At 40.7% G+C, this 72,089-nt stretch overlaps 1 protein-coding gene, 1 long non-coding RNA gene and 1 other non-coding gene across 4 annotated transcripts; 2 read left to right on the forward strand and 1 right to left on the reverse strand.

The window, feature by feature from the left end:
• The first annotated feature begins 10,306 nt into the window (after positions 1 to 10,306).
• trnal-uaa (transfer RNA leucine (anticodon UAA)) lies at positions 10,307 to 10,391 on the forward strand. Its single transcript has one exon. It is a non-coding gene; the product is annotated as a tRNA-Leu (tRNA).
• Positions 10,392 to 20,447: 10,056 nt separating this feature from the next.
• Positions 20,448 to 21,449, reverse strand: LOC131738096 (uncharacterized). Its single transcript, XR_009329616.1, has 3 exons — positions 21,228 to 21,449; positions 20,798 to 21,052; positions 20,448 to 20,490 (listed from the first exon to the last, which is right to left on the reverse strand). It is a non-coding gene; the product is annotated as an uncharacterized LOC131738096 (long non-coding RNA).
• Positions 21,450 to 22,915: 1,466 nt separating this feature from the next.
• On the forward strand, positions 22,916 to 30,893 carry LOC117407397 (GTPase IMAP family member 8-like). 2 transcript variants are annotated; one of them, XM_059031955.1, is made up of 3 exons: positions 22,916 to 23,184; positions 27,142 to 28,146; positions 28,309 to 30,893. In XM_059031955.1, exons 2-3 carry the CDS (start codon positions 27,153 to 27,155, stop codon positions 29,460 to 29,462), a joined length of 2,148 nt encoding a protein of 715 aa, XP_058887938.1. In that variant the 5' UTR covers positions 22,916 to 23,184; positions 27,142 to 27,152; the 3' UTR covers positions 29,463 to 30,893. The 2 variants fall into 2 exon arrangements, with proteins under 2 accessions (XP_058887938.1, XP_058887937.1); XM_059031954.1 differs by having other exon boundaries at positions 22,916 to 23,165.
• The last annotated feature ends 41,196 nt before the right edge of the window (positions 30,894 to 72,089 follow it).

A 72,089-nucleotide genomic window follows, 5' to 3' on the forward strand; every position in this document is an offset into this window, starting at 1 on the left:
TACAGGGGAGGCATGCCTTGACTTAGTCTTTTCAAATAACAAAGACAGAATAAATAAAACAGAGGTCAGAGAGCCATTGGCAAACTCAGACCACAACATGGTCTCATTTGAAATATTTTTTAAAACCCCAAAAGTAATGACTAAAGCTAAGGTTTACAATTTTAGAAAAGCAAACTATGAAGGTATGAAACGGAGACTAACAGAAGTAGATTGGAGTAAAATAGAGAAAACATCCACAGAAAAAGGATGGCTGTTTTTTAAAAATGTAGTACTAGAGGCACAAAACAATTACATTCCAAAACTAGACAAATCTAAATCTAAAACAAAATGGCCAAAATGGTTTAATAAATCAATTTTAAAAAAAAAATCAGCAAAAAAGGCACTTTACAGATCATTTAAAAGGGACCAAAAACAAACTACACAGAAAGAGTACTTGGAACTGCAAACATAAGTCAAAAAGGAAGTTAGAAAGGCCAAGAGAGAGATAGAAATCAATATTGCTAAGGGGGCTGTCACAAAGACGGCCAGAGTGGGTTGCGTCAGACCAGAAAGGAATCCAAACAAAGACAGTGGTTGTGATGAGCTGAGTGCAATGGCTGCACTCAGCGTTTATTAACAAATAAAAGGGTTGTACAGACAAAACACGGGACACGGCACTACACGCCAAAATAAACAGGTAGACAAAACGGACAGACACTAACAAACAGGGACGAACAAACACGGTGAGTACAAACACTTCTCTTTACGATTTTACTTTACTTTTACTCCTCTCTCTCTCACCCGTTCTCCTCTTCCGAACACCCAACCCTGACTGAACGAAATGTGCGTCTATATATATTATTGTGCTGGGATTCAATTACTAATTAATTATTCACTTGAATCCCAGCACGTGAATTAATTCTGTGCAACCCCGTGCTCACATATTACATTTAACCAGCACGTGAAGTGATTTGTGCTCTCCTCGTGCCTAAATACAAATCTACACTTTAAATACACGTGAAACACAGACCCGTTTATATCCTGTGTACCAATCTATACACCAACATTAACACACGCACGCAACATACAAATGCACACAGGGACGGGGCACATTGCCACAGGGCTAAAACCAATTCCAAAATATTTTTCCAATATTATAACAGCAAGAGAACATTCAAAGAGGAGGTTAAATGTCTAAGAGACACAAATGGCAAAATCATAGATGAAGAAAAGAAATAGCAAATATATTAAATGATTACTTTTCACAGGTTTTTACAAAGGAGGACACGGACAACATGCCCGACATGTCAACCTGTTCCTATCCAATTTTAAATAACTTTAGCATAACAGAGGCAGAAGTGTTAAAGGGACTAGGAGCTCTTAAAATAAACAAATCCCCTGGGCCAGATGAGATCCTCCCAAAGTACTCAAAAAAATGAAAAAGTTATTTACAAATCGCTAACCAAGATCATGCAACAGTCTCTTGACACAGGGGTTGTACCGACAGACTGGAAAATAGCAAACGTAATACCGATCCACAAAAAGGGATACAAAACCGAACCAGGTAACAACAGACCAATAAGCCTGACTTCTATTATATGTAAACTTATGGAAACTATAATAAGATCCAAAATGGAAAATTACCTATATGGTAACAATATCCTGGGAGACAGCCAGCATGGTTTTAGGAAAGGGAGATCGTGTCTAACTAACCTACTTGACTTTTTTGAGGATGCAACATTGAAAATGGATAACTGCAAAGCATACGACATGGTTTACTTAGATTTCCAGAAAGCTTTTGACAAAGTCCCGCATAAAAGATTAATTCTCAAACTGAACACAGTAGGGATTCAAGGAAATGCATGCACATGGATTAGGGAGTGGTTAACAGGTAGAAAACAGAAAGTACTGATTAGAGGAGAAACCTCGAAATGGAGCGAGGTAACCAGTGGTGTACCACAGGGATCAGTATTAGGTCCTCTGCTATTCCTAATCTACATTAATGATTTAGACTCTTTTATAGTAAGCAAACTCGTTAAATTTGCAGACGACACAAAAATAGGAGGAGTGGCAAACACTGTTGAAGCAGCAAAGGTCATTCAAAATGATCTAGACAGCATTCAGAATTGGGCAGACACATGGCAAGTGAAATTTAATAGAGAAGTGTAAAGTATTGCATGCGGGCAATAAACATGTGCATTATAAATATCATATGGGAGATAGTGAAATTGAAGAAGGGAACTATGAAAAAGACCTAGGAGTTTATGTTGACTCAGAAATGTCTTCATCTAGACAATGTGGGGAAGCTATAAAAAAGGCTAACAAGATGCTCGGATATATTGTGAGAAGTGTTGAATTTAAATCAAGGGAAGTAATGTTAAAACTCTACAATGCATTAGTAAGACCTCACCTAGAATATTGTGTTCAGTTCTGGTTACAAAAAGGATATTGCTGCTCTAGAAAGAGTGCAAAGAAGAGCAACCACAATTATCCCGGGTTTAAAAGGCATGTCGTATGCAGACAGGCTAAAAGAATTGAATCTATTCAGTCCCCTCCTGCTCCAACCCCTACACCCACTACATCCCCTACTAACTTGCCCTCCTTCTCCACCTTCTTGCCCCTCTCAGACTCTGACCTCTCCTCCCTGCTCCAGGGTCACAAACCCACCACATGTGCCTTGGACCCCCTCCCCACTCACCTCTTTCAAGCTGCTGCTCCTGCTCTACTCCCCTTCATCTCCTCCCTCCTCAACACCTCTCTACTTTCTGGTATCTTTCCCTCTGCCTTCAAAAAAGCCTCTATCACTCCCCTCCTCAAAAAACCTACCCTCGACCCCACCTCCCTCCAGAGTTACCGTCCTGTCTCCCTCCTACCCTTCCTCTCTAAAACCCTCGAGCGGACTGTACACCGCCAACTCTCTGCTTTGCTGTCCAACCACTCTCTGCTTGACCCTCTCCAATCTGGCTTCCGCTCTGCCCACTCCACTGAAACCGCCCTCCTGTCTGTCACCAACTCACTTAAGTGTGCCCGAGCTGCCTCTCTCTCCTCTGTCCTAATTCCCCTCGACCTCTCTGCTGCCTTTGACACTGTTGATCACTCTATTCTACTATCATCTCTTGCTGACCTGGGGATCTCTGGCACTGCTCTGGCCTGGTTCTCCTCCTACCTCTCCAACCGCACTTACCAGGTAACCTGGCGTGGAGCAACCTCCACAACTCACCCTCTCTTAACTGGAGTCCCCCAAGGGTCAGTCTTGGGTCCTCTCCTGTTCTCTCTCTACACCTGCTCCCTGGGCCCCCTCATCGCATCCTATGGTTTATCATACCATTTCTATGTTGATGATGCTCAGATTTTCCTCTCCTTCCCCACCTCTGACTCCACCATCTCCTCCTGTATCTCTACCTGTCTGTCTGCTATTTCCTCCTGGATGCACTTGCATCACCTCAAACTCAACCTCTCTAAATCTGACCTCCTTTTCTTTCCCTCCTCCTCCCCCTCCTCTGATCTCTCTATCTCTGTTCCTCTGGAATCTACCACACTCTCTCCCTCTTCCTCAGTTAAGAACCTTGGAGTCACCCTGGACCCCTGCCTCTCTTATTCCCAGCACATCTCCACTCTGGCACGCACTTACCGATTCTTCCTGAGCAACATCCGAAGAATCCGACCCTTCCTCACTAACTATGCTACCCAGCTCCTGGTCCAGGCCCTGGTACTCTCCCGCCTAGACTACTGCAACTCCCTCCTGGCTGGCCTCCCTGCGTCCGCGACCCGTCCGCTCCAGCTCATCCAGAACTCTGCTGCCCGCCTGGTGTTCTCTCTGCCTCGCTTCGCCCACGCTACTCCACTTCTCCGCTCGCTCTACTGGCTCCCGATCACCGCTCGCATACAGTTCAAGACTCTTGTACTAGCCTACAGATGCCTTGACCAGACTGCACCCAGCTACCTCCAGACCCTCATCTCTCCCTACACCCCCACTCGACCTCTCCACTCTGCCTGCACTAGAAGACTAGCTCTACCTCCGCTACGCTCCCCTGCCTCCAGAGCCCGCTCCTTCTCCACCCTTGCTCCGCAGTGGTGGAATGACCTTCCTACAGATGTCAGGACTGCCCAGTCCCTGACCACATTCCGGCGCCTCCTTAAGACTCACCTCTTCAAAGAGCACCTGTAGAACTCCTCTGTTTGTATCCTGGGACACTATCACCCTTCATGTAAATGTGCTTTATTTTGCTCTTATCTGCCCCCTATTTTACTGCATTTAATCCTGTACTTCAGAATACTGTTATCTGCCAAGTGTTTAACCTGTAGTACTTTGTATTTAATCATATCCTGATGTAACTATCACTATTTAATCATATCCTGATGTAACTATCACTATTATCTGCTGTATTATTGAATTGTGGTTTGTCACACTTATACTTTGCTTGAACAAAAGTTATTGTATTTCTTGCTCTTATTGTATTACTTGTATTGTAACACTTGAAATGTATTTGCTTACGATTGTAAGTCGCCCTGGATAAGGGCGTCTGCTAAGAAATAAATAATAATAATAATAATAATAATAATAATAATAATAATAATAATAATAATAATAATAATAACAAAGAAGACTACCCTGTGATCTGATTCAAACATTCAAAATCCTAAAAGGTATAGACAATGTCAACCCGGGGGACTTCTTTGACTTGAAAAAAGAAAAAAGGACCAGGGGTCATAAATGGAGATTAGATAAAGGGGTATTCAGAACAGAAAATAGGAGGCACTTTTTTACACAGAGAATTGTGAGGGTCTGGAACCAACTCCCCAGTAATGTTGTTGAAGCTGACACCCTGGGATCCTTCAAGAAGCTGCTTGATGAGATTCTGGGATCAATAAGATACTAACAACCAAACGAGCAAGATGGGCTGAATGGCCTCCTCTCGTTTGTAAACTTTCTTATGTTCTTATGTTCTTTTAAAGCGTATATAAGTAATTGTCATTTCCTGACAGTAAAGCATTTTCATTAAGTTCCATTCTAGTTAACTGATATTACCTAGATATTAACATCAGCTCTCGTTAATATCTAGGTAATATCAGTTTCTTTCTAGTTAATATCCGCTAATGTCATGAAGGAAATGGTTAATATACATTAAATGTATAATAACTATACTTAGGATAACTGTTTATTGCAAATGTCCTTCTAGAGTCACCAATAATATTTGTATTATCTATTTATATACCCCCCTTCCCTTATAGTGCTCAGAGAAGGTCGAATGATTGCAGTGTCCTTGGTTCATGGTGGTCCTGGCTCTGGATTTTTCTCTCAGGTTCTTTTTGGCTCATTAGTCTATGGACCTGAATCTGTGGCACCAAAACTAGAGGATGTAGCAGACTTTGAAGTGGCTCACAAAATCCAACAGGTATAAATGAATTGTGCAACTATTTAGACTCCATTTGTGGATCCTGCAAAACTTATCTTCTACTTTTGATCCGATCTGTCCTTTTTAACCTGCTTGCATATTTTTGTATTCTCTATTATATTAATTTATTAAATCTGTTCTTTTTTATGTTCACTGTTGTTTAGAGTTAAGCTTGTTGTAGTGATGTTGAGATTGCTACATTGTAATGTTGTTATTAAAATAGATTATATTGTTTGATTAATGCTGTAAGTCGCCTTGCATAAAATAGTCTGCTAAATCTCTGCAATAATAATAATAGTGGTTGTGTATGTATTTCTGTTTTTATTTTTTGTTAACGGTGCCGATTTGCAATTAACATTTAATTTGGAATGTCAGAAATAGCAGGGGGGGGTCTGGGGATACACTAAGACTGAAGACTGACAAGATGTGAAACTTTTGAAAATATTACTTAGTTTTCAGTAAAATTTAAAGTCAAAGATTATCCTTTCTATTACATGTATATCCCTGCTTAAACATATTCTGTAAGCTTGTGATTGAAATACATAAACAATATTGTTTTGTATATTACAATTACGGACCTACCTAAAAGTGCAACTAACTGTAATGTTTCACCTAGATTGCAAATGCAGTGACTGTTGAAGAACTGAGGACAGCAATAAAGAATAGTGATGATTATTTGTCCTTCGCTGGTTGTTTGAGGCCAGTCCATTCAGTGAATGACAAGCAAGTTCTCGTGAAAGATATGCTGCACTACCATGTTTTGAATCGTGTGAGAGGACCATTTGAAAGGTTATGTAGATAAAGTTGCCACTATAATAAGCAGTCATATCTTGTAATCCTAAAATAGCAAATTAAAATTAAACAGACATTTTGGCATTTTCGCACAGGGTTAATTAAGCAGTTTCTGGTCCATAGAAGGAAATCTCTCAGATATTCACACCAAAGTATGATGGATATGCAGTGATTTGTGTTTAAGTATGAATTAAGATTTCATTTAAGTAACAAATACCTCAATTGTGGTTTGATTGACTATGTAGGACTGTAATCTCTGGCAGAACAATCAAAATACAGCACTACTGTCTAAAGTTTAATCAACTACTAGGGTCAATCCAATATTTGGAGTTGTTTTTTGTGCCAGTCTTGACCATTTTGTTTCCAGCCAACGTTCACACGCAATGCTGGTTTCTAGTGAGAAATAGCACTCATGTAAACTGACCCAATGTTGGACTTCTTGCCTTTCTCCAAAAGGTAAAATACCCACAATACTAGTTCAGACTTAATTTGCAAATCTATTATTTCCATTTAATTTCCAATACTGTATTAGTGTCTGGAATAACCCTCTCTTAAGGTTTTAACATGTTTTTTACTTTGGATAACTGGTAACTGTGATTTCATGAATACCACTTACGATTATAAATAGGGATGTGAATAAATACAGATTTTGCAGCTCAGTTTGGTTTTAGTTAATCTAGTCTATGGGACTGTTTGTATTGCAATTAAACTTTTATGTCTGCCTATATATCTCTCTTTATCTCATACACACACACACACACACACACACACACACACACACACACACACAGGAGTAGGCCTTTCATTGTACATCTGCTATATTTATATTCTGCCTACACTGATTGTCCTGTCTTGGCAGACATCTTCTTTGGTTTATATATTCCATGGGTTCTTGTAATCTGTTGTCATACTTTATACTTCTTCAAACTAACATTTGATGCATCTGTTATTCGTTATTGTGAAAGCCTGTTCTACTTTTTCTTTCTAGGTTCAGAGATGGTATAAAAACACTGGGGCTCTGTCACAAAGACGGCCGGAGTGGGTGGCGTCAGACCAGAAGCAGGAAATAAACAGACAGAGAGGTGTGGTTTGGTGAAGCTGAGCGAATGCTTTCGCTCAGCATTTAATAAACAGCACAAAATAAAAGGTTTGAAACAAAAACACAGGACACGGCACTTGCGCCAAAATAAATAGACAAACAAAATGTACTAAACACGTAAACAGACAGACGAACAAACACGGTGAGTGAAAACACTTATTATTTACTTATATTTACTTTTCTTCTTCTCTCTCTCCCGTTCTCCACTCACCGAACACCCAACCACGAGTGAAAGAAAATGTGTCTATATATACTGTTGTGCTGGGATTCAATTACTAATTAATTATTCACTTGAATCCCAGCACGTGAATTAATTCTGTGCAACCCCGTGCTTACATATTACATTTAACCAGCACGTGAAGTGATTTGTGCCCTCCTCGTGCCTAAATACAAATCTACACTTTTTAAATCACACGTGAAACACAGACCCGTTTATATCCCGTGTACCAATCTATACACCAACATTAACATACGCACGCAACATACAACACATAATATGCACACAGGGGCGGGGCACATTGCCACGGGCTCCTTCAGCAAGTAAAGACATTTCCTGCTGTCTTTTCACCACTTTTCTGCCACAAGCCTGAAAAGCTTACTGCAGAAAAAATGGATAACCTCTTCTCAATTTGCTTCTCACCAGAGGGAAACAACAAAAAAGTTGCTGAATTATCTGTAGTTGCCTTTTGGAGGGAATTTTTGGAAGATGTGGAGGGTAAGAATCAATCCCCTATAACAGTGGTTTTCAACCTTCATCCTAGAGTTGTGCTTCTCAATCCTGGTCCTGGGGACCCCCTGTCCTGCTGGTTTTTGTTCCAGCCGAGCTCTCGATTACTTAATTGAACTAATATGCCTAATAAGAATTTTTTCATTATTTTAAATGGTTCGAGATTTCACGTTAAATATAAAATTATAGGGGCTCCCGAGTGGCGCATCCAGTAAAAGCACTCGCTAGAGTGCAGGATGCGCTGTATAGCCTGGACGTCGCCAGTTCGAGTCCAGGCTATACCACAGCCGACCGTGGATGGGAGCTCCGAGGGGGCGGCGCTCAATTGGCCGAGCGTCGTCCGGGGGGAGGGAGGGTTAGGTCGGCCAGGGTGTCCTCGGCTCACCGCGCACCAGCGACCCCTGTAGTCTGGCTGGGCGCCTGCGGGCTTGCCTGTAAGCTGCCCAGAGCTGCGTTGTCCTCCGACGCTGTAGCTCTGAGGTGACTGCACTGTGAGTTCGCAGTGTGTAAAGAAGCGGGCGGGCGGTTTACGTCTAATGTAGGGTTCTGGTCTTAGCTCTGTTAAAATATCTTCCACCAGTTTCTGAAGTTTTGTCAAAGTTGGATGGAAATTGAAACAAGCAAGAGCTTTAGCCACCAGAAGCTTCAGCCACGGGATGTGTATTTTTTCTAGTATTTCTTCAAAATGTTGGTCAAAATAATCGGGGTCCGCTTCAAAAAGGCAACTGTGTCTCAGCTGGCTCGGGTGATCAGTTTCACAACCGCGACAATTTTTCACCATATCACGGTCAATGATCACTTCCAATAGAGAAGCCAGGAGACCCCTAGAGATCTTTAATACTTTTTCAAAAGAGATGCCTAAAGAGCCGTCGACGTCGTCAGACTCTGCAGGGTTGAGAAGGGGGACATTTTCAAAGTCTTTTATAAGCTGTGTCATTTCTTCACTGGTCCAGTCCATCTCAAGATCGCAAGGTTCAAGAACCGCATTTTCAGAGAAGTATCTAAAGTTTGCAGAAGACATGACTGCAGACTCCTTCAATCAAAAGGGCATGTGGGGACCTGTGGCAATGCGCCCCGCCCCTGTGTGCATTTGTGTGTTATATGTTGTATGTTGCGTGCGTGTGTTAATGTTGGTGTATAGATTGGTACACGGGATATAAACAGGTCTGTGTTTCACGTGTGTTTAAATTGCATATTTGTATTTAGGCACGGGATTGCACATCACGCACGTGCATTTAAAATATAATATGCGAGCACGGGGTTGCACAGAATTAATTCACGTGCTGGGATTCAAGTGAATAATTAATTAGTAATTGAATCCCAGCACAACAGTATATATAGATGCAAATTTTCATTCAGTCGGGGTTTGGGTGTTCGGAAGAGGAGAACGGGTGAGAGAGAAAGGAGTTAAAATAAGTGATAATAATAATTATAAGTGTTTTGTACTCACCGTGTTTGTTTGTCTCCGTGCACCGTTTGTTAAGTGTTTAGTCGTTTTGTCTGTCTGTTTATTTTGGCGTCAAGTGCCGTGTCCTGTTTTGTATTCCATTGTTCAAACCTTTTATTTGTTAATAAACGCTGAGTGCAGCCATTGCACTCAGCTCATCATCACCACCGTCTGTGTTTGAATTCCTTTCTGGTCTGACGCCACCCACTCTGGCCGTCTTTGTGACAGGACCCCTTTAGTAGACTCCCAAAGATTAGGTGGCAGCCTATGAGGGTTGATGACACCTCTGGCCCCGGGGGGTGTCCTTTGAGACGACCTATCAGAGATCCATGAATGGGTGGTCCATGAGGCGCCGCCCATCGGGGCGTTTTCTGAGTTACCCTAAAACATCCGCCCCTCTCTCTCATTGATGTTTGTTTTCAGCTCAGTCCACAGAGGAGTTTGTACAGTACACAGAGGATCCTTGGTACGGATGCTTGAAAGCTCCTTGCTTGGACTCTCTCTTGAACCTTTTTTACATTCCGTGGTTTCTTTAGCCTCTGAGGGAGGGTTAATGTGCATTTTTTAAAGGCTTTTATAAGTTCAGACATTTGCTGATCCTCAAGATCCACTTTCTCAGAGCAGGAGCTAACACAGGTATGAGCCATCTTGTGTAACACTCTAATAAACTGCACAAAATATTTTTCTCCTTTTATGAGGTCTGAAAACATGCCCAGACTTGCCCTTTTAAAAAACAAAAACAAAAAACAAAAAACCCTCGTAGTCACGATCAGTTCAACCTTTTGCTCAAACACTTAAACACCTTGATTCTCTGAAACCCCAGTAAGCTTAATATTTATTTTTTATTTATTAATGTTTTAAGAAAAACTGTTGTGGCCGAGTGGTTAAGGCGATGGACTTAAGATCCATTTGACTCAATTGTCTGCGTGGGTTCGATTCCTACCAACAATAATTATTTTATTTCAAACTCTTTTACATTTATAAATATTTAATGGTTACAAGCGCTTGTGAAATTATATATACATATATATATATATATATATATATATATATATATATATATACCCTACCATTCCTATATAAAATCCACGCCCCCTTATTATATATTCATAAATTCATAAATCCACACCCCCTCATTATATATTCATATATTCACACACATAAGGTCATAAAGGTCAAAAGGGTCATAAATTAGACTTTTGACAAAAGCTATAGTAATATTACTACTGACTTTGTCTGGACTAAACCCTGTTAACTGCATTCTGATTGACTTGTCAGGCAGTAACATAGTGATATGCACCTATGTCTGATTATATTGTCTTTGGGGGTTGGCCCGGGGGGTCAAAATTGGGTACATTTAGAAGCTTTTTGACATTCCATTACCTGTCTCATGTGTATCAAGTCTTCTTGGGGTAAGCGAATCAACACTTTTTAGACGGATGAGGGAGTATGGTATTTCGACAAAGACATCTTACAGTACAATATCAGATGTAGAGCTTGATAAAATGGTTTCTGCAATCAAAGCCAGGAATTTTGTCAAGATTGGCCCAGTTAGGTTGCACAGTGAGGCGTACTTACTCTGTGTGAGGGCCCTTGTCGCTAGACATGTGGACACAAACCAAACTGATCAGGTAATTACTTTAAAAGATGGCTCTGTTTTAATACTCCGATTTAAATATTTTATGTGTATTGATTGTATATAATAGAAATCATCTTTAGTATATGTATCTCTCTCTCTCTCTCGCTCTCTCTCTCTCTATATATATATATACACATTCCCACTGGCAAATTATGCTACTGTATATTGTATATTGTGTCAGCAATGTTTTTAATAGGAACACCTCGAATTACAAGTTGAATCAAAGCAAAAATAAAATCTTTTAAATCTTACCCTTTCATTTATTAGGTATAACATCGATGGTTTCTCTGGAAAGGTTGGTGTTCTACTGATTTTTAAATAGATTTCTTTGCAATTGTATTGTAGCAAGGACATTATTTATACAAAAATTATCTGTATTAAAATATTCATCAACCTAGCAGTCTTGCTTGTCCTATAGACCTGAGTAATGTGCTTTTATATGCTTATGCTATTGCGATATTTAAGTTTTCTATACCTCATAAACATGTGTGTCTTAGATCATCTACCTGGATGCAGCAACCAACAACAAGTCTGAAACTGCCCTCACATTTTTCCTTCAGTCAGTGCAGTGGACTTGCTGGCCATCTAGGTAAAACTTAATGTTAATACAGCTTTTCTTTTTTTTCTTTAAGTTGGAAATGCATGGTTACGTTCTAATGTTTTGCTTGGCATATTTTATCAATATAAGTATTTATGATTTTTAAGATTTTTTTTTTTCCTTACAATTAACTGCTAAAATATTTTATGTGTTCCATCTAAAACTGCACATTAAACTGTGTAATTTATGATATATATTACATGAGTATAATTAAATATGTGCTAGTAATTATTGTAATGTTCTGAAATATTTAACTTAAGGGTCAGAGGTGACGAAGGAGTTGAGAATGCTGGGATAGCTCGGTGCATGTTTACAGTTCGTGGAACAGGAAGAGGAAGTTTCATTGCTGGGAAAAGTGTCCATAACCAGAGGTATGTTGAAGGAAGGTTGGCCTATTTTTAAATACCCTACTATTCTGTAAACAGGTTTATAATTTGAAATGTATATAATTAGACATCCAAAATGACCTCTTTCCCTGTCATTGTTAGTAATTTGCTTTTTCTGTATGTATGTATTGTGAAAGTTGGCCTCTCGAGGGCGCTGTATTTCTGGCAGAAACTGGACAGAGTCGTGTAATTACACCGGTGAGTACCTTTATTAATATACAAAACAAGCTTTGTTTCCCACCACCCAATGAACATGCCCTGTATGGGCCTCTAACTGTCTCACTTTGTTTCCCTGTCTAGGCCTACCTCAGGAAGATACTTCGTCGTGCTTGAACAGTCTTAGTATGGTTTCCTGATTGTTGTCCCTTGGTGAAGCGGTGCTCCTCCTAATGGAGTACCTGGTACAGGTAAGTGAGATCGTGGGCAACGGCTCCCTCTGCTGGCGCACGGTATGCCCACAGACAAGTATGCTGGAACTGGCTCCCTCTGCTGGAGCACGGCGAGCACACAGGTAAGTATACAGGAACTGGCTCCCTCTGCTGGAATACGGTGAAACAGTACAATAGCTACTGCTATTGTTGAACAGTCAGTAACAAGGGCAAGTTGACTGGGAGCGTGTAAATAATACGATAGCTCCTGCTATCGTGGTGAAACTGTATCCTAGGTAAGTAAACTGGAGTGCGTTGAAACAGAACGATAGCTCCAGCTACCGTGGTGAACTGTATTCCAGGTAAGTAACGGGTGTGTTGAAACAATACGATAGCTCCGGCTATCGTGGAACAGTGGTAACAACAGTAATAAAACTGGTGTGTGATTAAACAATAAACAAAGATCCAAAAACTTTGTCCCGTTGTCTGTCCATACAGTACACAATCTCAAATAAACGTTTATAAATTCTGTCCGGTTGGCTGAGTGTTTTGTTTGCCAAATTCCACACAGTACACTTTAACAAAAATCAAACGTGTCCCGTCTCTAAACTGTATCATAGACGCCGGCCCCAACAGGACCAGAGACGGGCTCTGTGTACTTTCTAATATGCAGAGTTTATACCAAGGGTGCCCAAACTTTAATACCTTGTGGGCCATTTAGCAGGTTAGACTGAAGCCGGAGGGCCAAACACTTTTCGAACTTGCTCAGACCAATAACATTGGATTACTACTACTGTCATTTGCAGGTGTAAGGTTATATCAAGGGTGCCCAAACTTTAATACCTTGTGGGCCATTTAGCAGGTTAGACTGAAGCCGGAGGGCCAAACACTTTTCGAACTTGCTCAGACCAATAACACTGGATTACTACTACTGTCATTTGCAGGTGTAAGGTTATATATTTACTCCATTAAGCTTTTGCATCAATATAAACTCTGCAAGATACTTAAATAATAAAGATACAAATAACAGCTATACATATAATCCCCAATGTCTTATAGCCGTATTCCTAGTGGTTGCAGTTAGTGCTGTGACGCTGTGCCTCTGTCCCAGCTCGTACTGACGTTGCTGCTTTCTTTGCTGCTCCAGCTTTAAAATAGACAATTATTCACACACCCCATTACTCTCTGTCACTCCTCTTATCTCCAAACTTTTCATAGGGCATTCTAAAACACTTAACGTGCTTGAAACCAATCGTTGGAAAACATTGCATAGAGCACGTCTGACACTTCCCACTGCTAATCAAAAAAAAAAAGTTTTAAAATGAATAATAAATCCAACTAGTTTAGACAGAACCAAGCTGTGTAACATGGTAGTTTTTTTATTTTTATGAAAGTCTCATTGTTCACTGAGGTTACGTTTCACTCATGTAAAGTACAATGATCACGTCACAACTTTTCTAGGGATCTATCCACCTTCATCCTATTACAACAACTATATAATTTCTTATGAAGTTTTTATTTTACTATGTAAACTACATATACCAGTATTAAAAAAACACACAATCAGCATCAGTATTTTAATATAAGTAGCAGTATTGTTATAACTATAAGAATAAGTATTTCATTTTAATAGTGATACATACCTGTCAGTGAGATGTATGAAACTGTTCCTTCGACCTCATGATTTTCTCCACGTCTGGTCTCAGTTGGTTTACGGACAAGCGCAACACATCCTGCAAGTGGGAATCGCTAAGGCTCCCTCTGAGTCGAGACTTGTTCAGTTTCATCAAACTAAACGTTTGTTCGCATATGTAGGTACTTCCAAAAAGAGAGAACATCCTCTGAGCGTGCTTTCTTATGGCTGGGTATTTGTCCGAATCAACATATTTGTAGAAGTCTTGGAGGGGAACAGTGCTGTATTTTTCTTTTAAAATCGAGTCACACTGCAATTCAATGAGCTGCATTTGAAGTTCTTCTGGCACATTGTCCACTTTGCAAGAAAATGGATGGGAAAATAATGAAAAATCATTTTCACTTGCACTAAAATCTGAAAAACGGCTTTGAAATTCCTGCAACAGGTCTCTGACGAATACTGCATACAAATTTTTTTCACGTGCAGCGCTGTTTGTACCAGTGTCCATTTCTTTAAGGCTTGAAAAGTGAACGAGATTGCCAGCTTTTAGTTGACGTTCAAGAAGCTGCAGTTTCTGTTCAAAGGCCTTAATGTTGTCATACAGTTGATACACAAGATGCTCTTTTTCCTGCAACTGCAAATTCAATGTATTAAGGAGACTGGTGATGTCGACCAAGAAAGCGAGATCCCAAAGCCATTTTTTGTCCAAAAATAGCTGAACATCACCCCCCTTCTCTTCTATGAACTGTTTTATTTCTACTCGGAGGTCAAAAAATCGCTTGAGCACTTTGCCACGACTTAACCACCAAATTTCTTGGTGATAAAGCACATCTCCATATTCCGCATCCACTTCCTCCAACATCGCTCAGAACTGCCGGTGATTCAGTGCTTTTGATCTGATGAAATTCACCATTTTAATGACTGCTTGCATCACCTCCTTTAATCCCATTGATTTTGCACATAGCTGTTCCTGGTGCAAAATGCAGTGATATCTGACAACTTTACCACCGCTTTCTTCCACTTTTTGACTGACTAAAGTGGCAAGTCCACTCCTGCTGCCAACCATTGCCGGTGCCCCATCAGTGGTAATTCCAGCCATCTTTTCCCATGCCAGTCCATACTCATCAATTACCCATGCCACGCATTCAAACAAATCAGCTCCCTTTGTATGCCCACGAAGGCTCTGCATCCCAGCCAATTCTTGTGTCACTTCAAATTTTTCATTAATGCCCCTTAAGAAAATCAAAAGCTGTGCAGTACCGGATATATCAGTGCTCTCGTCAAGAGCAAGAGAGAACTCTGAAAAATCTTTAGCTTTTCTACACACCTGTTGTGAAATGTCATGGGAAATGTCTTCAATGCGCCAAGTGACAGTGTTTCTTGATAGGCTGATGTTTGAGAAGAGCTCTTTCTTCGCTGGGCATATATTTTCAGCAGCCAATGTTAGGCATTCTTTCTCAAATTCACCTGTGGCAAACGGTTTACTGCTCTTGCAAATTAACTCGGCAATGCCATAGCTTACACGGGTGACATTTTCCTGTACTTGTGATCCCCTTGTAAGCACATCTTGAAATTGCCTCTTTTCTGTACTCCACTTTCTTTTTTTTTGACCAACCACTGTCCATTTTGAAACTATCGTACTCTCGCTCACAATGCACATATGCGCAGCGCGATCTTGCACACTCTGACAACATGTGACATTAGCAGAGAGATTCTATTGAGAGGCTTGGTGGTTAAAAGAAAATGAAAAGCTACGAGAAGTTTATGAGAGTGAGAAAATAAATAAATTAAGAAAAGAGAGCATTGAGTTCCAAAACGGAACTAGGTTTTGTTTTGTGGACTGTTTATTTTGTGTATATATTGTTTACCTGCCGAAATAAAAGTTCAGGTACGCCCTGTTAAAACTCATTGACTGCGTCTGCTATTGTAAACACGTGTGCTATGTTAAGATTCACTCGTCACAAACCTCACTCATTCACAAAAAAAACACTTTAATTTTTTATGTCGTCCACTTTCAAAGCGGAAGCAAGCAAATAGCATTTTTGTGTTATATACTTCCAAACCAGAAACTATTTTTTTTTGTTTTAATGTGCTTTATTCAAAATTAATTTTGTATTTGTACCCTTCCGTGGGCCAAATCAAGTACGACCACGGCCCAATTTGGCCCGCGGGCCATAGTTTGGGCGGCCCTGGTTTATACTCACTCTCTGCTACAACTAAACAAATAAACCGGAATGTTTTCACAATAATAAACAGCACTACTGCAGTGCACCGAAAACAGCAAATACATTAAACTGGTTCTTAACACAAGAAACGTACTTTTTATAACGAGCGAATTAGCAAGAAAACTTCCAACAACGAAAACCTTTCACGCTGGGATTTTCAGAATGCTGTAGCTCTCTCTGGTGGTGTATACCCCACTGCCACCACGAGTGATCTGCTGGCTTCCTTATATGTCAGCAGACTCCTCCCTTAATTCATTAACCCCGGGGCTTCTGGGGAACGTAGTCTTTGAAGCCAGTCAGCCATTTCTTCATTAAATCATTGTTTATTTTGTTTAAAATAAGGTATAGCCCTTCCATATCTCCTTTAAAAAAGTTATTATACAAAACACACTATATTGTGGGCGGCAAAAAAAGCCGTGGAAGATGCAAAGGCTGCCCTTCAAATCGGTGATATCATGGGGCAAGTTCAGCATTGAAGCGGGGGTCTTGGTCTCAGTTCAGCTCCTCCTACATGGCACAAGGCAGCCTCAGCTCAACGGAGGAAGATGATAGTCAACGAGGAGCAAAAGCAGGAGGAGAGAATGAGGTGCGTAAAGGCCGTGTCCCAGGCCAAGCAGGGTGAATGGATGAGATGGGAGAGTGTGGAACAACGCAAGATTGGCTGGCAAGACCTATGGACAATGGAACAGAGAAGGATCAATTTCCGCATCAGGTCAACATATGATGTTCTCCCATCGCCACAGAACCTAAACCTCTGGGTAGGAGAGGATCCCTCATGTCCTTTGTGTTAATCACCTGCAACATTAAGGCACATTTTGACAGGATGTAAGGTGGCTCTTAGTCAAGGACAGTTTACTTGGCGCCATGACCAGGTGCTGCGATGTTTGGCCTTAGCATTGGAAGACAAGTGTAACATGACCAATAAGTTGCCACCAGTTCCAGCAAAACATTTCACACAAAAGACAACATTCCTCTGCCCAGGAGAGCAACTGCCAAGAAAAGGTGTTAAAACCAAGCCTCGCCCAGGACAACTGGAAGCTACTAGAGACTGGAAAACACTGGCAGATGTTGGTCACCACTAACCTTTGACCAGATATTGTCTTGTGGTCTGGATCAGCATGCCTTGTTCACCTGGTAGAGTTAACAGTGCCATAGGAGGATGCTGTGGATGAAGCGTATGAGAGAAAGAAACTGCGGTATGCTCAACTAGCTGATGAAGCAGAACAGCGAGGATGGAGAGTCCGGGTTTACCCAGTGGAGGTTGGTTGTCGAAGATTTGTGGCACACTCTACAACCCGGTTTCTCAGAGATGTCGGATTCAGTGGCCAAGAGTTGTGTCGCACAGTGAAGAACTTATCTGAAGCAGCAGAGAGGAGCAGCAACTGGCTGTGGTTGAGACGGAAATATTCTGGTTAGGGATCTCAAGCACAATAGAAAGAAAAAAACGCTGATGTATGTAAGTAAGTTGGGCTGAGTTGAGTGGGGGACTGAGGGGGGAGAATCACCGTCAAGCCCTCTTGAGGTGTTGTGGGCTCGTCGACAAAACACCGAGGATGGAAGGTGCCCACTTGAAGACCTCAGAGATGTACCCTACTTAGCTCAATCCAGACGGTTGTCATGCTGATGCGCTGGGGAGACCGCACTGTGGTTGATCCCTGGAGCCAGCATCGCAGCCGTTGTGTGTGCTGATGCGCTAGGGAGGCAAAATAAGCTGATCCCTGGAGCCAGCATTACACTTCAGCCATCAACACCAGGCAGAAGGAGATCTACATCATCATATGGAAGGAAACGCAAATGGATGGAGATACAGATGGATCACATTAGTTTACTGTAAAGCTATGTCTTAGTTGGTGCTTATCTTGGCGAGAGCCGAGTTCAAATCAGCATGAAGTTTTAACGTCTATTCTCATGTAATGGAAATCATTATGTACTACACTAAGTTATATATATATATATATATATATATATATGCTGCAGAGAAAACAATGGCTGTATTCCAATCATTTGTTATGTCTATAAGTCATCAGTGGATAAGGGAGCCTGCTAAGCAAATAACCTTTCTATACCTTTTGTATTTCTTAGGATTGAGCGCTTATGGCGTGATGTGTGGTCTGCTGTGAAACGGCTCTATTACGAAGTTCTCCAGAGTCTGGAGGAAGATGGGCTACTTGATCTCTCCAGCAGTCTTCACATTTTCTGTGTTCATTACATGTTCCTTCCTCGGTTAAAAGCTGACCTTGCCATGTTCATTAGTGGCTGGGATAACCATCCTTGCGCACAGAAGGTTATTTAACTCCCAATCAGTTGTGGATAATGGGACATATGCAGAATCCCAACACCGATTCCGGAGATGCTTTAGAGGTATTATAAGAGAAATTACATCACAGGTCGTTATATTTTATGTATATGGAAACACTACCCCCCGCCCCCCCCCCCCCAGTTGGTAAAAACTCCAAAGCAAATGACAGCAGTCTCACCTCTCTCCAGCCCGACATCATCAAAAAGACTCAAAAAAACAGGTCTCTAGTCGTTTTTTCTCCGGAAAAAGCCGAGAAAACCATTCAATGGCCGAGTGAGATCGATAGGAGCCGAGAGAAGTCGTAAAAAAAGGGGGCGTATCTCATGAATACAGATAGCCCAGGCATCAAAGAGATAACACGGACATAAACAAACAAGATAACTGCTTCTGCATCCAGCACTCAAAGAATATCACAGACATTTGCAGAGCTTTTTTTAGATGTTATAGTAATAAAATAATGACTTGGATCGCATTATTGAGGAGTTTGGCGATAAAACGAGTGATCAGGAGATGATTTATCGGTATGCACTACTATCAAGAGGTATGTGAAAAAAACAGCGAATGAGGGGTGGGGCGGGGCTGGAGATGCAGTATTGAGTGTCCCGTTGATATGCAGTGCCTTTTAAACATATATACTATGTTTTTCAGAATGAGCAATTCTGGGACACTGATTGGGAAACCACTGGATTACTGATGATGTACACCCTGGAATTGAGGTTCCTGAGATTGAATGCCTATTGGATGATCGTGAAATGGAGGAACTGAAATCTGTTATAGATCCTACTGCCCAGTCTGACTTTTCTGGCAGAGACATTTTTCTCACCATGCTGCAGTATGTACAACGCTTTAACGCAGGTGAATGATACTGCCAACTACAGACACACTTGTCACATTAAATCAAATGCTGGACCACCTTGAGCCAAGCTAAATGCAATTATTTCTCCAGCAGTCCTAAGGTAAATCAAAAACACTACAGTTAGACAACATTTTTAAAAAAAGTAATACACAAGATTACCCAGTGCCTCATTCTGAAAATGCACTGGTGCATAATAAGAAATTACTACAAGAAAAATAGGAAACAGACTAAATATGCAAAATATGTGTTTGCAAATAAATGTTTAAGTACCTGAAGTAGCTGTGGTCCAAGTCATTCACTGAGTAAATGGGGTTCTTCCCTTTCTTGTCAAGCCCTGATTCAAAGAAGCGTTTCTCAATTCCAGAAATCATTTCTGCCAGAAAAAAATGTCATGTCTACTTAATTTAATGTCTTTCAAACAAATTAAATTAGCTCTGTATTTTGTGTCTCAGACACACTGTGTGAAGTTAGCTCGCCAGTGTTCTGAATATATAAAATAAATAGGCAAACTTACATAAAAATGTAAGTTTGCCTGAAACACTTTGCAATTATTTATGTAACCTACAATACTATGAACTATGGCCATGTGTTTTGCGCGATTTGTCATATCACTTATATGGACAGATTCACAAAACACAGGGCCCTAGAAACCACATAGAGAACATACCAGTAAGGAACTCCTTTTGCAAGGCTCCTGTATCAATTCCTGCTTCCCCCACAAAAGACACATGCAGACTGCATTCTGGAGAGGGGTTTTTCTGTCTCTGTCGTTGCTGCAAATCTCTTTGAAAAAGGCTGGACTGTGAAACACAGATAGAAAATGTCCGCGTTACATCCAAACTGTAGCTGAAGAATAGAAATTGTGTGAATAGTTAAACAACTCACAACAAATTGAACTTGTGTGCTCAGTCTATGATGTGGTGAGTGACCTGATTTATATTAGACATACCCTTTGGAAAGGATTTGTCCAGAAAACAACTACAACTGTTTAATTTCTATTTACCTTTGCATCAAGTTGGGTCCTTTGTTCCCATCTGCCTTCATATCTGGGGTTTCCACAATTTTAATTAAGAAAAAACAGTGGGAATTAGTCTTTTGATTAAAGGGAATTGACAAGGTTTACTATTGCATTTCTATAGACATATAACAAAGTGATTTGTTTTAGTTTTTTATATATACACTTCACTATGTATTACTATTTATTATACATTACACAGGTCTCATGTAGAAAATTAGCTTAATTAAAAAATGTATGTAACATACTTCTTATACTAATACTAATGATAGCTAAATACAATAACTTATATGTCTATTATACATGTTTCACTGATCAAAATAAAACTCTTTCCTTACTCCAGTTACTGGCATGCATCTCAAGAAGGTCTAGGCTCTTCTGGCAAATTGGGCACTCAACCTCTGTCTAATTAATAAACAAAAATGTGATTACAAGTTCGTAACAGTTATTGGATAACAGTTTAGGTTTTGAATTTCAAGTGAATTTACACACCCTCACTGGCTTTTCATTTGACAGCTAAGTTTTACCTCTTTGTATGGCATTTCCTGGGGGTTCATTGCCTCTGACACAAAAAGGACTTCAGGCTGACAGGCCTGTATAAATAGGATCAATTATAATCAATTAACTATGATATTCCATACCACACTATTCAACCTATTACAGCAAAACCAAGCATACTGTAAGTACTGCATACATTTGCATCAGGTAATGTTAAAGAATGAATATATTGATTGGTTTTTCACTTCCCATTTTGTCCTCAGAACTTACCATTATGCCACCACTGCTGGAATCACTGTAATTATTTGTACCACTGCACGAGTAGATGTGAACTGCCAGGACTTGCAAGGGGATTTCATTGTTACATTTTGTGCAAACTGCTTTTGGAATTTTTACAAATTCCTTGGAATTTAGTGGTAACGGCATGGTGTCGATTTCTTCTTGTAGAGGAATTTTGTCACCTCCACTTGCAGCTTTCAGCTACTTCCCAGTGTATCTTTCTGATTCTGGCGGAATAACTACAAGTGACCTCTGCCCACTGCCCCCTAAAACATGAACACAGTATATCAATATTAGGTTCTACACATTTAAATTAAAAATATTTTGTCATACCATAGAACTGCAAGTTATATACCTACCTGCAGCTTTATTCAGCAGCCAGCCACCTGACAGACATTTCACTTTGGGGAATTCTTCACAGAGCAAGCTTGACAACTACAACCAAAAGAAAAAGCAAAGAAACACAACCACTGGGTAAAAACAGAAACTTTAATAATTGTTCTTCTAAACCAAGCATGAAGAATACTAGTTCGTCTCACTGGACAAATATTGAACTTCCCTTACTTTCTGATACAAAATCAGTAAAAACAAGGCCTTCACTGATTACACTTACCTGTCCATTCTTCTGACAATGAAATCCTAAAGGTTTTGGTAGGTGACCGTTAGATAGCTCTTTGTGCTGTTTTACATCAACCTTGCCACAACATACTGTACCTCAGCGTGGACTACATCTTCAGAGATGGATATGGTCCTTTTTCCTAGTCAAGCCTGTATCAGTTTTAGGTCTTCTGCTCCTTTTGGTGTTCAGTCTGTGCTTCTTGGGAGCAAGTAAAAAGGGATCATGACACACTTCGGTACACTCCTAGGCTTTAATGGTGAAAATCTCCCTTTCCCTTTCAACCCCTTCTGAAAAAGAGCTGGGAATGACCTATAAGTATATATTATTTTATTATTATTTATTTATTAGCAGACGTCCTTATCCAGGGCGACTTACAATTGTTACAAGATATCACATTATTTTTACATACAATTACCCATTTATACAGTTGGGTTTTTATTGGAGCAATCTAGGTAAAGTACCTTGCTCAAGGGTACAGCAGCAGTGTCCCCCACCTGGGATTGAACCCACGACACTCCGGTCAAGAGTCCAGAGCCCTAACCACTACTCCACACTGCTGCCATATAATGAGAACCCTTCATTAACGACTGATGTTTTGTGAATAAAAACAGCATTGCTGTAAATAAGAAAAAAAAAAAACTTTAACCTGGACATTTCCTGATGGACTGAGGGTACCCCTGGTTGTTCCTGTCGCTGTCTGTGTTGCTGCCCCTGCCCCTGCCCTGTTGTGCGATGCTGTGCATGACTATTTACTGATGTTATTAGGTTTTGAGCGGTATTTATAATATCTGATATGTTTACGTGTTAAAAACATCATAAACATTTGTCAGAATTAATACACGTATAAAGAGCTACACAGTTGTAATCAATCACGAGACAAATAAATTACGTGACAAAACTACTCACACTATTAACATTGCTTAACTACTGATTATGGTGCACCTACAAATACAATGTCAGAAATAAAAGGCGACTCTGTTATGAAAAACATAAGAAACTTTAGAAAAAAATAAAAGCATTGATATAGAATACCTGAGGCCATGAAGCAGTCGGTATTGGATCGTCAGCTATGTTTGATGTGAATGGCGATCGATAGTGCCGATAATCATCTAGGATGCCTGACCTACGCTTTTTTTGTAGTTGTTGAGAAAACACTGTTAAAATTGCCGAGCGCGCAGACAGCAGATTTGTAAGTGTAGATCAAATTTCGTGCGTGTGGAGGACGGTAGCTGCAAGCGCAGACTGAGTTTTGTGCGTGCGCACTATACTGTAAATGTGAAGAGGGACTCGAGCGCGCGCAGAGTTGAACTGTAAGTGTAATATAAAACCGTAAGTGAAGAAAAATTTAGAGGTTGTATTTTTTTTTTTTACATTTTACATTTACAAATTGTATTTCACTCCATAGGTTAAGTGTACGGTTCTCGAGATCGGTTTAGTGTGGACAGGGCCTAAGTTGCGTACTAGCCCAGCTGTGTACTAAGTTAGTACCAATTGCAACGAAAAAAAATATGCAGAACAAAGGTGGGGACTAGCTGATCCCCAGCTTTAGTACAGTACTGAGGATGAAGCTTTGTTGGTGTGCTACCAATCAGGAACTGAAGAGGGGGTTCAAAATCTGAGTGATTTGTTCAAGCAAGCTAATTATATTTAATATATATATATATATATATATATATATATATATATATATATATATATATATATATATATATCTGTATATCTATCTATCTATCTATCTATATCTTTTAAAGAAAGCTAACAACTTAATTATTATTATTATTTTTTTATTTAAAAGTTAAGACAAAGTGTGTACGAAAATGTACTCACGCACAAAAGTAAATACTAAGGCTGAATTGTCTGTTTATTTCCTGTTTTGTTTTTTTTCTTAAACTAAATTCACACGTATAATCTGATTTTCCTAAACCACCACCAAAATTAACTAAGATGTGTTGTAGGATAAACAAAACGTTTATTAGTCCTCATTATTTAATGTGGAAGAGAGATGGTGCAGAGATATGAGATACACGGAGAACTGGGACAGCAGTGCAGCCAGCACGAATTACCTCACCTCGAGGTATGTTGACTTGGCTGCCCTCTTCAGGACAGATTCCGCATACCTCTTGACTGAAATGTATTTTGTTCAGTTGACATTGAGAGGAGTTGTTTTGGAAATGGTGAATGATAGAAATGGTTGATTGTCTGGGGGGCTAAGCAAACAAATTGGTTTTAAAGGACCCATTACTCACAGATGCTGTAGTATCTAGAAAGTTGAATTTGTGGAATTATTGCAAAGTGATATGTCTAATCTGTGAGAGTATTTTGTGGAATAATGTAGATTAATTTAATGTAAAAATGTATTTCAAGGTTTTTAAATGTGTCCCCTTGGCTCTGAGAGACAGGCAGGGAGGCAGTTCAACTGAAATGAGGTGGAGGTTGGAGAGGAGGAGGTCAAATAAATAGTACAGCACACACTGTAATAAAAGGTGGGGTTAAATTCACCCAACCTGAACATTATTGGTAGCTGCCACTGATTGAAGGTTGAAATTAATGTGGGAGTCACCACCTTAGTCCAATATCTGCTTGACTTTTGGTGATCGGTGCACGATATTACTGTCGATCAAATGATCATATTTGCAGTTGTTTTAGAGTTCCCTGCCTGAAACTTTTTATATCTTTACATTCCTGAAGTGAGTCAATATGCTCTTTGATGATTGCTGTGTTGAAGGGTTTTAAAGATTGAGAAGTAAGGGATTCCTGTCTCAGGCCTCAGGTTCAATGTGCTCTGTGAGATTGTGCTAAATGGATATCTTTGTATTTCCTTGAGTAGTAAATCGTTTTATAAACCACACAGGTTACTTTGGTGTGGCACTGTATCAACATGTGAACTGTAGTTCTTATCAAGCTGTGTCCTTTGGACTGTAGAGAATCAAAGCTGTATTTCATTGATATTGCAAAGAGAACAAGGGGAGATGGCGTCTAGCAGTTCAGCACCGGACCCCGGTCAGTTACTTCTTTATGTGTCTGTTGGTGTTTATAAAGAAAAGGTTCATTGATTGCAGTGCAGCACTTCATTTATAACATGCACAGGCAGTGTGACACAAACACCAAGAAACCAAATAACAATCTCAGAAACCGGGCAGTGCAGGAAATGCGCTCGTTCTGGCTATATTGAAAGGTTTTAGTGATGTATTATGTGACTATTATATATATTGATTTAATGTGTTCAAGACGAGGTGCTCACTGCTGAAAATGGCATCAGTCCTTTTGTAGAAGTTGTAGTACATATATATATATATATATATATATATATATAATACTGCTCTCATGCTAACTTTTCAGAGCATGTTAATGACTGAATGAAGGGGAAAGTAAATCTAATCTGAATCTTTGTCAGCAACAATCATCCTTTAACAGACTAAATGTAATCAATGTGTTTTCACAACAAAGAAACTGATATTCAGAACTAATATTCACATTTATTGTAAATACAAAGGATTGTGCTTATTTTGTTTGCTAAAACTGTCTTAGATAACTACCCATATTCTAAAATATAAACTGAAAAGGGGACTGACATTGTTTTCTACTTTCGGATAGCTATTTAACTTGTATTTTTGTATTTCTAATGGGCTTGTACTGCACTATAAAATTTTGACACTGCACTGTGAATGTTTTCCCCTGAGAAGGAAATGAACTGGTGCTAAAGCACTAATGATATTTGTTTGTACTTTGTACTTTGGTTCCCAAATTCATACTGTCGATGCACTGATCCTAAGCCCCGTGATATGGCCCAGGTACAGCTGTGTGGAAAAGGAGTGTTTTCACAGAGTATTTTAACCCTTTCATTTAGTTCCAGATCTTTATAATCTCCAATGTTCCTACCTTCCCATAGCTTTAGTAAGTTTCATGTCCATTACTCTTGTCATTGGGGTTATACTGCAGCTATCTTTATTGATCTAAAACAAGCCTTTGATACTGTTGACTGTTAAATGGTGATTATTAAACTGCAGAATAGTGGCTTTGATTCTCCTGCTGCAAGTTGGTTTTTATGACTTACAAGATCAGACTCAAAGGTTGATTATTGATGGTTCTAAATCTGACCTGGCCATAATCAAAAAGGGAGTTCCTCAAGGTTCAAATCTTGGTCCATTGTTTTTTTGCAGCTATAGAAATCACATATGTGATGTTCTTAAATATCCCACATTTTATTCATGCAGTCCTCTATGTCAGTGGATGTTGTTTGAGTGAAATACAACATAACCTTCACGAATATAATTAGTAAATAATAGGTTGTTTTTAAATACTGATAAAACTAAAACCAGGCTATTTGGATCTGAACCTAAATTGTTAAAAGTATTCTTACTGTTATATCAAATGATGGCACTATTCTTAAAACTGTAACACAATATAAATACCTTGGTTTGTGCTACATGTTGAATACCGTAGTGAACATCTGGTACAAAAAACAATTTAAACTGTTTTTTTTTTTTTTTTAATACAGACACAGGCTGTTTTTCCTAAGAAGGTTGCTTTCGATTAGTAAACCAAACAATATTCCCTGTACTAGACTATGCTGATTCAGTATACATGAGTGCATCCCACACAGCTCTGACAAAGCTGGTTCCCATCTATGATAATGCTGCAAGATTTATACTGAATGCAGATTACAAGAAGCACCTGTACTCTATGAAACTGGGGTGGCTCAGCGTGCAGAATAGAAGGCTCTGTCGTTTTTTGTGTTTAGTCCATGAGGTGTATGCTCCAATGCTCCAAGTTTACCTTGCATCTCTGTTGGAGACATGTAACTCTATTTATGCACTAAAATCTAATGATGTGCCTACTTTTAAAATTCCAAAATTGAGATCGAATATAAACTCATTGCCTTCAAACCTAAAAATCGGGCATCTCAGCCTCTTCACAATACATTTTTAAATCACTTAAATATTTATTATAAATACGGCCATGGTTGCAAATGCTATAAATATTGACATGATATTAACCAGGATCATGTGAGCTGAAATTGTTTTACTTTTCTATGCTTTTATTTGTAGCACTGTTTTTTTTATTGTTTGAATGATTTATTGATTTTGAATGAACCATGCCAATTTCAAATATGATGTTTACTGGAACAGTACAACACAGCTGAAAGCCTTCTTCACAGTTTACAACACTGCACATAGGAACAGGGGGTCTTCTTTTGACTTTCATAAAGATATTACACTCCTGTGCTGTGCCTTTTGCTGTCTTTTCACACATAAAGATGAATACACTGATTGTTCTCTTTAACAGGGCCGGGAATAATGGCTGCAGAACAAGAGGCTGAAGAAACTGTTTCTCAAGAGCTGCACAGCCCCTCTGAGCTGAGGATGGTGCTGCTTGGGAGTCGCTGGGATGGGAAGAGTACAGCAGGGAACACCATCCTAGGCAGAAAAGAGTTTAGATCTGAAGCCAACGACTCTGCAGTAATGAACAAGTGTGAGAAGAGACTGGGTAAAGTGGCTGGGAAACAGGTCACTGTGCTCAACACGCCAGACTTGTTTGACACAGACCAGCTCGAGATTAAGAGCTGTGTTTCTCTGTCTGCCCCGGGACCCCACGTTTTCCTCCTGGTGATACAGTTGCGCCCGATAAGAATAACAGATAGTCCACTGTGGGGCTGGAAGATTTTATTACATGATGATTTCAGAGCCTTGGATAAAGTGCAGGAGCTGTTTGGTGAGAGAGCTATGAAGAACACGATGATCCTTTTCACCCGCAGGGATAAACTGGAAGGCATGCCGATCGAGCAGTACATAGAGAAAGAAGACAAGGAGCTCCAGCAGCTTGTTGTGAAATGTGGGAACAGGTATCATGTTCTTAACAATAGCAACATGAGTGATCGCACACAGGTCACACAGCTCCTGGGCAAAATAGACAACATGGTGAAGGGAAATGGAGGCTGCTATCTCCAGAATGAGATTAACCAGGAAGTCGAAGCAATGTTTAGACTGAAGGAACAGGAGCTGAATGAGAAACACAAGGAGGATCTGAGCAGGAAAGAAGAGGAGATGAAACAGAAATATGAGGAGGAACAGATTAGGAGAGAAGAGGAGATGAAACAGAAATATGAGGAGGAACAGAGTAGGAGAGAAGAGGAGATGAAACAGAAATATGAGGAGGAACAGAGGAGGAGAGAAGAGGAGCTCAAGGAGAGGTTCAAAAAGCAAATGATGGAAGAGGAGCTGGAGAAAGAGCCAGCGGTAACCAAGCTGCCTGTCAAGAGAATACAGAGCTTTAACCTACATCACCCCAATTGTAAGTTCAGCTAGCACTGTCCTTCAAACACAATTCTCATTGGGTTTTTAAAAATCATGAGTCATAAAATGAAAAGAAAAAAAAAATGGATAGAGCAGAAAAATAGCAAACTTAAGATATTACCATGTTAATGTTCTTAAAAATGGTCTTATTTTTTTGCAGTGTCTGGAAGTGAAGGTGCGGCAAAAGATAACCAAGCGTCTCCCAGTCTGTGTGAGCTGAGGATGGTGCTGCTTGGGAAAACTGGGGCTGGAAAGAGTGCAGCAGGAAACATCATCCTGGGCAGAGAGGAGTTTAGATCTGAAACCAGCTCCTCTGCAGTAACGAGGGAGTGTGAGAAGAGAAAAGGACAAGTGGTTGGGAGACGTGTTGCTGTGATCGACACTCCAGAGCTCTCTCAGGACAAACTCCAGATTAGGAGCTGTGTTTCTCTGTCTGCCCCGGGACCCCACGCTTTCCTCCTGGTGATGCCGGTGGGGCGATTCACAGAGGAAGAGAGGAGAGCAGTGGAGACAGTCCAGGAGATATTCTGTGAGGAGGCTGTGAGGAGGTACATGATGCTCCTTTTCACACACAGTGACAAACTGAAAGGCAAGACCATTGAGGATTATATTCAGACAGGCAGCAAGGAGTTGCAGCAGCTTGTTGAGAAATGTGGGAACAGGTATCATGTTCTCAACAATGAGGACAGGAGCGATCGCACTCAGGTCACACAGCTCCTGGACAAGATAGACAACATGGTGAAGGGAAACAACTTCAGTTACTACACTAATGAGATATACCAAGAAGCAGAAGAAATTATTACACAAATACAAGAGGAGATACTGGGGGAGAAGGAAGAACGACTGCTCAGAATAGAAGAGGAACTGAAGGCAAAGCACCTGAAAGAACTGGAGAACCTGAACACAAAGATGAGATTGGAAATCCAGAGAGGAGAAAAGAAGATCAAAGACCTGGAAGAGAGGATAGGAGCGCGGGAGGAAGAGGTGAGGAAAGAGACGAATGAGGAGAAAAGAACAGAGCTGGAGGGAGAGCTGAGGAGAGATCAAGAGGAGAGAGAAAGAGTGGCGCAAGAGAAAGAGAAGAGAAGGAGGGAGAGTGGGGAATGTGAAGAGAAACACAGCAGAGAGATGGAGGCAGTCAGGCAGCGCTACAGGGAAGAGGCGAGAGAAGAAACAGAGAAATACATTGAGCTTGTCAAGCAGAATGAACTGGCAGAACAAGCCACAGCAGAAAGAACAGCCCACAGACCAGCGGTATGGATGTCTATAGGAACAGTAGAAGGAAGAATAATCCAGTTCTTTTGTGGAGAGTGAGGTCTTGCTCACACACAATACAATACCATGAGTACATGTCAGTTTATATTGAGGATTCTGGCAGCGCAGCCTCCAGTTTTCTTCTTCCAGCTGGATTATGTCTGTACTGGTATCCTGCAGAGGTGTAATTCACATTGGGGCAAGATAGTGGTGCAATCGGCACCATCATTTTATATCTGATTATTGTAAAGACATTTATCAACGATAATCGATACATTGACGTTTATTTTTCAAAATAAAGAACAAACATTCGTTTTTTTTTTTTTTTAACAGAAGATCCAATAAGTAAAAACACTGGTGTGCATAGTAGTTAAATAAAAAGGCACAACTTACATTCAAATTAGAACACTTCCGATTATAAAAAAAAAGAAATAAAAATGACTTGAGTTTAACACTGAAAAGAATATGCATCCAGATGTCCCTTTAACATTATAATAATAATAAAAAAATACTATATTTGAATTAATCTCACAAATCCTGACTAATTTAAATATCATACTAAATTCAGCTTCTTTTTATATAATATTGCCATATAATCCAAACACAACATGCTTTGAAACAAAAAGAAGGTAATTGGTAGATTTAAACAAACAAACAAAAAAAACGTATTGCCTCAATTTTTAAATCAAGAAAATGTGAATACAATATGCCTACTTCTGATTAAGCATGTCTAACGTGAATGTAGAGGCCTAAAGTGTGTATCCTAGCAACGTGGTAATCTACTGTACTAGCACTAAAAAAAGCGCACTCACACCCTCAAGGTTTCAATGCAAACCGGCAACAGGAGACTTCAAACTGGGTTCTAATTTGATGCATCGATTCACCAATACGTAATTGAAGCTTGGGAAATTTAAGGACAGATGATCAATGCATTGATTAATTATCGCACTCCCAGGGCCAGAGAGGGATACCTTTTCATTAATGCTGGATTGTTAATGACCACACAAATATATATGCTAAGCAAGGCCGAACTGGCCAAAAAAATATTCAGACTTTCAATTACCCTATAGTTCAATATCCTTAGTTTTCTTGGTCGTTGCTAACACTAATGCATGCAGATTGCATTATTTTACAAATTATTAAATTCACACAAATTAGTTTAATTACTGCAGTGTGTGCTTTACCACTGGTTTAGATGTGAACTGTATATTGCATTGCAGTATGTATATATTGTGTATAACTTGTACAGTGTAGCTGTGGAGTAGTGGTTAGGGCTCGGGACTCTTGACTGGAAGGTTGTGGGTTCAATCCCAGGTGGGAGACACTGCTGCTGTACCCGTGAGCAAGGTACTTTACCTAGATTGCTCCAGTAAAAACGCAACTGTATGAATGGGTAATTGTATGTAAAAATAATGTGATATCTTGTAAGTCATCCTGGATAAGGGCGTCTGTTAAGAAATAAATAATAATAACAATGATAATAATAATAATATGCGCTCATTTATGTTTAATTTTGTAATTGTATGTAAAAATAATGTGATATCTTGTAAAATGAGCAGAATAAGTAAGAGAAAAGCAATAGGCAAGGGTATGTGTCACAAAGACGGCCGGAGTGGGTGGCGTCAGACCAGATGCAGGAAATAAAACAACAGAGAGGTGTGGTTTGGTGGAGCTGAGCGAATGGTTTCGCTCAGCATTTAATGAACAGAACAGAAAATAAAAAGGTTGAACAAACAAACACAAAACAGGACACGGCACTATACGCCAAAATAAAAAGACAAACAAAACGTACTACACAGACAAACACGGTGAGCTTCTATTTTTCTTATTCTTTTACTATTACTACCTCCGTCTCCTATCCCGTTCTCCACTCACTGAACACACAACCACCAGTAAAAGAACTGTGCATCTATATATACTGTTGTTCTGGGATTCAATTACTAATTAATTATTCACTTGAATCCCAGCACGTGAATTAATTCTGTGCAATCCCGTGCTCACATACTATTACGTTTTACTTGCACGTGATGTGATCGTGCAATCCCGTGCCTAAATATAATTATACAATTTAAATACTCGTGCTGCACACACCCATTTATATCCCGTGTACAAATGACTATACACCAACATTAACACACGCACGCAACATACAACACATAATATCTTTAAATTTGGAGTTGCTTTAAATCAGAAAACATTGCAGTTTAAAGCCTTGCAGCTGCGTGTATTTTTCTGATCAGCTGAAACTCTGAGCAGCTGATTCAAATCCCGCGGCGTTCTGGGACACGGGGGAGGAGCGGAGCATGCAGCACAAACACAAACAAACAAAAGGCAGGCAGACTTCCAAGCGACAGCGTGTGGAAGCGACATCGTGGGAGAAGTATGAGTGGACAAGTACAACGCAGTTAGAAGCAGTTTGAAAGCAGGTTCACAGCTGCAGAAGCTACACTAAACAAAAAAAATGGTATTCAAGCCAGTAATCTGTGACAACTGCATGATGTGGGAAATCCGAGAAAACCCAACAGAGCTCAACCAAGTTTGTGTAAAGTGCCGCACCATCCAGGACTTGATTCAGCGATTAAGCCTGCTAGAAAAGGAGCTGGAGGAAATGAGACAGCAACAGGAGCTTGAGGAGCTGACACACCCACAATTCATGGAAGTCTGCACCCCTAGCAGACTGAAAGCCAATAGGGAGATGGAAGAGAGTCGAAACAGCTGGGTTCAGATAGGCAGAAGCAGGGAAAAAAAGAAACTTAATCAAACACAACCACCAGAAATCCAAACATCCAACAAATTTGAACCACTTCAACATTTAGATGACCAAAACCAACATCAAGAGAATGAAAGAAACAACACCCAGGACCCTATAAACAGTGCTGGCCAGGCAGCAAAAAGAAGGGAGGTCATGATTGTTGGGGACTCCATACTGAGAAACACAGCAAGTTCAGTTCGCAGTTTGGGCCCCCTTACTACAACAGTGTGCTGTCCAGGAGCCTCAGTCAAGCACATCACTGAGAATGTGGACAGGCTCCTGGAACGAACAGGAGACGACCCGGTAGTAGTCGTCCACATTGGTACAAACAACATTGGAAGAGACAGGCCAAGATCCCTGCAAAACAAATTCAGAGAGCTAGGAAGGAAATTAAAAGACAAGACCAAAACTGTGGTATTTTCTGGGATACTGCCGGCGCCTTGCAAAGGACCATATGGACAGCTGGAAATACAAAATCAAAATGCATGGCTGAAATCGTGGTGCACACAGGAAGACTTCACCTTTTTTGAACATTGGAGCACTTTCTACAACAAGGACTATCTATACAGGTGGGACGGACTGCACTTAAACAGAAAGGGAACCAATCTACTCGGAGAAAGGATCCTTCAGGCGGCACAGAAGCATTTAAACTAGAAAGGAAGGGGGGAGAAAACAAAAAAACAGAAGGGAGACCGCATCAAAACAAGAGCAACAACTCAGGTAAGACCACTATTAAATGTATTTATCTTAATGCTAGAAGTCTCAGAAACAAAATGTTAGAACTTGAAGCTACTGCACAAACAAGTAACTACGACGTGATAGATGTTACAGAAACTTGGTTGTCTGAGAGTGATGGAGACGAATATAATATTAGTGGGTACACACTGTATAGGAAAGACAGGCAGGACAGAAGAGGCGGAGGGGTAGCGCTATACATAAGAAATAGCCTTGAAGCCCAGGTGTTAAATCAGGACAAAGAAAACAATGCAGAATCAATATGGGTCAGAATAATGGACACAAATTCAAAGGGCATAATAATAGGAGCATGCTATAGACCGCCAAATTCAGACGCTGAGCAAAATAATCTGTTCTACAATAACATTCGAAATGCGTGTAGAAAAAGAGAAGCCATACTAATGGGGGATTTCAACTTCCCCTGTATAAAATGGGAAAACCCAATGGGGGGCACGACGGACAAAATTGAAATGGTGGAAATGACAAATGACTGCTTCCTAACGCAATTTGTCAAGGCACCGACTAGAGGGGAGGCATGCCTTGATTTAGTCTTTTCAAATAACGAAGACAAAATAACTAAAACAGAGGTCAGAGAGCCATTGGCAAACTCAGACCACAACATGGCCTCATTTGAAGTATTTTGTTAAAATCCCAAAAGTAATGACTAAAGCTAAGGTTTACAATTTTAGAAAAGCAAACTATGAAGGTATGAAACAGAGACTAACAGAAGTAGATTGGAGTAAAATAGAGAAAACATCCACAGAAAAAGGGTGGCTGTTTTTTAAAAATGCAGTACTAGAGGCACAAAACAATTACATCCCAAAAGTAGACAAATCTAAATCTAAAACAAAATGGCCAAAATGGTTTAATAGATCAATTTAAAAAAAATTCAGCAAAAAAGGCACTTTACAGATCGTTTAAAAGGGACAAAAAACAAAGTACACAGAAAGAGTACTTGGAACTGCAAACGCAAGTCAAAAAGGAAGTTAGAAAGGCCAAGAGAAAGACAGAAATCAATATTGCTGAGGGGGCTAAAACCAATTCCAAAATGTTTTTCCAATATTATAACAGCAAGAGAACATTCAAAGAGGAGGTTAAATGTCTAAGAGACACAAATGGCAAAATCATAGATGATTAAAAGAAACAAATCCCCTGGGCCGGATGAGATCCTCCCAATAGTACTCAAAGAAATGAAAGAAGTTATTTACAAACCGCTAACCAAGATCATGCAACAGTCTCTTGACACAGGGGTTGTACCGACAGACTGGAAAATAGCAAATGTAATACCGATCCACAAAAAGGGAGACAAAACCGAACCAGGTAACTACAGACCAATAAGCCTGACTTCTATTATATGTAAACTTATGGAAACTATAATAAGATCCAAAATGGAAAATTACTTATATGGTAACAATATCCTGGGAGACAGCCAGCATGGTTTTAGGAAAGGGAGATCATGTCTAACTAACCTGCTTGACTTTTTTGAGGATGCAACATTGAAAATGGATAACTGCAAAGCATACGACATGGTTTATTTAGATTTCCAGAAAGCTTTTGACAAAGTCCCGCATAAAAGATTAATTCTCAAACTGAACACAGTAGGGATTCAGGGAAATGCATGCACATGGATTAGGGAGTGGTTAACAGGTAGAAAACAGAAAGTACTGATTAGAGGAGAAACCTCAAAATGGAGTGAGGTAACCAGTGGTGTACCACAGGGATCAGTATTAGGTCCTCTGCTATTCCTAATCTACAATGATTTAGATTCTGGTACATAAATTTGCAGACGACACAAAAATAGGAGGAGTGGCAGACACTTTTGCAGTAGCAAAGGTCATTCAAAATGATCTAGACAGCATTCAAAATTGGGCAGACACATGGCAAATGAAATTTAATAGAGAAAAGTGTAAAGTATTGCATGCGGGCAGTAAAAATGTGCATTATAAATATCATATGGGAGATAGTGAAATTGAAGAAGGGAACTATGAAAAAGACTTAGGAGTTTATGTTGACTCAGAAATGTCTTCATCTAGACAATGTGGGGAAGCTATAAAAAAGGCTAACAAGATGCTCGGATATATTGTGAGAAGTGTTGAATTTAAATCAAGGGAAGTAATGTTAAAACTCTACAATGCATTAGTAAGACCTCACCTAGAATATTGTGTTGAGTTCTGGTCACCTCGTTACAAAAAGGATATTGCTGCTCTAGAAAGAGTGCAAAGAAGAGCAACCAGAATTATCCCAGGTTTAAAAGGCATGTCGTATGCAGACAGGCTAAAAGAATTGAATCTATTCAGTCTTGAACAAAGAAGACTACGCGGCGATCTGATTCAAACATTCAAAATCCTAAAAAGGTATAGACAATGTCGACCCGGGGGACTTCTTTGACTTGAAAAAAGAAAAAAGGACCAGGGGTCATAAATGGAGATTAGATAAAGGGGCATTCAGAACAGAAAATAGGAGGCACTTTTTTACACAGAGAATTGTGAGGGTCTGGAACCAACTCCCCAGTAATGTTGTTGAAGCTGACACCCTGGGATCCTTCAAGAAGCTGCTTGATGAGATTCTGGGATCAATAAGCTACTAACAACCAAACGAGCAAGATGGGCTGAATGGCCTCCTCTCGTTTGTAAACTTTCTTATGTTCTTATGTTCTAATATGCACACAGGGGCGGGGCACATTGCCACAGTATGTTAATAAACTATAATAATAAACAAACTGACCAACTGATGACAAACTAAATTAACAAAGCCCCCCCACACAAGCAGCAGCGGCTGTAACAGTAATTCTTAATACGGGAACACTATTCAAGACAATACATTAACACAGCACCCCTACACACATCAAAAAATGCAGCACCAGCTCTAGTTATGAATACAGGAGCAATAATATTCATGACAACAGCAGAAATGGAAGAAGTGCTTCAGTTAGTTTTTACTTCTGCTTTACTTTTAAGAAGTCGTAAACATGCTTAATGCGAAAAATCCACAGGATTTCAGTCGAGCAACCGGCCATCACACAAGTATACCTGAAAATGAATAACGAAACAAGCATTGGTTTGTGATGTTCATACTCACTGTAATTGTTAACTATGTACAAGTAGGCATTTAAGAAAGAAAAACTTACCGATTTTCTTTTGGAGCAGTTTTTATCACCTGAAGCGGTCCAGTCCAGTCTTCTTAATCACAACTCTTCACGAGAAATTAAAACTCCTGCTCACTTTTACAGTCTCTTTTTGCACACATTTCCATTCATACTGCAGTTTGATTGTTTGCATCTCCAGTTATTCATACTGCCAGCAGCCAAAACAGTAGTTTGATTGGAAGTAAGAGGAAGTGTGTGCTGCCATAAACAATGAAGAAAGCTTGTTCTCTTCTACAATGCTCATCAGCAAATATTTAAAAGGTAAGGTAATTCAGTGGTGCTGATAACTGTCTTGCTTATGTTGCCTAAAACGGATGTTCTTCACAAAATATAAAAACAAGAAGTATCTGGCAAGATAGAAATCTTCCTGCAGCAAACAGATTTCCAGCATTACTGGTGAGAAGTAAGGGGGCCAAAACACGGCCCCCGGCGCCTGCGAATAAAATAAAGTGAAGGGGCCCTTAAAGTAAGTAAGGGGGCGCGGCCCCCCTGACCCCTCGTAATTCGAGCACTGCATACACCGTTCCTTAGTTGTGGGCCAACTTATGTAATTGCATCTTCTTGCCCTTTTAGAGTTTTTCAACCACAGTTTTACAGCTGGTTCAATGTCAAAAGCCTTCATCTGCAATTCGGATCAGATTTGATGTGATACTGGTGCTCAAACAACAACGCACATCTGTTTTTATTTGATTCATAGCACTGAAGGCTCGCTCACACTCAGCATTATACATTTTGAATACTTTAAGATGTGCTCCCCCACCCCCATACTTCATTACTCTAACTATTATAAAACCCACCTTTTTGCTCTTCCTTTAATCTCTGCTTTGTTGTGAGATGATTCAAGGTGCTCCAGTGTGTCAGTTGTAGGGGTGTGCTGATTCATCGATTCACACGGTGAACCGTGATATTTTTCTTGACGATACTATTATCGATATAGTGACCCCTGTATCGATACTGTGTTTTTTTTTAAATAAAATTTGATGTGTTAACACAAACATGAGCTTGCAATAATTTGTGTCTACATTGATAATTTGAGAATAGTATCTATTCGCATGCACTCTAGCAGCCTCAACTACCAACCACTGTTAAGGGTGTTTTTGCCAAGCCTGCCCGCAGCTGAGTGAAATGGGTTATTAATGTTGATAATCTCATCAGGATGACGGCGCAATTCAACCTGCTCTAGCCGGTTTACAACCAGTGGATTTTTGTGAACCATTACATGTAGATCACTTAGTATTCATCAAGAAAAAATATAAAACAATGATATTTGTTTTAAAAATAAGCTGCTTTTAGAGAACTATTTTTTTTCTTTTTTTGTCAGATTCAGAACTTTTGAAATACTTTCAAAGAACTGTGCACTATTATTATTATTATTATTATTATTATTATTATTATTATTATTGACTTAAAGCTTTATACTATCTTTAAGACCAGACTTGATTGTCCCCTTAAGCTGTTTTACCATGGGATGATTACTCTGCTGCGGAGTAAGCTATGACTATGCAGATTGGAGGGAGAGTTAGGGTTAGGGTTAGGGTTAGGGTATGGGATGATTACTCTGCTGCGGAGTAAGCTATGACTGCAGGTTGGAGGGAGGGTTAGGGTTAGGGTATGGGATGATTACTCTGCTGCGGAGTAAGCTATGACTGCAGGTTGGAGGGAGGGTTAGGGTTAGGGTATGGGATGATTACTCTGCTGCGGAGTAAGCTATGACTGCAGGTTGGAGGGAGGGTTAGGGTTAGGGTATGAGATGATTACTGTGCTGCGGAGTAAGCTATGACTATGCAGGTTGGAGGATTAGGGTTAGGGTATGGGATGATTACTCTGCTGCGGAGTAAGCTATGACTATGCAGGTTGGAGGGGGGGGAGGGGTCACTGTGACATATGTCAGTAAACCTTTCAAGAAGCATGAGCACAACTTCAAGGTCAGTGTTGTTAAATCTTTTACAGATGGCATTAAACTCCAGAGCTTGCGGTCTTTTCTAAACCCTGCTTCTCAAGAAATCTCAATAAAAATCCTATAAAAATAATAATTGTGGCTAATTATTATATTATTTTTATTGTTTATAGATATATGTATATTTATAAAATGGGCCAGTTATGTTTACCTCTTTTCTAAAACTGTAAAAATAAACGGTTAACATTACAAAACTAGTAAAACTAATTAGGTGCGTATTTAACATTCTGGGTTGTTTATTTTCATTTTGAAACAAATACAAATATTTTTCATACAAGTATTTTTTTATTTGCTGCATTTCAGTTTGTTCAGCGTACCTTACATATTCAAAAAAAGCGAAATCCTACTTCCACGTATTTCTACCTTTGCACGGTATCACCTTCAAACAAGTACGACCAACTAGGTGTCTGTCCTGTTTCAGACTCCTCCACATTCTCCAAAATACTGGCAGACAACCCATTTTGCTTTTTTTTTGGAACAAGTTTTAGTTGGTCCCCATCCTGAAAATGTGTGCCTCCCATTTTATATGTAAGGTATTAACCACGACGGGCCGTGCGGTTCCCATGATATATACCATGCCTTTAACCACCCCAGAAGTGGTATATATCATCAGAAACCACACGGCCCGAAGTGGTTTATACTGCTTATAACACGGCTACCTGTCATTTGTGGTAAGAAAAATAACTAAAATAATTAAAACACATTTAAATTAGACAAAACCAGAAACTTTTATTGTGTATACATCCACAGTGTAATACAGTCCCTAATTTAATTTAATGAATTGCTCGCTTATTAAAAATAATTTGAACATATTCGTTTATTGTGAATTTCTGCATCAAGTGCCATCTCACTAGAAACTAGAGGACTGAGCACAAGCTGTGATAACAGACGGAGTTTCAAATGACACTAAGGAAGTAAGGGGAGCAGATGCGATGGAGACTGAAGCCGGATCTTGAAGTGAGTTTGTGAACTCGTTATATGCGAGGCAGACATTCTAGTATGTTTTCATTCTTTTGGATCTCAATCCAACCGCGGTGTCGGGACAGTACCTCAATGTACTTAAAGAAAAAAAATATGGACATTAATTTTATGGAAATAAATCCAAAAAATCTCAACATTAAGGGAATTTTATGCCAGTGCAAGAAATTCAACTGGGGACCAGTATTCAGTCTCCAGTTTTATAACGCTGAGCTGGAATAAATAGATATTTTAACAGTAGAAGTTTTAACATCTCTGTTGACAGCGAGTTTAAAACCAACAATAATATATTCCTGTCTGCGTGAAACTGAGGTACTGTCCCGACACCGCGGTTGGATTGGTGCATAAAATCTGGTTCGATCGTCAACTTAATCTGGCACGATTTGGACGTGAGGGTGTCCGACAACTAACAACAACATATTTTGAGATCCAAAAGGATGAAAACGTACTAGAATATGTGTGCCTCGCATATAACGCGTTCACAAACTCACTTCAAGATACGGCTTCAGTCTCCATGGCAGCTGCTCCCCTTCCTTAGTGTCATTTGAAACTCTGTCTATCATCACAGCTTGTGCTCAGTCCTCTAATTTCTAGTGAGATGGCACTTTTGATGCATTAGGGAGTGGGGAGTGGTTAACATGTAGAAAACAGAAAGTACTGATTAGAGGAGAAACTTCAAAATGGAGCGAGGTAACCAGTGGTGTACCACAGGGATCAGTATTAGGTCCTCTGCTATTCCTAATCTACATTAATGATTTAGATTCTGGTACATAAATTTGCAGACGACACAAAAATAAGAGGAGTGGCAAACACTTTTGCAGCAGCAAAGGTCATTCAAAATGATCTAGACAGCATTCAGAACTGGGCAGACACATGGCAAATGACATTTGACTCAGAAATGTCTTCATCTCGACAATGGGGGGAAGCTATAAAAAGGCCAAGAAGATGCTTGGATATACTGTGTTGAATTTAAATCAAGGGAAGTAATGTTACAAATTTACGATGCATTAGTAAGACCTCACCTAGAATATTGTGTTCAGTTCTGGTCACCTCGTTACAAAAAGGATATTGCTGCACTAGAAAGAGTGCAAAGAAAAGCAACCAGAATTCTCAGGTTTAAAAGGCATGTCGTATGCAGACAGGCTAAAAGAATTGAATCTATTCAGTCTTGAACAAAGAAGACTATGCGACGATCTGATTCAAACATTCAAAATCCTAAAAGGTATAGACAATGTCGACCCAGGGGACTTTTTTACCTAAAAAAAAGAAACAAGGACCAGGGGTCACAAATGGAGATTAGATAAAGGGACATTCAGAACAGAAAATAGGGGGCACTTTTTTTACACAGAGAATTGTGAGGGTCTAGAACCAACTCCCCAGTAATGTTGTTGAAGCTGACACCCTGGGATCCTTCAAGGAGCTGCTTGATGAGATTCTGGGCTCAATAAGCTACTAAAAACCAAACGAGCAAGATGGGCTGAATGGCCTCCTCTCGTTTTGTAAACTTTCTTATGTAATAAATGCAGGAGCAATTCCTACAGCAGGTCAACTGAAAAGGGAATATCTACTCCAAATTGCTGAGTTGCACAAGATGAAAATTGTACAACTGGTAAAGATGTCTGACAGTGTATCTGTAGTTACGGACGAGTCTACAAATGCAAAAGATCAGTATGTTTTGCACATTTTGTTTGTTCTCCAAGGAATACCTTTGAACTGAAAGTAATATTAACCGATACAGTTAATCTGCATTCTGTGAGTTACTCATTGGTGGCACAGGGCATTGTGAAATGTTTAAATGCATTTGAATTTAATTTTAATAATGTGACTGGATTTGTCTCCGATAATGCCAGTTACATGATCAAGGCATACAATGACATTCTTCGAGGTTTACTGCCAAATTAAAAAAATTGACTTGTAATGCCCACATAATAGCCCTTGCCAGCAATATCTGGGCAAATTATTTTCCGAAAGCAGACAAGCTGTTTGCAACCATTAAAAAATTGTTTAAACCTTGCCCAATCAGAAAACAATGTTTTAAAGACCACCTGACAGAAGCACTCCAACAAGAAGACTGTACTTTACCCATAAAGTTGCCACCTGAGCCATGCATAACACGATGGGACACATGGTATTCTGCTGCTGAATATCATTCCAAATACATCCCTTTTTACGCAGGCTTCGTGGAAAAGGAAATGCACATTTCATCGAACACTGTAGTGTTAAAGGACCTCCAGAAATTGCTTAAAGATGTGCAAAGTTTAAAATCTCAACTCTCCCTAATTGAGACTCATGCCAAGGGACTGGAGGATCTGGTGGATCAGTGGTTTGAAAGCCGTGAAGTAAGAATTCATCAAACTTATAATAAAGTTGCATAATTAACAAATACATACCAAGCAGTGGCACAAGAGGTACACAGCACAGACGCCACAATAAACAAACTGTAAAAACCTTCCATAACGTTTCTGAAAAACTGACTAATTACTACAACCCGGATCAATGCAACCCGGAGCCGAGGACACCCTGGCTGACCTAGCCCTCCCTCCCCCCGGGCGGCGCTTGGCCAATTGAGCGCCACCCCCTGGAAGCTCCTGTCCTCGGTCAGCAAAGGAGTAGCCTGGACTTGAACCGGCAACGTCCAGACTATAGGGTGCATCCTGTACTCCACTTGAAGCGCCTTTACTGGATGCGCCACTCGGGAGCCCCTACTTTATCAGAATTTTTACATGAGCATCAGCATTGGTGATGCAAAATAACAACCGAGGACACAACCATGGTGTCCTCATAGCTAGTTACGACCATGATGGTACTGTAATTGTATTTCCACGTTGCCAACTGACATTACGCAATATTAAAATACTGCAATAATATAAGAAAACATAAACCCAACTGGCCTTACAATAAATGTCTAATTGCACAGCGCTAAAGTTAATAAAGAGGCTAAGCAATTGTTGCTTACTGCATCATATATATATATATATATATATATATATATATATATATATATATATATATATATATATATAATATGAATTTTCAGAAATTCATGCCTGGGCAGTAAAGGCGATATCAACTTTGTTTTTTACCAATTTCCTTTGACACCAGCATCAAAATAAGTCCCGGTACTGAGTACCAGTGAGTACCGGCAGAATTACACCCCTGGGTACCGCCGTGTTTTTCAATATCTGCTGTGGTTCAGAGCACTTCTTTTGCACTAGAAGACAAAAATAGTGACAAAACCATCAACTAAGAAGATGTAATAATAAGAAGATTGTTTATCACAGTTTGTCATTTATTTTATTTTATTTTAATATTTCTCAGTTCATCCCTATTGAGTATTTTATTGTTGTTGATGAAAGTACATGGACAGACTGGTTTTAATATTTCTTAAAATGTATTTCAAATGAAGTAATTTAGTTTGTGCAAACATTTTAATCACAGCTTGAATTTGCTATTGACTAATGCTACTTGCACAATTGCAAATTAGCTACTTGGAGTTTTTAACCATTGTAAATGTTCTCAATTGTTTTTTTGCTTGGTTAAATAAAGAAATTGATTGACATGTTTTTCTGTATGTACCAGTGTGGGAAATGAAGCCACACAGGTACATTATGTACACATTCGTATAGCCCTGCTTGTCTTTCCACAAGACTCACACTGAAGCTTATTGTCAACTACTGTTTGTCAAACAAAAGCACACACTCATTTCAAGATAAAGAGTATGCTCAGGGCTATCATTCATTATACAGTAGATGATTTCTAATGTTTTTAATTAGTGTAGAAACTGATCAAGTGAATGCTTTCAGAAAGGTAAGTTATTAACCTGAAATTATGACAGCACTACAATATATGTTTAATCAGGAACATTTTAAAGGTATTTTGTGATGTTTTATTTCTTAAGAGTTGAATTGGGTGAATTTCAACTTGATTCTCCATGCTTTTTAATGAAATGTGTTTACATGGTGGAGGATCCCTATTGTTCACCTTTTTGCGTGTCTTTTATGATTCCTTCTAAACATAGATATAAAATAGTGAGCATAAATGATTCAGTTAACAGAACTGTAACCATTTGATAACAGGTGTTTTCAGTGGTTGAATACATCCTGTTGTGGCTTCTTGATTAATTAAATAATACATTTAAAAGTGGATAATAGATTGAGTTGTGGCGTGCTGTGTCCTGTGTCCAAAAATAGAGCAAACCGTTTAAGTGAAATAGCGACCAGTATTCAGATTCTCAGAAAAGTAGAATAGACGGTGGTTTTATAGGAGGAAATGCAGTCAACAACAGCACAGGGTTTTGGCTTTGAGAGCCACAAATCAACCCAACGGTGCTGGATAGAGGGATTAAGAAACTCCTGCAGGAAATGGTATATTCAATGGATCTAAACAGCAGTGGATCTAAATAACACCACTATGTATTTAAATAATACAAGCCATGGGCATGTCTGTAAACATATTCATATTTGAATGATTTAAAAGATGGTAGCATTTAGATCTGCAACTGTTTAGAGCCCCTGGGTCTCATTTTGAAACAAGTGTAAAAGTCAAAGGATCGGGGCCTATATTTCAATGGGGACCTTTTCATTTCAGCACACTATTTGTCATCTTTCATGATTTATGAACACTTAATTTTTCAAGACAGCTGTGGCCAAACACATCCCTATTGACACTCATCCTTTATTATTATTATTATTATTATTATTATTATTATTATTATTATTAATTTCTTAGCAGACGCCCTTATCCAGGGAGATTTACAATCGTAAGAAAATACATTTCAAGTATCACAGTACAAGTAATAATACAATTAAGAGCAAGATAAATACAATGACTTTGGTTCAAGCAAGTACAAGTGTGATCAGGATATGATTAAATACAAAACACTACAGATTAAACACTTGGCAGATTACAGTACTTTAATGTAAAGCCAAAGAAAAAAAGACCATCTTGCTCAGAAAGGCAAGGAGTTAAAAATCATTATGTAGCCACGAAAACAGGTTAGAGGCTTCTCATACAAGTGCAGGACTGTGTAATACAGCAACACAGGAGAACAGGCTAGAGGCTTCTCATACAAGTGCAGCACTGTGTAATATAGCAACACAGGAGAACAGGCTAGAGGCTTCTCATACAAGTGCAGCACTGTGTAATACAGCAACACAGGAGAACAGGCTAGAGGCTTCTCATACAAGTGCAGCACTGTGTAATACAGCAACACAGGAGAACAGGCTAGAGGCTTCTCATACAACTGCAGCACTGTGTAATACAGCAACACAGGAGAACAGGCTAGGGGCTTCTCATACAAGTGCAGCACTGTGTGAGAAGCAACAGCCAGCATGCAGGCTGAGCTCCAGCACTAACACTGTGAGCCAATCAACAGGATACTTTATTTATGAGCTTCTAGCCTGGAAACTGGAAGCTGTGCTGCTGCAGCTGTAAACCACAGCGTTCGCAAAACGTTCTGGTATAAAACATGAAGACCCTTGTATTTTCAAATTAAAATCTGTGTATTGCTGTTGAAATGTCTCAAGTTTTTATTTAAATGTGTAATGTGCAATGGGTGGCAGTGGATGCCTGTTTTATAATACCTATACTGTGCATAAAGTAAGTTGAACAAATATCATTACAATACATGACCCTGCAGTAACAGAGCAGTGAATAATATCTGATTCCTCCTCAAACAAACTCAATACAAAGTATATATATTGCACAACAGCAGTGAAAAGGTAAACCATGGAGATTACCTACATTTTTTTTTTTAAGATTTTCTTTTTCGTTGAAAGAAATTGTGCAGCTCTATGCAGTGTGCTCAATCATTTACTGGAAATAAACTAAACTGGCTGCCAGGTTCCTAAATGCAGTGTAACAACAGTGCGTCAATAAGGCAAATGTTTGCTCAATTTATTTTTGCCAGCTTTTCGTTAAGTATATGGAAAACTACAAAGCGGTATGTGATTCAATATGTTAATGTAACATTATTCAGCAGGTTTCATTCGACTTTATGAAGCAAAACTAGGTAATTCTATTCTGTAGGGTGATGCAAAACTTTTGGACAGAGCTTAATAGTTACACTATTCTCTCAAAAATGTGAGTTTTCACAGGGAACACGAAAATATTTCGGGGTTCTAAAAATGGCCATTTTATTTTAGTATTTTAAAAGCATACCTGGCAGTAATTATGATCAAATTCCATTTTCCTTTTTTTTGTGGGGGGTGACACAGTTACCTCTGGCTGTGGTGTTGGAATGCCATTGTTTTTTAAACGTTTCCAGCTATAAAAGAAAACAGAAAAAAACATTCATTGAGTGTTCTATTTTACACTCTATAGAACGTGATAAGTGATCAAATTCTGACTATATTCAGCTTGCATTTAACTTGCACTTAGCTGCTTACACTGCAAGGCACAGAAAAGTTGAATTGTGTGATAATGGACCATTAGTTGTTTACATTTGAAGCATAATAACTGAAATTGTATTGCGTTAGACTGAAAACGGTATCAAAGGTACATGATTAAAAAGTGTATTTTAAATGTAGGGCCTATATATACTGATGCACAATGAAAACTCAACAGTCTACTTTTACATCAATAGCTCATTGGGCACATACATAATGTTATTTACATTTTAAGTAGTGAGCAGATAGGTTTGTTGATTATTTGAGTAGTATTGTTCCTTGGGATAACAAAAAACTGAGCTCAAGTCATGGGATTTTATAAAAATGCCAGGTGCTCAGTGTATTTGAGTTGAGTTAACATTGACAAAATGGCCCGTCTGAGAAAAGTTGCCAGGAGAATGAAATGTTCTCCTTCAACAATCAGCAGACTAGTCCAGAGAAACCAGGAAACCAGCTCTGTGAGGGCCAGGCCACGTCCTAGAAGGCAGAGGGTCACCACACCGGCCAAGGACCGTTATGTTGACTTTTGTGTTGTTCAAGCCAACTGGTGGGGCGGTGGAAGTGTGATGATGTGGGGAGGAATCTCCTTTAACACAAGAACGCCTTTGGTGCAGATTGAGGGCAACCTTACTGCTCAGCGATACATTGACAAAGTCCTAGAGGCAACAGTTTTTCCGTTCCTGCAAGCCAATCCGGAAGTGTCGATTTTCCAGCAGGACAATGCAAGACCACACAGTGTTAGGATTACAATTGCAAGACTTCAAGAAAACAATGTCGAGGTCTTGCCAGCTTTTTCTCCTGACCCGAGTCCAATAGAACATCTGTGGGATCCAATCGCCAGTGCCATCCACAGGAGACAACCGCGACCAGCCAACCTTCGCCAGCTGACTGCAGCTGCACAGGAAGAGTGGCGGAACATTCCACAGCAGTCTATCCAGAGGCTGATCAGGTCTATGTGTCAACGCTGCAAGGACTGTATTAATGCTCAGTGAGGTTATACCCGATACTAACTTTGTAACATTTTCATTTTGACAGTGTGTCATGTTTCAAACTGAAAACTTATGATTTTTTTATCTGTATTTTTATTCAAATTTTCTGTGATTTTGTTCGATATCTATGTTTAAAATATGTGATTAAATCCAATAGATCTGAGTGTTGCGTTTCTTTTGTGCATCAGTATATATTATGCAAGACTTTAATCTCACGGATCTGACTGCCCGAACATGACAGATGAAAAAAATGTACAGAATAAAGTTTTCATTTAGGCAGTTGCCAAATTCTCAAAAAGGGAGAAATTGCACTTTTTAAATAAATCAGGTGCATACAATTTTGTTACTGTTTTGGTCTTATAAAAGTTGCACATTAATTAGATACAAGGGATCAGATTTTGACACTTCAGTCTGATTTTCAAAAGGCGCAAAATAAGAACCAGATCACAAAGTGATTTTTAAAAACAGATTTGGTCACTGAGCGTATAGGTTTCAATGAGCTTATATAAAATGAGTCATGTATCAACTTGTTCAACCTTTAAATGTATAAATATAGTGGTTTGGTTACAGAAATCTTGCCTTAAAAATTACTTTGCGACTTTTACCTGCTTTAAAAATCACCCTGTTTGTGATCATTTACAATAGTTTTCAATTTGCAAACTTTAAAAAATATTTTTGATATAGTTACTGTGGGGGTTGAACAACAAACTCTCCGTCCAAGAATTGTTGATGAACTGAAGGGCGAGTTTTAGTAACACACTGCATCTCCAGCCAGTAGATGGAACTGTATCTTGAGTAGTTGATGCGGTCATAGGCAAAGAAGCAGGGCAACATAGATCTCAGAACTGTTAGGTGTGGCAGCCAATCCCCTTCTCTTGTGGCTCACTGGAATTGCAGAAGACGTTCAACCTGTTCAATATACAAACTCCAAAAGCAAAATGTTTTATTGTACTTGCTTTTCTCTTGCACAAATTTGCCATATTTCTCAATTAAACTCAGAAAGTCTGGATCTTTCAGAGCATCATTAAAATGTTCAGTTGGAAAGATCTCTTTCATGCAACGCAGCAAGTTGTAGTGAATATCTTTGTCTTCATCTTGATCCAAGAATGCTTGAAACCGGAGACGCTGCATTGCTTCATATAATAGTTTGTGGGCCCACATGCTACAATTGTAGTGGTGTCCTGTCATCACTCCTTTAATGGAACCTTCAGCAATAACCTCAGACTCAATCAGAATCGACTCAAGGCCTGCATCCATACATCATTTTCCGAGCACTGCCAAGTATGTCATTGCAGTATGGAACTGCCCCAGTTGGATCACAGGTTTTTTCTTTAGTTGTTCATCTGATCACCTGTGCTTTGGTATAAATTGCCTGATCAAATACAACCGGAACAGCATCGAGTTGAAGTTCATTTGCTATTGAAACAGAGCGTTGAAGAATTTATTTGACAGTTGCAAACTCAGTAGGGGTAGCATTTATTACTGGGAGCTAATGAATATTGGATCTGGTAGGCACCTGGCCTGTGAGAAGACATTTAAAACCAGTCCATCCAGGTAGTCCAGACTGAGGTAACTTTGCAAGTGCAAATGTAATATCCTGTAGTCTACTTAACTGAAGGGTTTCACTGTAGACATCTATTTCAAGGGGCACTTCAACTCCCATTGCCTAAAAATGAGAACAAGAAAACATAAAAAATATACTTAAAAAAAAAACCCTGTAGTGTATGAATAACTTGAGGCACAAAAATTAAACTGGACATATTTAAGACATGCATTATGAAAAAATACAATCAAAATGAACACATGCATTAAAAACAGTCACAAAATAAACATCTGAAATAGTATAGTTTTTACATTTTGGTTATGCTTTGTATTATTTGGTTTGCGGTACTTTTTTTTTTTTATACAGCGCTTTGTGATTTCTTTGAAAGGCACTTTATAAATGTAATAAATTATTGTTATTATATGATGCTAAACCTACATCTCATACCTGTACAGCTGGTTGTTTAGGTCCTGTATGTGGCGTGAGTAAAGTTGCAGACTCTCTTTTCAGCGATCTTCTTCCAGATTTGGGGATTGATGTCTTTGTTGGAATGTCCTGATCTCCAGTCACTCTGAATAAGGATGCCATTTGTGACATGGGTTCTTCCCTTGCCAGACAAAGTTTCTTCTCCAAAGTCATTGTTATCAAAGACCAAAGTCGTTGCTACATTGTTTCTGATTACCAATTATTATATTGAACACTCATTCATCCTAGCAATCCTGTGTTCAATAAATTCATCATTGATAAGTATAGTTTAATATACAATATTTATTAAAGGTAGGGAATCAGTGATTAACGTGTGTGTATATATATATATATATATATATATATATATATATATATATATATATATATATATATATATATATATATATATATATATATATTCATTAATACACATATTTTAATAGGATAATGGGATTTATTATCAAAGCATTGCAGTCACTTTTCTAAAACACACACACAAATACTGTACAACAAATCAATTGCTATAGCCTACTTACTTTGTGTACTTATCATAGCAGGACTTGTGGTACCAAAGCTCCATTGCAATTATATCCACTCCACTCAATTTCCCTTTGAACCACTGTTTCAGTACAATTACACAGGTTTACATGTCATACCCCTGAAGACACAAATACTCTAAAGAGACTCTCACACTGTTTAGATGTTGCTTTTCATCTATTTAGATCCTCCACTGTTTGGATCAATTGACCCCTGCATGACACAAAAGTAAAAAGCTCAGGACTTACATAAGAACATAAGAACATAAGAAAGTTGTTAGTAGCTTATTGGTCCCATAATCTCATCAAGCAGCTTCTTGAAGGATCCCAGGGTGTCAGCTTCAACAACTTACTTGGGAGTTGGTTCCAGACCCTCACAATGCTCTGTGTAAAAAAGTGCCTCCTATTTTCTGTTCTGAATGCCCCCTTATCTAATCTCCATTTGTGACCCCTGGTCCTTGTTTCTTTTTTCAGGTGAAAAAAGTTTTAGGATTTTGAATGTTTGAATCAGATCGCCGTGTAGTCTTCTTTGTTTAAGACTGAATAGATTAAATTATTTTAGCCTGTCTGCATATGACATGCCTTTTAAACCTGGGATAATTATGGTTACTCTTCTTTGCACTCTTTCTAAAGCAGCAATATCCTTTTTGTAACGAGGTGACCAGAACTGAACACAATATTCTAGGTGAGGTCTTACTAATGCATTGTAGAGTTTTAACATTACTTCCCTTGATTTAAATTCAACACTTCTCACAATATATCCGAGCATCTTGTTGGCCTTTTTTATAGCTTCCCCACACTGTCTAGATGAAGACATTTCTGAGTCAACATAAACTCCTAGATCTTTTTCATAGTTCCCTTCTTCAATTTCAGTATCTCCCATATGATATTTATAATGCACATTTTTATTGCCCGCATACAATACTTTACACTTTTCTCTATTAAATTTCATTTGCCATGTGTATCCCCAGTTCTGAATGCTGTCTAGATCATTTTGAATGACCTTTGCTACTGCAAAAGTGTTTGCCACTCCTCCTATTTTTGTGTCGTCTGCAAATTTATGTACCAGAATCTAAATCATTAATGTAGATGAGGAATAGCAGAGGACCTAATACTGATCCCTGTGGTACACCACTGGTTACCTCGCTCCATTTTGAAGTTTCTCCTCTAATCAGTACTTTCTGTTTTCTACATGTTAACCACTCCCTAATCCATGTGCATGCATTTCCTTGAATCCCTACTGCGTTCAGTTTGAGAATTAATCTTTTATGCGGGACTTTGTCAAAAGCTTTCTGGAAATCTAAATAAACCATGTTGTATGCTTTGCAATTATCCATTGTCAATGTTACATCCTCAAAAAAGTCAAGCAGGTTAGTTAGACACGATCTCCCTTTCCTAAAACCATGCTGACTGTCTCCCAGGATATTGTTACCATATAGGTCATTTTCCATAAGTTTACATATAATAGAAGTCAGGCTTATTGGTCTGTTGTTACCTGGTTCAGTTTTGTCTCCCTTTTTGTGGATCGCTATTACGTTTGCAATTTTCCAGTCTGTCGGTACAACCCCTGTGTCAAGGGACTGTTGCATGATCTTGGTTAGCGGTTTTGTAAATAACTTCTTTCAATTCTTTGAGTACTATTGGGAGGATCTCATCCGGCCCAGGGGATTTGTTTCTTTTAATCATCTATGATTTTGCCATTTGTGTCTCTTAGACATTTAACCTCCTCTTTGAATGTTCTCTTGCTGTTATAATATTGGAAAAACATTTTGGAATTGGTTTTAGCCCCCTCAGCAATATTGATTTCTGTCTTTCTCTTGGCCTTTCTAACTTCCTTTTTGACTTGCGTTTGCAGTTCCAAGTACTCTTTCTGTGTACTTTGTTTTTTGTCCCTTTTAAACGATCTGTAAAGTGCCTTTTTTGCTGAATTTTTTTTAAATTGATCTATTAAACCATTTTGGCCATTTTGTTTTAGATTTAGATTTGTCTACTTTTGGGATGTAATTGTTTTGTGCCTCTAGTACTGCATTTTTAAAAAACAGCCACCCTTTTTCTGTGGATGTTTTCTCTATTTTACTCCAATCTACTTCTGTTAGTCTCTGTTTCATACCTTCATAGTTTGCTTTTCTAAAATTGTAAACCTTAGCTTTAGTCATTACTTTTGGGATTTTAACAAAATACTTCAAATGAGGCCATGTTGTGGTCTGAGTTTGCCAATGGCTCTCTGACCTCTGTTTTAGTTATTTTGTCTTCGTTATTTGAAAAGACTAAATCAAGGCATGCCTCCCCTCTAGTCGGTGCCTTGACAAATTGCGTTAGGAAGCAGTCATTTGTCATTTCCACCATTTCAATTTCGTCCGTCCCCACCGGGTTCTCCCATTTTACACGGGGGAAGTTGAAATCCCCCATTAGTATGGCTTCTCCTTTTCTACACGCATTTCGAATGCCATTGTATAACAGATTATTTTGCTCAGCACCTGAATTTGGCGGTCTATAGCATGCTCCTATTATTATGCCCTTTGAATTTTTGTCCATTATTCTGACCCATATTGATTCTGCATTGTTTTCTTTGTCCTGATTTAACACCTGGGCTTCAAGACTATTTCTTATGTATAGCACTACCCCTCCGCCTCTTCTGTCCTGCCTGTCTTTCCTATACAGTGTGTACCCACTAATATTATATTCGTCTCCATCACTCTCAGACAACCAAGTTTCTGTAACACCTATCACATCGTAGTTACTTGTTTGTGCAGTAGCTTCAAGTTCTAACATTTTGTTTCTGAGACTTCTAGCATTAAGATAAATACATTTAATAGTTGTCTTACCTGAGTTGTTGCCCTTGTTTAGATGTGGTCTCCCTTCTGATTTTTTGTTTTCTCCCCCCTTTCTAGTTTAAATGCTTCTGGACCTCCTCAAGGATCCTTTCTCCGAGTAGATTGGTTCCCTTTCTGTTTAAGTACAGTCCGTCCCACCTATATAGATAGTCCTTGTTGTAGACTATCTATATAGGTGGGACAGACTGCACCACCACACCACCTCTAGCAGCAGGCGCAGCCAGCCGTGTCCATCTTTGAGGCTGCTGGTGCCTAGGGCACCAGTTTGACACTTGTTTGCGCACTGGAGGCGGTCGCTTGGAAAGCAGGCTAACCAGCTACTTTGTGGATTCCCTGTGTGGTGAGAGCACTGCAACATCTCGTCCACCACGGGACCAAACGGATGCACTGGTCAAACAGGGGCATCCAACAGCGGTGTTTTGTGGGGCCTGTGGTTTTTCAGCAAATAGGACTGGTAAGCTACAAGAATACTATTAAAGGTGCCCAGCCAATCGGCGAATACACTGGCTGAATAGACACGTTTGAGGATCACCTCTGAGACCCGGCACTGTTTGTTGGGGCATATTACGTCCTTGGACAGGAGCGCTAAATTAGGCGTCTGTACCAACGCGGCAATTGAAGACTCTACCGGCACAAATTGGGCCTGGCCCAGCTTCTCCACATTGTGCACCCTATATAGGATGTGAAACAGCAGGAGCTGTAGTCGGGGGACCCTAGGATGACTGGATGACACGAGAGAGCCTTGTCTCACCTTCTGTAGGCCAGGGCACTTGCAAGACTGCAGTGGCTCTCTTGATTAGTGGTAGAAGCTCTGCCGATAGGGAGAGCTTAACCGCAGAGGATGTGCTGTGTGACCCCACGTCCTCAGATGGTAACACCAGCTTCTGTTCACCCACCTCCTCAGAGGTGGCGATGGACAGCATGTCATCCTGCTGCCAATGTGCGCTCGTAGCCCCCTGGGACCGCAAGGGGACAGGGCAGGTGGCGCCGAACGTTCATGCAGCAACTCTGCAATCACTGTTCCTTGGTGGGAAAGTGCTGCCAATCGCTTGTGTAACAGGGTGATGGTTCAAGTTTACCCCCACCCACAATCACATTATTCTCTCAGGAACACAGAGGTATTTATAACGCAGGAAAACAGCAACGTGGCTGTGTTCACATGTATAAATATTTATTTTGCACTGGATACTACACCCAGACTACAAAAGATAACTGATGCTCTGTAGCGTCAGAGTGGGTCATACTATCATTCTGTGTATGAAATTAACAGAATTGAAAAATATATAGAGGGGGGGGGTCCTAAGCCATTCTCTGTGTCTGCTTGGCTTCTGGTCACAAACCCCCACTGGGTTCTTCCCTTGCCAGACAAAGTTTCTTCTCCAAAGTCATTGTTATCAAAGACCAAAGTCGTTGCTACATTGTTTCTGATTACCAATTATTATATTGAACACTCATTCATCCTAGCAATCCTGTGTTCAATAAATTCATCATTGATAAGTATAGTTTAATATACAATATTTATTAAAGGTAGGGAATCAGTGATTAACGTGTGTGTATATATATATATATATATATATATATATATATATATATATATATATATATATATATATATATATATATATATATATATATATATATATATTCATTAATACACATATTTTAATAGGATAATGGGATTTATTATCAAAGCATTGCAGTCACTTTTCTAAAACACACACACAAATACTGTACAACAAATCAATTGCTATAGCCTACTTACTTTGTGTACTTATCATAGCAGGACTTGTGGTACCAAAGCTCCATTGCAATTATATCCACTCCACTCAATTTCCCTTTGAACCACTGTTTCAGTACAATTACACAGGTTTACATGTCATACCCCTGAAGACACAAATACTCTAAAGAGACTCTCACACTGTTTAGATGTTGCTTTTCATCTATTTAGATCCTCCACTGTTTGGATCAATTGACCCCTGCATGACACAAAAGTAAAAAGCTCAGGACTTACATAAGAACATAAGAACATAAGAAAGTTGTTAGTAGCTTATTGGTCCCATAATCTCATCAAGCAGCTTCTTGAAGGATCCCAGGGTGTCAGCTTCAACAACTTACTTGGGAGTTGGTTCCAGACCCTCACAATGCTCTGTGTAAAAAAGTGCCTCCTATTTTCTGTTCTGAATGCCCCCTTATCTAATCTCCATTTGTGACCCCTGGTCCTTGTTTCTTTTTTCAGGTGAAAAAAGTTTTAGGATTTTGAATGTTTGAATCAGATCGCCGTGTAGTCTTCTTTGTTTAAGACTGAATAGATTAAATTATTTTAGCCTGTCTGCATATGACATGCCTTTTAAACCTGGGATAATTATGGTTACTCTTCTTTGCACTCTTTCTAAAGCAGCAATATCCTTTTTGTAACGAGGTGACCAGAACTGAACACAATATTCTAGGTGAGGTCTTACTAATGCATTGTAGAGTTTTAACATTACTTCCCTTGATTTAAATTCAACACTTCTCACAATATATCCGAGCATCTTGTTGGCCTTTTTTATAGCTTCCCCACACTGTCTAGATGAAGACATTTCTGAGTCAACATAAACTCCTAGATCTTTTTCATAGTTCCCTTCTTCAATTTCAGTATCTCCCATATGATATTTATAATGCACATTTTTATTGCCCGCATACAATACTTTACACTTTTCTCTATTAAATTTCATTTGCCATGTGTATCCCCAGTTCTGAATGCTGTCTAGATCATTTTGAATGACCTTTGCTACTGCAAAAGTGTTTGCCACTCCTCCTATTTTTGTGTCGTCTGCAAATTTATGTACCAGAATCTAAATCATTAATGTAGATGAGGAATAGCAGAGGACCTAATACTGATCCCTGTGGTACACCACTGGTTACCTCGCTCCATTTTGAAGTTTCTCCTCTAATCAGTACTTTCTGTTTTCTACATGTTAACCACTCCCTAATCCATGTGCATGCATTTCCTTGAATCCCTACTGCGTTCAGTTTGAGAATTAATCTTTTATGCGGGCTACTGTTTGTGCAGTAGCTTCAAGTTCTAACATTTTGTTTCTGAGACTTCTAGCATTAAGATAAATACATTTAATAGTTGTCTTACCTGAGTTGTTGCCCTTGTTTAGATGTGGTCTCCCTTCTGATTTTTTGTTTTCTCCCCCCTTTCTAGTTTAAATGCTTCTGGACCTCCTCAAGGATCCTTTCTCCGAGTAGATTGGTTCCCTTTCTGTTTAAGTACAGTCCGTCCCACCTATATAGATAGTCCTTGTTGTAGACTATCTATATAGGTGGGACAGACTGCACCACCACACCACCTCTAGCAGCAGGCGCAGCCAGCCGTGTCCATCTTTGAGGCTGCTGGTGCCTAGGGCACCAGTTTGACACTTGTTTGCGCACTGGAGGCGGTCGCTTGGAAAGCAGGCTAACCAGCTACTTTGTGGATTCCCTGTGTGGTGAGAGCACTGCAACATCTCGTCCACCACGGGACCAAACGGATGCACTGGTCAAACAGGGGCATCCAACAGCGGTGTTTTGTGGGGCCTGTGGTTTTTCAGCAAATAGGACTGGTAAGCTACAAGAATACTATTAAAGGTGCCCAGCCAATCGGCGAATACACTGGCTGAATAGACACGTTTGAGGATCACCTCTGAGACCCGGCACTGTTTGTTGGGGCATATTACGTCCTTGGACAGGAGCGCTAAATTAGGCGTCTGTACCAACGCGGCAATTGAAGACTCTACCGGCACAAATTGGGCCTGGCCCAGCTTCTCCACATTGTGCACCCTATATAGGATGTGAAACAGCAGGAGCTGTAGTCGGGGGACCCTAGGATGACTGGATGACACGAGAGAGCCTTGTCTCACCTTCTGTAGGCCAGGGCACTTGCAAGACTGCAGTGGCTCTCTTGATTAGTGGTAGAAGCTCTGCCGATAGGGAGAGCTTAACCGCAGAGGATGTGCTGTGTGACCCCACGTCCTCAGATGGTAACACCAGCTTCTGTTCACCCACCTCCTCAGAGGTGGCGATGGACAGCATGTCATCCTGCTGCCAATGTGCGCTCGTAGCCCCCTGGGACCGCAAGGGGACAGGGCAGGTGGCGCCGAACGTTCATGCAGCAACTCTGCAATCACTGTTCCTTGGTGGGAAAGTGCTGCCAATCGCTTGTGTAACAGGGTGATGGTTCAAGTTTACCCCCACCCACAATCACATTATTCTCTCAGGAACACAGAGGTATTTATAACGCAGGAAAACAGCAACGTGGCTGTGTTCACATGTATAAATATTTATTTTGCACTGGATACTACACCCAGACTACAAAAGATAACTGATGCTCTGTAGCGTCAGAGTGGGTCATACTATCATTCTGTGTATGAAATTAACAGAATTGAAAAATATATAGAGGGGGGGGGTCCTAAGCCATTCTCTGTGTCTGCTTGGCTTCTGGTCACAAACCCCCACTGACAAACAATGCTTTTGAAAAGAGTCATAAACTAACTCCTGAACAAATGACTTATCTTCATGATCGCTAAATGACTCTTTTGGCGCCGCAAGCCAGACAGTTTTGGGTACTTTGACATATAGGACAGAAAACAGTCCATCTCATAAATCCAGCCGACAGGGGGGCGGAATAGCGGATCAATGGAGAACAAGGTGTTGCATCCGAACGAGAACAACAAATGAGAAACACTCCATATGGACTCAGGCACCACCCAAAATAACCAAACTATCCAATCACGGGGGTAAAGAGAACCTTACAAATGCTTGAGCGCGACACTCAAACAGGGCTCCCGACACGAAATCTAAGGTTCTGATAGACAAACCAGTCTTTGAACTGTGACAATCTGGAGATCCAGCCTGCGACCAGCTGGAACAGAGATACCGTTTTCGGACACTCTAATACGAGATAACTATTCTAGTGTTTGCCTTGGTGTGGGAGTCCGCTGCTCAAGACGTCTAAATCCTAAAGTATTTGTAATCAAATCTCTAACTCAGCCCCGATTGATCACCGGAGAAAGAGTTGGATGAACATTTGAATATAATCTATTGAGCTATCAGTTCTGGAGTTTGCAGTGGAATATCCCAGACATAACCGGACAAAGAGTGCACATATTCGTGGAGGAATTGCTGTTTCAGTGGAATACCTAAATAGTTAATGACTCTTGTTTTTGCAAAGACACTTCTTTCGTACCCTGAAGTGGAGACGAAACGCGAGGAAGGCAGACCCTGGAACCTGGACCTGCCCTTGCCAGCAGGAGAGCCTTCGAGTGCCTGTATTGTTGAAGACACGAATCAGCTGGAGGAGGCAGCGAACGTCCGTTAGGTATTCAATGAGTAGTGTTTTAATCCTCTTATGAACTTGAGAATAAGCAGACTTTAAAATAAATTTAACGTTTTCGTTCAGTCGGTTCAGTGACGTTAGTACCGCGGGGAGCGGAGTGGGTTGGTGACCTCGGTACCGGTACAGCACGGGTGCACCGGTTCGCAGTTACCGCGGGTAGCACTGTACAGGGATGCCCACCTGTGCAAGCTACTCAGTCAGTACTCGCACGAGACTGAGGGAAGCCTGCTTGTTAGAATGAACTAACAGACCTTGTAATGGTGATGCAGAGCTGTCACCAAAACGGCATCAAGATACCGTGGGAGGGTTTGCAAGCAAACACATCCCGAAGCAGCCTCTAGTCCTCTTTGGACCCAGCAGCTGCTCTCTCTACACGTGTGCCACAGCACACATTGCAGACAATCCTGCGCTTAGTCTCTGAAGTGACAGAAAAATACAATGAGAAAAGAAAATATTTCTATCATACAAAATACAGTAATAACAATTACTTTAATTATGTAAACCGCCTTGTAGTTTTGGCCAAAGCCAAAATGAAAATAAATAACTCCAGTCTGGAGCTATTACACCCAAAGTCAGCTGACTTACGCTGCTTGATCCCTGGGAAGGGGCGACTCATGACTGCGCCACAGGCTCAGCGAGCAGCTTTGATATATTTTATTCAGGTTTCGGGTCTTTAGGAGGTAAATACCCATTCGGTAATGGTTACATTTCGTACTTGAAAGGGAAATAACCTTAAAATGACTTTAAAGTGGGCCTATGTATGATTCAATACACATGAAACAAACAAGAATGTGGCAGTATCATTTCTACGAAAAAAATATAGGGTTCCATTAAAAAAGAAACAACCCTATACTAAATGTGTCATGTTTGGCCATCACTTGTAGGCAAAATTGCCATCTTATAGACCTCTGCCCAAATACTGATCGCCTACAGCCCTGAAGTCTGGATTTGAAATGGTTTGAAATATGTGGTGTTGAAAGTGCAACATTAGTGGCTTTGTCACACAATGGGTCTGACACAGATTGCTAAATATTCATGATCAAAGCTGAGAGAAGTGCACATTATGCAGTGTTTACCAAACTGGAAGCTGATCTCAAAGCAAGTCTGTATCATCATCCTAACTCTCAATCATCTACCGACAGCAGATTCTGTAACTCCACAGACACATTTCAATCACGCCATTGAATGATGAAGGCAACACAAGCTTAGCAGAATGCCTGGTTCAAATGCCCGGTTCAAATCCCACCTCAGCCACCGATTCATTGTGTGACCCTGAGCAAGTCACTTAACCTCCTTGTGCTCCGCCACTGCCTGACCTGGAGCTCCAAACAGGGGAGTTTACCCACTTTTATATTTACCATTACACCAGTGGTACAGCCCACTTACAAGACAAACAAAAAGTGCAAAATGTGTGCTAAACAATGTCCTTCACCACCACTGGATAAGCAGGTCTCTAAATCAGTGCTTCCCAAACCAGTCCTGACCCCCTGTTTCTGCTGGTTTTCATTCCAACTGAGCTCTCAATTAGTTAACTAGGCCCTTAATTGAACTGATCATTTGCTTAATTAGACCTTTTAAATTGTTTTCAGCTCCTAACAGTTGCAGATTTCAATTTACTTATAACATTTTATAAGTAACTTTAACTCAACTGTCGCCGCCCAATTCGTCACCCCAGGCAGATGTACTGCTTGCAGTGAGTGGAGGTGATGGTGCGTCCAAAGCAACAGCCTGTGGGCAACCCGGTGGAGACTGGGGGACCTGAGGCTGCCCTGGTGGTTTATGTATACCACCACGGTAGTGTTGTCCATCCGGACAAGCACGTGTCTCCCCTGAACCTCCTGTAAAGAATTCTGCAAGGATAGAAACACTGCCTGCAGCTCCAAAATATTGTCACGGGGGTTTCCACACTCCTTGCGTTCCCCTGCCGATGCTGGACACATCCGTGGTGATCACCTCCCTTCTGATAACGCTGCCTAGTGCTACACCTAAGCACAGGTGAGCAGGCTGTGTCCACCTATATAGATAGTCCTTGTTGTAGAATGTGCTCCAATGTTCAAGAAAGGTGAAGCCTTCCTGTGTGCACAACAATTTCAGCCATGCATTTTGATTTTGTATTTCCAGCTGTCCATATGGTTCTTTGAAAGGGGCCAGCAATATCCCAGAAAATACCAGAGTTTTGGTCTTGTCTTTTAATTTCCTTCCAAGCTCTCTGAATTTGTTTTGCAGGGATCTTGGTCTGTCTCTTCCACTGTTGTTTGTACCGATGTGGACGACTACTACCGGGTCATCTCCAGTTCGTTCTAGGAGCCTGTCCACGTTCTCAGTGATGTGCTTGACAGAGGCTCCTGGAGCACACTGTTGTAGTAAGGGGGTCCAAACGGCAAACTGAACTTGCTGTGTTTCTCAATATGGAGTCTCCAACTATCATGACCTCCCTTTTTCTTGCTGCCTGGCCAGCACCTTTTATAGGGTCCTGGATGTTGTTCCTTTCATTCTCTTGATGTTGGTTTTGGTCATCTAAATGTTGAAGTGGCTCAAATTTGTTGGATGTTTGGATTTCTGGTGGTTGTGTTTGACGAAGTTTCTCCCTGCTTTTTCCCTGCTTCTGCCTATCTGAACCCAGCTGTTTCGACTCTCTTCCATCTCCGTGGTGGCTTTCAGTCTGCTAGGGGTGCAGACTTCCATGAATTGTGGGTGTGTCAGCTCCTCAAGCTCCTGTTGCTGTCTCATTTCCTCCAGCTCCATTTCTAACAGACTTACTCGTTGAAGCAAGTCCTGGATCGTGCGGCACTTTATACAAACTTGGTTGAGCTCTGTTGGGTTTTCTCGGATTTCCCACATCATGCAGTTGTCACAGATTACTGGCTTGAAGACCATGTTTTGTTTTTTTTTTGTTTTTTTCATCAAGGTAGATATTCACTTTTTTAATGGAAAATGTGACAGCTGTAAAACCTTTGGCAACGGGTTGTGAATTGACAATGCTTCAATTTTTATATAGATAGAAAAACACATCTTTCTGTGCTGTATCTCTGAGTTCAGCTGGTACCATACATTTAAATGATACATCCATTCCTTCCATTGCACTCTGTTTGTCTAGCTGAAGCATGAGTGAATACTGTGACTCTGAAAATACAGTTTAAATTAATATACCTTATAATACTTCTTAAAATATTAAATAACAATACAGCTCTCCCTAAAAGAAAACTACATGGAAACTCAAATTGCCGAAAGGTACTACCAAAGCAGCGTGGCAAAATGGTGAGACTTATTTTTATTTTTGCATGTTAACCAAGCCAATGTTGTCACAAGCTATAGATAAACTTAACAAGCAGACATAACAAAAATAGATTTCAACAAATAATCCACTTATACCAGATCAAAGTAAGACGCCCGTATTAAAATATGTTTCTTCCAGTTTTTATATTAAACTCCCTTCATTTCTTTAAAAAAAAGAGCTACACCTTAATGTAGAGGCAGTCAGATGTTTGTTAATGTTAGCCCTTGTCCTTACCTTGTACATTCAGGTAAATCGGAGGACCATGGCTGATGTTTGTCACATCTCCTGGATTCTGATTTCCATACATGCAGGTATAGTTTCCAGTGCCATTCTTTCTGATGTCTTCTTTTACAAATGTGACTGCTGCTATTCCTCCAGGCTCTGGCAGTGAGCTGAACTTCTCTCTGTTTTTATATAAATGAAACCAATTCCTCTCCTTGTTTGGTTATGCAAACTCAACGGTCTCCCCTTCCACTACAGATGGTTTCGTAATTTGAAGTATCGCTGTACGGAGTTGTTCTATTTGTTTTAAAAATGTAAAAATAACAGATGAAAGACAACAAGCAGTTTAGCAAATAGAACATAAACATTGTATTACTGTGTGATTAACCACAAATTATAATTTTAGTATAACACTAGTATTTATATGATGTGGTTAATAATCATTATGATACATATTCCTTTACCTTTCTGAGTTTACATTTGGAACAGTTCATCCAATAGGAATATTACATGAGTTTTGAAAGCAATATTTAAGTGTGCATGTAAAGGGACGGATTGATAGAGACAGGTCCTTTTTAGTTTATTTAAGCACTAGGACCCAAGGCAAGGTAATGCCGATATGCAGACTGACCTTTTCAATGTTTTGCTTTCATTCCATTTCACTTTTTTAAGGACACACATTCTATATGTTCCACGATCATCTACCTGATTGGTGTTTTCATGGTAATATTAAGTTGAATCTGAAATTATTGGAGATCACGTTTTTCCAGGACACCCCTCAATCAGCCCTGCATCAGCGACAGCAGGGTGCAAACACACCCCAGCATGTTTAAAATGAACATCTCAAAACCCTTCAAGTCCCCGGGATCACCTTATATGTGAATAAATGGTAATCAATTACCTTTCTATTGATACTGGAAAACAGGAGTAATCCTTATTCAAAGTGTATATTTTTGGGCTGCTTTTGTACACATTGACCTTGGGTTTCACATACTACAACCGCACAGCTGCTGCTTGCTGGCAGAATAGATTGCTTGAGGTGCCGGGCAGCTGGGAGAGATGTAGAAAGCTGCATGGCAAAATTATTGATGTAGCCCTACTTTTTATTTTTCTAGCCCTATGTAGTCATTTTTCAATTTTATAATGACACAAACATGAAACTGTGCATCTATGTGTGTGTAATAAATGCATTTGAGAACTGCATTCTTTACAGTATCCTGATTATTTTATTATTTTTCCATCTTGTGAGTTGCAATAAAGAATTATCTTTCATAAAGGCTGCCCCTGTGACACAGCTCCTGCTGACCTGCAAGATAGACAGGCAGTTTGGAATGTCACCACTCCCAGACCTTGAAATCACAAAGACAAGCAATGGTTTGTTTAGGTATTCACTATATTTTGTACATGCTAAGTTTGTTTAATATTTACTATTTATTTTTGTAGTTAATATTTGTTTTAGTAAAAATTTAAAGGCAATCATTTTGAAAGCACAACACTATGGCAGGTTAGCAACTAAGCTTGGTAAATTGGAGTCTAGTCCGACTACGTTAACCTCTTTTATATGCAGTAATGAATAAGATACTGAAAGATTCTCTAAAACCAGTGAATTAATACTAAAATCAGTATCTCGCACACAGGCTATTTAATTAGGTATGATAAGCTCAAAGACCTGACACACAAGTGAGTTGCCCCGACAAAAGCACATTGCAGCCATTTGCAAATTCTCTTTTTACTTTTGAGTCTTGTGGTTAATATTTCTATTTCAGAGAACTAGGGTTATCATAATAACCTAATGTTCTCTTTCAAATACAAAATATTAACCATCACTAATGGTAAGTATACCCAATCTGTCGTGAGGACAGGCGCAAGACTCTTCTGAACTAACTGCGCTAGCAGTCCTACAAGGTGACAAGTTACTTATCGATCGATTGTTAGTTGAGGGGACGGTCTCTGTGGCAGCCCTCAACACTCTTGATCCAAACCCAGGACACAGCGGATCCACGATGTTCATCCTGTAGAACCTTGTGAACGTGTGGGGGGTCGTGACAGATGCACCCTGGAACATCGCCCAAGAAGTGGCCTGCCCTCTAGTGGAATGGCCAGTGATCTTCTCCGGCAGGTGCAATTTCGCAGGTTGATCCGCCATCTTCACGGTCTCCGTTATCCACCTAGACAGGCGCTGTTTAGACAGAGCCTGACCTTGGGACTGAGAATCGTAACAAACAAAGAGCTGCTCCGACTGGCGCCAACCTTTTGTCCTCTCCACATAGTACGTCAGCGCTCTCACAGGGCATAGCATATGGAGCATTCTATCTCTGTCAGACTGGAAAGGAGGAGGGTGAAAAGCCTCCAACTCCACTGACTGATTGATATGGAAAGCCAAAATAGTCTTCGGCAAAAACGCAGGGTTGGTCCAGAGTGTCACTCGTGACCGCCCCTTCGCAAAATATACAAAAAGCTGTCTTAAAAGACAAAAGCTTTAGCTCTGCGGAATGCCTGGGCTCAAAAGGTGGTTTCATCAGTGCATTCAGCACAACATTCAACCGCCAGTGAGGAACAACGTCCTTCCTTGGAGGACGGAGTCTCCTAGCACCCTTCAAAAACTGTCCCGCCAGGAAATGTGCTCCTGGGGAGACTGAGTCTATCTTCACATGGCAAGCTGAAATTGCTGCCAGGTAGACTTTTAGAGTAGAAGGGCTCTTCCCACCATCCAGCAGGTCACTGCCATTAGACACGTCGTGGGATCCTCTCTCTTCGACAGACACCATGTCTGAAAAACACCCCACTTGTAGCTATACTGTGAATGAGTGGAGGCAGCCCTAGCGTTCTGTAGGGTGTCAATCACCCTATTAGACAAACCCAGACGGCTCAAATGGAGCCGCTCAGGGGCTAAACTCAGAGCTGTAGGCTCGATGGGTCGTGATGTCACAGATCGTCCCGGCGCCTGGTTGAGCAGGTCGTAGCGACTGGGCAACTGCCAAGGCTGTCTGCACAGGAGCTGTATCAGTGAGGCAAACAAGGCTCTCTTGGGCCAGTGAGGTGCTACTAGTAGGACCTGTCCTGTCTGATCTTCTCCAGACACAGCGGTAGCAACGCTATTGGCGGAAACGCATACAGTAGACACGCTGGCCACTGGTGAGCCAATGTGTCAACCCCTAGACACCCTTCGTCTCTCCTTATGGAGAACCACAGGGTGCAATGTGTCGACTCCCGGGAAGCAAAGAGGTCAATCTCTGCTCTCCCAAACCATTCCCTTATGAGACTCACAACCTCGGGATGCAGTCTCCAATCTGCGCCGTCCGGAACCTGCCTCGAGAGGAGGTCTGCGGCAATGCTCACCACTCTGGGTAGGTGTACCGCTCGGAGCGAGAGGAGGTGGGTGTGAGCCCAGACCAGAATCCTGGTGACCACCCTGTTGAGACTGGGTGATCTTGTACCACCCTGGTGGTTGATGTAAGCCACCACTGTCGTGTTGTCCGTCCGGACAAGCACGTGTCTCTGCCTGATCTCCTCTAGAAAGAACTGGAGAGTGAGAAACACTGCTTGCAGTTCTAGAAGATTTATGTGTTGGCCCCGCCACGGAGGTCGCCACACCCCTTGTGCGCCCCAACCGTGTTGGAGGCGTCGGTGGTGATGACTTCTCTTCTCATGACCGTTCCCAGCCTGACGCCTAGGCGTAGGTGGGCCGGTTGTTTCCACCAAGAGAGAGTCTGGAAACAATATCTGGACACTGTCACCAAATGGTTGTGGGTCAGCATTGGGTGAGGGACCATCCTGTTGAACCAGGCCTGGATGGGCCGCACATGCAGGAGGCCCAGGGGAAGGGATTGAGAAGCGGCTGTCATCAGGCCCAGAAGTTTCTGGAATGTCACCACTGGTAAAGCTCTGCTCCGGAATAGGTGTAGGCAGGCTGATATGCTTGACACCCTGTCGTCCGACAGCGCTGCTGTCATGGACTGGGAGTCCAGACTCAGACCCAAGTAGAGCTCTACTTGAGCTCGTATGATTCACCTTCAGACCTAGTCTGGATAGGTGATCAGTGACAAGTTCTGTGTGTTACTGCGTCTGACCTGGCAACTCCGCACAAATGAGCTAGTCGTCCAGGTAGTTTAGAACTCTGATACCCTTGAGTCTCAGAGTGGCCAGGATAGCGTCCATGCATTTCGTGAAAACGCATGGCACTAGGGATAGGCCGAACGGCAGTACATGGAATTCGTAGCCCTTCCCTTGAAAGGCGAACCGAAGATACTTCTGGTGCCCTGGTTTTATGGGAATGTGGAAGTAGGCGTCCTGCAAGTCCACTGTCATGAACCAGTCACCCGGCCTGATGAACTGCGACAGCTGTCGCAAGGTCAACATCTTGAACCACCTGCGGCTCCGATACAGGTTGACCTGTCTGAGATCGAGGATCGGTCTGAGGCCGTCATCCCATTTGGGCACCAGAAAGTATTTGGAGTAGAACACCCCGACCATGTCGGAGGGTGGTAAGATGCGAATAGCCTGCTTCTGCAGGAGGGATTTTAGCTCCTGAGCCAGTGAGTTGTTGGCTCAGGGGTCCTTGACCAGCGTATGGACCACACCCCGAAAGGGGGGTGGTACATGGCTGAAATGTAAGGAGTACCCCCGACGTATAGTGTTGAGCACCCACGAATCGCGGGTGCACTGGCCCCAGTACTCTAGATGGGCTTTGGAGAAGGGACCCTGGGCCTGTAGCAGCAAATTCCTAGGGCTACTGCTTTGGTTTAGGCTCCTGCGGTTTCTTATCAGACACATTGCGCTGGAACCGCCTTTGCCTACTGCGCCCTCGACCCGACCTACAAGCGGCCGCTGGAGAGTCCTGTGGACCGCCCTGAGGCTGTCATTGTGGCCGAGGCGGTGGTCTCTGATACCACTGCTTCTTAGGCGGTGGTGCCGGCTTAGGGGGCAAGGTCACTGAACACCTTTGTTGCTTCCCTTGCCGCTTTGGACCGAAGCAAAAAGTCATCCACTGCAGGGCCGAATGTATGCCCTGGTGTGATGGGTGCATCCAGTAGAGCAGCTTTGTAACTCTCCATCAGCCTGGCTTGAGAAAGCCACAGCTGACGACGTGCAGCCACCAATGCTGCCATACTCCGCCCTATTGCTTGGCTCAGAAGCTTAGCTAGTCATAGCACCATTCGGGAGATCAGCCGCAGCTCCTCTGTCTGATTGAGGGTAAGTCCCCCCTCAGCTGCGGAGCTCCAAATGTGGCTCTGGTAAGCCATCAAACATGTATTGTACTTGCCCAACCGGGCAACGAAGGCATCAGCGGAGTAAGCCTTCTTTAGAAGGACCTCCGTGACCCAACATTGCTTGTTCGGACAAGCTGCATCTTTGGACAGCAGCGCAAGGTTCGCTGGGGGTGGGGGGTGTACAGAGAAGAGGTACGGGGAGATAGAGAGGAGACAGACTTTAAAATAAACAATTGCTAAAACGTGCTGGATTAGCCAGCACGACACTTACTTGTTTGTCTGTTTATTCGTTTGGCCCTCGTGCCCTTTTGTTTTTGGTTGTTTTGTTCAAATCATTTGTTTTGTTTATTTATTTATTAAAATCAGCTGAACACTGTTGCATTCAGCTTCACCCGCCCATCCATTGTTTTGATTCAGTTACTTCCTGGTCCGTGACATCACCACACCTCACCACTGTAAGCCATCCTGCCACACTCATCATAAACAGAGCACCCTAAGTGCGTCATTGGCTCAGCGCATCAGGCGTATTATTATTATTTAGCAGACGCCTTTATCCAAGGCGACTTACAGAGACTAGGGTGTGTGAACTATGCATCAGCTGCAGAGTCACTTACAACTACGTCTCACCCGAAAGACGGAGCACAAGGAGGTTAAGTGACTTGCTCAGGGTCACACAATGAGTCAGTGGCTGAGGTGGGATTTGAACCAGGGACCTCCTGGTTACAAGCCTGTTTCTTTAACCACTGGACCACAAAGCCTCCTATGAGCTCCCTAGGCAAGGGAATCAGAGGCAGCGAGTCCAACGCTGAAAAAAACTCCTCGCGCTTCTCAGCTCCTTCTGAAGCGAGGACAGAGAGAGTCCTCCATTCCCCCCCCCCCCCACCCCCAACTCAACCTCTGCCGGTTGGAGGGGGGGGAGAGAGAAGCCGTTTGTGAAGGTGGAGCAACAGGTACTCGCATCACAACAGGTGCCTGCACTGGCAGAGACGGCTCCTGCAACAACTGGGTCAAAGTTGACTGCTGTTGCTGGAACATCTCACACATATACTGCCAGCGGTCCGATGATCGGGATCTGTGCTTCCTCTTCTTACTCCTCGGGGAAGGAGAAGAAGCAGGAGAGGAAGAGGGTGAGGAGGAAGAAGAGGGACTCCTCCTCCTGCGCTTCCTGGAAGCAGACTCTTTGAAGCCACGTGCCCTGGCACCACGCTCAGCGGAGCGAGGCCTCTGGATAAGCTCCCTGGAATGGCTGGAATGGAGCTCCCTAGAGCAGCGCTCTCCAGAACAGTGCTCCCTAGAGCGCCCCCTACTGCTACCAGCTGCCTCCGTAGGAGGTAACTGTGCCGGGGTAATGGAGCTATCACTTGACTGGCGTATAAGCCTAGACCGTAGTGATCGCTTGCTGAAAACAGCGCACTGCGCACAAAAGACAGAGTCCACCAGAGCTCACTCTGCGTGTTCCTGACCTAAGCAGCGCACACATCTTTCGTAGCTTGGCACCACAGTCAATGCAACAGTGAAACATAGTAGTGTAGGTACCGAGACGTTGGTACCATCAGACTTAGTAAAAACTACTCTGGGTACCCAATGTAAAGTATTACCTAATAGTAGCTTGGTACCGAACCTGGTACTGAGCGTTTGTTCTAGGTACTGAGGGAGTTGGTACCGACAGACTTAGTATAACCAGTCTGGGTACCAAATACAAATACCTACCGTCGGTACTGAAGGGTAGCGAAAAACGCGGTTGTGTCAGTACCGAAGCGTATGCAAATGCGGTAGCGTCAGTGCTGAAGCGTATGCAAACGCGGTACTGTCTCAATATAGAGTTAATAACTCAAATGTTGCGTCAACTCTGGTACCAAGATACAATAAAGAAAAACCGCTAACCTTGCGCTAATGCACAACAGCAGCCAGCAATCCCACAAAAAAGCAGGAGATCTCACGAAGAGATGCACGCCAGCTAACTGTACAGTCAAGAAGACTGTGTAACTGTGGAATGAGCAGCACGAGTACTACACTCAGTAGATCCACAGTTACAGGTTATCTTCAAGCCTGAAGATAACCTCTGTACTACAGCCATAATAGTGTCCTGTGAGCCCACAGAACTCGATCCCGTTTTCTGTAAGATAAAGAAAAACAAGGGAAAGGTTATACAGTAATGTAAAACAGCACTGAATATACAAAAAATAATAATACAACAACAAACAGCCGGGATAGAACTTTTTTTTTTTTTTTTTACTGGAACAGAGCCCTGTCCAGATGAGAGTTATTTGACGTAATAGTGAACTAGTGAATAGTGAATAGCGACCCTCACTTACTCTGTACTCTGCACTTATTCATTCATCTTTTACATTCATCTGTTGCAACACACATTCCAGGCTATACAATTGACAACTCTCCTGCTTCCAGTTCCAGACTTTCTGGCTGCTCACTCCACAGGCCAATTTCTTATACCAATCCTGCCCTACGTTCAGCTACCTTGTGAGCAATTACATCCTGCAATTAGATTGAAGATTATCTTCAAGAAAGTCAATCCATCATCCTCCAGGATATCACCCCAACAATGATTTAGGCTTAGTAAGCTCCTGTTTGACTCCAGGGCTATACAAAGTGCCCATCAAACCATGAGTACAACAAAGCCTGCCAAAGGGAGTTAGGTGTGCGCAGGCTTGGATCTCTCAGAGCTCCTCCTGAAGCACCTGAAGCATCTCCTCATAGAAGATTCTATCTAACTGGACTTAATTAACTTTTGAAGAGCACATATTTAAATATCATATTTACACTGTGAAGTTTCTAATTTCTAATTGTATTCAAATAGTGGGGGGCTCCCCTGTTTTGGGGGATAGCATCAGTTGGGGTGGCATCGAGATGCTTCATGGGGGTAAAACGAAAATTCTGCTCAAATGCAAATCTGATAATTGCATTAATTTGCTTAATTGCATGACAGCTAGCCTGTTGATTTTGTACACGCCTGTATAATTAGTTCTGACAATTGCATTGGTTGAGGAGCTGACCATGTGACCACAAACAACTTGACTTGCAGTTATGGTAACCTCTAAGAGGAGGTAGACCACACTTACTTTAGCTTTCTAAAGAAAGTTAGAAAATAAACAAAGTCAGAAGTCACTTGCAGCAGAGTTTGATGTTGATCAAAGTGCCATTTCCCAAATTCAAAAGAACAGGGAGATAAATATTGACGAATGACGAAACAGCAGCAATCCAGGCAGAAAACAACACAGATCTGGGAAAGCAGAAGATGTGGAGGCATGCTATTGGTACCATTAGTTACGAAGTCATAAAGTAATAAATACATACTGTTAGTTTGTTATAAATATAGTTATGGGCTAACATCAGTATAGCTTCAGGTAATTGCATACTCCGTATTATTGCATGGCGTCTGTCCGGTCCCGACTCCATGCACTGTATTTCCATCAGCCTTTGACTAGGGTGAGGGTCAAGAGCCATTAGTGCCACAGGTGATTTCTAAACTACTTCCAGAAAGGGTGCCATCTTAACTGGCTTGGCTAAACTTCAAGTTGATGGTATACCAGCACATTAACTTGTCTACAGGAACATATTGAACTGGAACATGTAGAAGGATATTGAAACGGGAACAGATTGAACTGAAACATGTACAATTATATTGAAACAGGAACATCAAACTACAAAAACTACAGAAATGTATGGCTAGTGACTACTCATTTTCCATTCTTGTGTCTACAATAATCCTTTGTCACTTTGTGACAATGACCTCCAGGACTTTGTTAGAGTTTGAAGGGCAGACGGCTAAGATAAGCAAACATAACAACACTTAGGTACATGCAATGCATGCAGCTAAGCACATAGCAACAAAACCAGAAGCTGGCTTCAGCACCCCTGACTCAAAGCACAAAGCCAGGAGGGTGTGGCTGAGGTGAAATAGATATGACTAATATGAAGTTACAAACAGAAATGAATTAATTTTAGACATTAGACATACAAATCAGAAAGCAATGCTACTCACAGCCTCATTGTGCAAGGCATATGCAGTGTTTAATTTTAGCATGCGTAGCAAGGTGACAAGAATGACAGAGAACCTTACTCAAATAAACCACAGTATTTAAAACTGAATGATAAAAGACCATCAATACAAAACATGTCAGTTTGCGGTTGCCCATACAGTGAGTTGAGATCATAGACAATAGACAAAACAACCACACAAATACATATTGTGCACTTTATAACAATGAAGTTAAATACATCCAGAGCCATGCTGAAGTGACCCTAGCTCAGACATTTGACTGATTCCACAGACCCAGATTAGCACTAATGGACAACCTGTCTACCTTATGACTACTGCTAATTGGGGTCTGTGTAACCAGCTGTTTGTTATTGAAATACATCTAATTGTTTTACAAATATAAACAGGTGACATGAAAAACAATACAAAATAATTACCGACATCTTATTACACAACAGATTAGGTTCTCAAAGCTTTAATCAACTTCTTTTGATACCATTTGCAATTCTAAAACAACTTACAAGCTCAATATTCAGTCCTGGATCCTCAAAGCAAGGCAAGATTTACAGAGAATTGATTAGAATGGAATATTGGAGCAACATAACCCAGACCCACAATGTCTTCTATTGTGTGCCACATGTCCCCACAGTCCCCTAGATTCTTTACTGATTCAATGGTTTGTCTGTTCTGGGACAACACTAAAGCAGAGAGTACTTAGATAAAAAGGGAGTATTTTTCAAAACAACATTCAAGCCTTTTTCCAGTGGTTTTCAGTATGTGGAAGTTTTAACTGTTGCATATGTTACATTGGTTTCTTCAGGTGCAGATCTGGGTTTCTTCTTGGTGACATGGGCAGTGTTTATTTCTGAGTAGGTGAGTGTGTCGTTGTGACAGAGACAGAATGACCTGTGAGGGTGCTGTGTAAAGGGAACAGAGTGCCCTGGACTGGATGGCCAGACAATTAATTCCCAGGGAAAGGTGGAAGTCGGCCATCTAGAAAGGGGGCGGAGCTATAGTACACCAAATCATTGCCCCAGAAGGGAAGCGATGCGGCAACTGCGGATTGGAGGAGCGGTTGCACTAGTTAACCAAGGGGTCATGATTGACGGTACAAAAGGGGGCGTAGCAAAGTGATCTGTTCCTTTGTATGGTTAAAGCTGAACCGGAAGGAGAGTGTGTATTGTAATCGTGAGTGTTTTGTTTGTTTTGTTTTGTCGTGTCTAAAGAAGCACTTGTTTGTTCTTATTAGACGGCTGAACACGATCCGCAGCTGTCGCAAAAGGCCAGCACTTACCCGGCCATCACTGCACATTGTTTCACGAATAACTGTATTTACGGCACGAGCACTTTAGCACGCACTGTGGACTTGTGTTTGTGTTTTGTGTTACGTGTGGATGTTTAGGAACGGGACTGTTATTATTACGGGACCAACCCGGGGATTAACAACAGTGCAATACACGCCGCTGCAAATGATTAAAATAGATAAATAGATAAACAAATATAGATTAAAATGTATACATAAATATATATGAATATTTCCATTAAAATGTGCTGACTTGCTATGTTGTGTCAGCGCTGTTCATTATAGATGATGCTCATTGGAAATACCAGTGAGCTCATTCTAAGGGACACAATGAAATGCACTACGATTAAAATGCTCACTGCAAATTGTAGAATTTTTGTTCTCTTGGAAAGTATGATTATGAACATGTACAAATAGCCTCCACTGTAGCTTAATCTCATCAGATGCTGGAAATAAGAATAAAAATACCCCGTCTTGATTTTTTTCCTCCACAATCGCGTCCACAGCAATAATGACTGATGATGTCTTACGGAACACAAAAGCCAGAGCACTAGTTTTTTTTTCTAACTGCTCTTCCTGCAGTGATGAGAAGTGTTCAAAGTTGTCAGGATGTTAACAATGAAAAGAAAAATTATAGGTACGTTATTTAAACAGCAGTAGCAACACATGGAGATGTATAATGCTATGGGGGACATGTATCAAGAGTCTACGACGGCGTTAAGGCCACAGTGCAGAGTTTATGCCGGCCTTAAAATTGCCCCGTATGTATCATGACACGTTTGTCAAGTTAAGGCCATGTTAGCACCTCCAAAATGCACTCCACCGTTCAATGCACTCTGCCGTTCATTAGCCATGCCTTTTACGGCGTGTCAAACCTTAATTATATGCATGTGCAAATTGTAGGTTTGGCTCATTTGTAAATGAAGTCTCTGATATTTAAATGAGATGTATGAAGCAGCAGAACAGCAGCACCGGCCCCAAAAGGATCCACAAATA

Source organism: Acipenser ruthenus, chromosome 10 (assembly GCF_902713425.1).
Source record: "Acipenser ruthenus chromosome 10, fAciRut3.2 maternal haplotype, whole genome shotgun sequence".
Taxonomy (NCBI): domain Eukaryota; kingdom Metazoa; phylum Chordata; class Actinopteri; order Acipenseriformes; family Acipenseridae; genus Acipenser; species Acipenser ruthenus.

Coding starts and splice junctions, on each gene's coding strand:
- LOC117407397 (XM_059031955.1), top strand. CDS start 27,153: ATGGCTGCAGAACAAGAGGCTGAAGAAACTGTTTCTCAAGAGCTGCAC. Junction 28,147..28,308: donor TAACCTACATCACCCCAATT/GTAAGTTCAGCT, acceptor ATTTTTTTGCAG/TGTCTGGAAGTGAAGGTGCG.